Below are 72,089 nucleotides of genomic sequence, written 5' to 3' on the forward strand. Positions count from 1 at the left end.
AATTGTCTATTTTGGGTATTTGTCTTTCGAAATAGACTCACGCTTCTCCAGGCTAAAACTGGAGTTAAGAGTTCATGGAGTGTGGTAGTAGGAGCATTCTAGGCAATAAGAAGAGAATGTTCAAAAGCATGGAATTAAACACCCTATGCTGTTTTCTGGGAACAGTCCAGTGTAGTTTATCTTTTGGTTATGTGAGGGTACGTAAAGGAAGCTATGACAAGTGCCAATGGTGATGGTCATTTCATGTCATCATAAAGAATTTAGTTTTATTTTCGAACAAAATTGAAGCCATTGGAGAGTTTACACAGTGGAATGTCATAATCAGATTTGTGTTCCAGGCCAATGGCTCCAATTTCTCAGGCTGATATGAATATAAGTAAAAGTGGATGTGGGAAACCAATGAGAGGACCACAAGAGTTCAGGAAAGAGTGCATTTTAATCAGGCTATTTTCAGGAACACAATTTCATTGCTAGGTTTCTGGAGACCAGAGAAGACACTTTACAGACGCATACACACATTTGTACACACATACCCCACCACCATCCCCAAACTTTAAATAAAGCTGGTATGTTTATGCAGTCCATAAGTGATTAATTATTGCTTAATTGACTCAGCAAGCCAGCTGCTATTCCATAGCCTCACCTGAGCTACAACATCAAGCTCTATGAATCAGATTTATCTTCCCAATGTCATGAAAATAAAATGAAGTTTAAAATAAATAAAAGATCATGAAATTCCTGACCCTACCTAAGCCAGAAAAGCAACTGTATGCTTATCTGTGGGAATGGTGAATGTTTCACTCTAGAGATGTCAGCTCAGCTGTGTAGCTTTTCTGACACATTATATCACTAAACCAATTGCTTGTATGGTCAGTTAGCCCCTTCTGTCAGTGACTTAACAGAGGTTCCAGAATTCTCCCTCCCATTAATTTACTACAAGAACTAAAAAAAAAAAAAAAAAAAAAAAAAAAACCCAAAACAAAACAAAAAAGTCCTTCATTACATAAACACTCATTGTCTTCCCAAAGTTACCCACAATGAATGATTTCTGTAGGAGAGAGGCTCCCTGTCAAGATCAGTCTGTTTTCTGAAACTCATTCCCATCTATTCTCTAGTGAATACCTTTCAGGATACACTCAGGCTTACCTGTCTCAGCCAATTCCCTAGGCTGTCTGATGGCACAGAGATCTAGTGGTGTCTCACTGTGTTTTAAATTCTTCAAACAGCCACTGAAGACAAGTGGAGTCTACACTGTTTGGTTCACAAATCAAGAAACGACGTATATAAATATACCCAGGTGGACACAACACGACATTTTCTTTCAAATATTCTGCACTTGTGGCCTGCCAAACATTTCAAGAGTATTTCGCTCCCTTATTTGGACAAGGTTCTTCTGCATAAATGAGCTGTGCTAAGAAGCCAATCCATAGAAATAAGAGATTGATAAGGGATTAAGAATGAGTAAGCAGGCTACTCATGATACTATCTATATGCTGTTTATTTAACTAAGAATAGTCAGATTTTTGAAAAATTTTTAATTCTGTTGAGAAGAAAGATACTCTTTCCTTTTATCATCCTTATTTAGCCCACTCATGATTTCTAAGATTCATAAATAATTCATCTTTTTTTATTTAGAATGATGACCTTATTGCTTTTAGATACGGATACTGTGTCAGGAACAGAAAGGTCTTCTTAAGAATACTGCATGTTCACTCTGATGGTAGTTTCTTTTGCTGTGCAGAAGCTCTTTAGTTTAATTAGATCCCATTTGTCAATTTTGGAGTCTGGTGTGGTAAGCACAGGCCAAGCCCTGTGCAGACGGGGCAGTGAGAGTAGAAAGGACTGCTGGGGCCACATTTGACAGGTCTGGTTGACCCTGCAGTAGGACACCATCCAAAATTTCCATTAAGTGCCTTAGTCCCAATTCCTCAGAAAGAAGGGCTTGAGAGCAAGCCTATGTATGAAGTCTTTATTGGCGAGTATGATCCCAAAGAGGAGTAGGGATGTAAACCAGGAAAGACGGGTAAGTCGGCCACTAAAGTCAACTGTTTGCTCTGCGCATCAGGACCTTGTGAGGAGCCTAATGAATTGTAGCCCGGGACCCTCTGTCATGGGTTGAATTGTGTTTCTCCAGGATTCATATGGTGAATCCCTAACCCTCAGTATCTGAGAATGTGACAGCATTTGGAGATAGGGCCTATAAAGAAGTGATTAAGATAAGTGAGCCTGATAGAACGGGCCCTATTTTAATCTGACTAGTATCCTTTTAGGAACAGAAAATTTGTACACACACAGAGACATCAAGGATGCGTGTTCACAGAGGAAAGGCCAGGTGAGGCCATAGCAGGAAGGCAGTCATCTGCAAGCCAAGAAGAGAGACCTCAGAAGAAACCAACCTGCTGACACCTTGATCTTGGACTTCCAGCCTCCAGAACTATGATAAAATAAATTTCTGTTGTTTAAAAAAAAAAAAAAGAATACTGCACCAGTAGTGCTGAGCTGTGATTTTCCTGGAAGAAAGAGCATGGCACACTCAGCTGTCAACGGCAATTGTGGAGAAAAGTTCGGTACCTCTGGGTCAATCTGTGGCGATCTCTGTTTTCAGTGGGAGCTGTGGCAATTGAAGTTGCAGATAAGATTGTATTAAATTGGCCGGGCGCGGTGGCTCAAGCCTGTAATCCCAGCACTTTGGGAGGCCGAGACGGGCGGATCACGAGGTCAGGAGATCGAGACCATCCTGGCTAACACGGTGAAACCCCGTCTCTACTAAAAATACAAAAACTAGCCGGGCGAGGTGGCGAGCGCCTGTAGTCCCAGCTACTTGGGAGGCTGAGGCAGGAGAATGGCGTGAACCCGGGAGGCGGAGCTTGCAGTGAGCTGAGATCCGGCCACTGCACTCCAGCCTGGGCGACAGAGCGAGACTCCGCCTCAAAAAAAAAAAAAAAAAAAAAAAAGATTGTATTAAATTTTATTGAATAAGACATTGCTAATGCAATGTTTAAATTAATGAATAAACCTTACATTTTATATACCACCTTCAAATGGTGTAATACAGTGCATTTGATAAATTTTCATTATTGCAAAAAATATGACAGCATATTTAAATTTCATAATTTATTTCTCCATGACATATGGGAAATTCACAAACAATTAAAGTAATATATAGTACAGTATATGCTGTATGTACAGAGATTGTGGTCTGAGATGATGGGGTTTTCTAAATATGTAATCATGTCATCTGCAGAGACAATTTGATTTCCTCTCTTCCTATTTGAATGTGCTTTATTTGTTTCTCTTGCCCAATTGCCTTGGCCAGAATTTGCAATACTATCTTGAATAGGAGTGGTGAGAGAGGGCTTTCTTGTCTTGTGCCAATTTTCAAGGGAATGCTTCCAGCTTTTGCCCATTCGGTATGTTATTGGCTGTGGGTTTGCCATAAATAGCTCTTATTATTTTGAGATACGTTCCATCGATACTTAGTTTATGGAGAGTTTTTAGCATGAAGGGGTGTTTAATTTTATCAAAGGCCTTTTCTATATCTATTATGATAATCATATGGTTTTTGTCATTGGTTCTGTTTATGTGATGGATTACGTTTACTGATTTGCATATGTTGAACCAGCCCTGCATCCCAGGGATGAAGCCGACTTGATCATGGTGGATAAGCTTTTTGATGTGCTGCTGGATTCAGTTTGCCAGTATTTTATTGAGGATTTTTGCATCGATGTTCATCAGGGATATTGGCCTAAAATTTTCTTTTTTTGCTGTGTCTCTACCAGATTTTGGTATCAGACTGATGCTGGCCTTACAAAATGAGTTAGGGTGGAGCCCCTCTTTTTCTATTGTTTGGAATAGTTTCAGAAGGAATGGTACCAGCTCCTATTTGTACCTCTGGTAGAATTTGGCTGTGAGTCCATCTGGTCCTGGGCTTTTTATGCTTGGTAGACTAATAATTACTGCCTCAGTTTCAGAACTTATTATTGGTTTATTCAGGGTTTCAACTTCTTCCTGGTTTAGTCTTGGGAAGGTATAGGTGTCCAGGAATTTATCCATTTCTTCTAGATTTTTTTTCTAGTTTATTTTTGTAGAGATGTTTATAGTATTCTCTGATGGTAGTTTGTATTTCTGTGGGAACATTGGTGATATCCCCTGTATCAGTTTTAGTTTTTTTTTTTTTTTTTTTTTGGTGACTGAATCTTTCTCTGTCATCCAGGCTGGAGTGCAGTGGTGCAATCTTCGCTCACTTTAACCTCTGCCTCCCAGGTTCAAGCGATTCTCCTGCCTCAGCCTCCCAATATCTGGGATTACAGGCACCTGCCAACACGCTTGGCTAATTTTTGTGTTTTTAGAAGAGATGGGGTTTCACCATGTTGGCCAGGTTGGTCTTGAACTCCTGACGTCTGGTGTTCTGCCCACCTCGGCCTCCCGAAGTGCTGAGATTACAGGCATGAGCCACCATGCCCAGCCCCCTTTATCATTTTTTTAAATGTGTCTATTTGATTCTTCTCTCTTTTCTTCTTGATTTGTCTGGCCAGCCGTCTAGCTATTAATCTCTTCAAAAAACCAGATCCTGGATCCATTGATTTTTTTTGAAGGGTTTTTCATGTCTCTATCTCCTTCAGTTCTGCTCTGGTCTTAGTTATTTCTTGTCTTCTGCTAGCTTTTAAATTCATGAGCACTCGCTTCTCTAGTTCTTTTCATTGTGATGTTAGGTATCGATTTTAGATCTTTCCCGCTTTCTTCTGTGGGCATTTAGTGCTGCAAATTTCCCTCTAAACACTGCTTTAGCTGTGTTCCAGACATTCTGGCACGTTGTGTCTTTGTTCACATTGGTTTCAAAGAACTTACTTATTTCTGCCTCAATTTCGTTACTTACCCAGTAATCATTCAGGAGCAGGTTGTTCCGTTTCAATGTAGTTGTGTGATTTTGAGTGAGTTTCTTAATCCTGAGTTCTAATTTGATTGCACTGTGGTCTGAGAGACTGTTATGATTTCCATTCTTTTGCATTTGTTGAGGAGTGTTTTACTTCCAATTATGTGGTCAATTTTAGAATAAGTTCGATGTGGTGCTGAGAAGAATGTATATTCTGTTGATTTGGGGTGGAGAATTCTGTAGATATCTCTTACGTCCGCTTGGTCCAGAGCTGAGTTCAAGTCCTGAATATCCTTGTTAATTCTCTGTCTCGTTGATCTGTCTAATATTGACAGCGGGGTCTTACAGTCTCCCCCAGTTATTATGTGGGAGTCTAAGTCTCTTTGTAGGTCTCTAAGGACTTGCTTTATGAATCTGGGTGCTCCTGTGTTGGGTGCATATATATTTAGGATAGTTAGCTCTTCTTGTTGAATTGATCCCTTTACCATTATGTAATGCCCTTGTCTTTTTTGATCTTTGCTGGTTTAACATCTGTTTAATCAGAGACTAGGATTGTAACCCCTGCTTTTATTTATTTTTATTTATTTATTTATTTATTTATTTATTGAGATGAAGCCTCACTCTGTCGCCCAGGCTGGAGTGCAGTGGCACAATCTCAGCTCACTGCAACCTCTGCCTCCTGGGTTCAAGAGATTGTCCTGCCTCAGCCTCCCAAGTAGCTGGGATTATAGGCACCTGCCACCACCCTTGGCTAATTTTTGTATTTTTAGTACAGACGGGGTTTCACCATGTTGGCCAGGCTGGCCTCAAACTGCTGTCCTTAGGTGATTCCCACGCCTCAACCTCCCAAAGTACTGGGGTTGCAGGCGTGAGCCACCTTGCCCGGCCAACGACTAATCTTGAATTGTGTGTGTGTGTGTGTGTGTGTGTGCTCCGCTGTGGGTGCTAATGGCCCTTTAATGCCATTAAGCCATTTCTTTTATTAATAATAATTTATTAATTAATTCATTTCTTAGAGAGCAGCTTCCTTGGGCCGGAGTGCCATCCACATGGACTGAGAATGGAATATTGTCCCTACTTTTGAGTAACTCTCAAGACATCAAAGTAGAATGAATAGAACAATGATTATAGTTGAGTACAATTTGAATCCTCAGTTTGGCATGAAAATAGGTTAACATTTTGTTTAACTGGTAGCTGATTGCTCAGTTTCTCTTCAATAACTGCATATTTTTATTTTCTGCCTCATAAAAATGCAAAAAGTAAAAATAAAAATTACATTCAGCATCTAGATACCAACTGTCACTAGGCTTCTTCCAGTTTACTGCCCTACAGAATTCCAGGCTTGAGAATCAGAGTATTTAATATAATCCCTACTTCATGACAGCAAGTTGCTTAGTGGGAGGAAGATTGGATTGGGAATGGGGCAATCTGGCCTAGCTTTCTGACCATTTATTGAGTCTCTATTTGTTTTTCTTTGAATGGATTGCCTCTATCTTAGGTCTGAGTGTGGGCTCAGACTTAATTCACAAAGGATTTATTGAGTACTTACTATTTACATGGATTTTTAATAGAAAATGATATCAAGAATGATGTTTCACCTGACACTCTGCTGCTGGATTATTTTATAAATGTAAAATATGCTATTCACAAGGAAATGATCAGAATTTCGTTGGGAAAATGTTTAAAATAAGAAAACAGTCATTTTTTTCCCTTCAGGCAAGATTGAGGAACCCATCTTTGTTGACTACCATGTAATCTGTGCCAAAAGTTCTACTGATAACACTAATATTAGTTACCAATTAGCTGATAATTAAGGTGTTAACTGATTATTAGGGGGTTGGTTGATAATAGGTCAAGTTTTGAATACTCCTAACACACTGGCATTGTTGAAGGGTGGAAAGTAGATGAAACAACATGATACTGTCTACAACACACCACTCTACAACATTCTACTCTCTTGCATTCCCGGACCCATCCGTTCATTGTTTAGAAATGGAGAATGTGTGATTTTTCAGGGTTGAGGAACAGCTGGACATAAGCCTTTTCCCTATTGGTTTCACACTGCAGCTGCCTTGGCATATTTCCTTTAAGGTCTATCAGAAAAGGAAAAGGAAAAAAAGCAAAGAAAGAGGAGATGCTAAATCTTGTCCTAGAAGAAACAGGCCTGGCTGGAAATCAAAAACAAACAAACAAACAAACAAACAACAACAAAATCACACGGACAATTTCTATTTTTTCATAGCTTTAATTCAAATCCACAAAGCATCACATTCCCTAGTACCAGTTACTGAGGCAATTTAGTCAACAGGTTGACAGGGACATCTGTAAGGAAGCCATCACAGCCAGCAAAGGAAGGTATTTTTGAAACCAACTGAATAACAATATTGATTTTACACTGCTTCATCTAATGGTGAAACCAACATTTAACCATGCCTGAGCCATGTCTAACACAGTGTAACTTTGGAGGGAGAGAGAAGACAAAGAGAAAGGAGCAGTGGGTCCCTTTGAACAATGATAGGACAATTAACAAAGACAGCTAGCTTGTGACAGGATATAGGGAAGGTTTTTGATATGGTTTGACTGTGTGTCCCCACCCAAATCTCATCTCAAATTGTAATCCCTACGTATCAAGGAAGGAACCTTCTCGTAAAGGATTGGATCACGGGGACATTTTCCCCCATGCTGTTCTCTTGATAGTGAGTGAGTTCTCATGGAAGCTGGTGGCTTTAAAGTGTGGCACTTCCACATTTGCTCTCTCTGTCTCTCCTGCTGCCATGTAAGATGAGTCTTGCTTCCCCTTTGCCTTCTACCACGATTCTTAAGTTTCCTGAGGCCTCCCCAGCCATGTGGATCTGTGAGTCATTAAACTTATTTTATTTATAAACTACTTAGTCTCAGATAGTATCTTTATACAGTGTGAAAATGGACTAATACAGATTCCTAATATTTATGACTTTTTATTTGTATTCAGGTGATTCCTTCTTGTTCTAGTGTTAGGGCACGTCAATTACTTAACTAATTAATTTAGCAAATACTTATTTTATGTATTTGAATCACGCATAAGAAAGAAAAAAATGTCTAGTCTTAGGAACAGAATCAGGCAATAAACAACATATATAAGTAAAAGAAATAGTATTTTAGAAGAGTCAAAGTGTTATAGAGAAAAAAAAAGCAGGAGAGGGCAATAGGGAGGAGTAAATGGGCAGTGTCAGATGGAAAGGAAAGGTAGCAAGTTTTCTTTTGTCGGGGGGGTTGGGGAACAGAGTCTCACTCTGTCACCCAGGCTGGAGTGCAATGGTGCGATCTCGGTTCACTGCAACCTCTGCCTTCCAGGTTCAAGCAATTCTCCTGCCTCAGCCTCCGGAGTAGCTGGGACTACAGACATGCGCCACCATGCCCAGCTGTTTTTTGTTGTTTGTTTTTTGTTGTTTGTTTTTTTTTTTTTTTGTATTTTCAGTAGAGATGGGGTTTCACCATGTTGACCAGACTGGTCTCAAACTCCTGACCTCAAGTGATCCACCCACCTCGGCATCCCAAAGTGCTGGGATTACAGGCATGAGCCACCACACCCTGCCAGGTGGAAAGTTTGAAATGCTATCACTCTGAGTAAGATCTCAAGCCAAAAATTATGTTTTAGCAGAGGAATGCCAAGATCTGATTCCTGTTTCAACAAGATCACCCTGGTGGATGTGTCAAGAACAGACCTATGAGGCCAAGTTTGTAAACAAGGAAACTCTTAGCACCCTGGTTGATGTGTCAAGAACAGACTTATGAGACCAAGTTTGTAAACAGGGAAACGCTTAGAATAATCAAGACAGGAGAATATGTGTCTTGGATCAAGTCTGTAGCAATGGGAGTGGGTGAGAAGTGGAGAGATTCTGTATATATATTAAAGATATTACTCAGAGCATTTCTGGATGGTTTTAAGATTGAGAGGACGGAAAAATCAAGGATGACTCCAGAAATTTTGAGTTGAGCAACTAGAAGGATGGAATTAACATTAACTCAGAACTTAAAAGGAACAGAAAATTATGAGAAGAAGAAAAAATCGGGAATTCGGTTGGGTACTTAATAGTATTGCAATACTTATTAGCCAAGTGGAGATCTTGATTTGACAATTAAATATGTGAGTGTGAAGTAGAGAGGATAGCTTAGAATGAGTATAAAAATGAGGTCATCAGCTAATAGATCGTGAAGTCCTAAGGCTGCATGGCACCACCTAGAAGGTGAGTGTAGATTTTTAGAAAGTTCAAAGACTGAGCCCTGTGGCATAACAACATTATGAGCCTGGGAAGATGAGAATGAACTAGGAAAGAAGACTGAGAAGGAGTGGCCAGTGGGGTGGCAGGAAAATTAGAAGTATGATGTCAGCAGCCAAATGAAGGAAGTTTTTGAGAAAAAGGGAGTCATCAACTATTTCAAATGCTGCTATATGTTAAATAAGATGAGGATGGAGGATTTGACACTGGATTTAACAGTGTGAAGATGATTCTTGGCATACATAAAAGTAGTTGTGGTGGAATGGTAGAGTCAAAAGACTAATTAGAGTGAGATCAAGAACAAATGGAAGGGGAAGAATCGAAGACAGTAAGTAGACAACTTTTGCAAACCAGTACTAGTATCCTCTGACAGACAACGGCCTTCTTAAGCAACCACCCATTCTTTCTTTGTACTTGCAAACAAAAGGTAATGGAGTCTTGACTTAGGAACTTTATTTTATTTGAGATAGAGTTTCGCTCTTGGTGCCCACGCTGGAGTACAATGGCGCGATCTCCGCCCACCGCAACCTCCTCCTCCTAGGTTAAAGCGATTCTCCTGCTTCAGCCTCCCGAGTAGCTGGGATTACAAGTATGCGGCACCACACCCAGCTAATTTTGTACTTTTAGTGGAGAAGGGGTTTCTCCATGTTGGTCAGGCTGCTCTCAATCTCTCGGCCTCAGGTGATCCGCCCGCCTTGGCCTCCCAAAGTGCTGGGATTACAGGCGTGACCCACTGCGCCCGGCGACTTGGGAACTTTTTTTTATAGGAGAGACAGAAGCAGGGAGAAGAAATTTGGAATGGAATTCAGCAGAAGGTTCTGAAATTCAGATAAGACACTGTGTTATTGGGATCTTTCAGTGTGCAAGGAACAGAGGTGTGTTCAGGTTGACTGAGTTCAAAAGTGTTAATTGGAAAGATACACAGACAAGCGGAGGACAGGAGAGAGTCTCCAAGAAGAAACCCAGTTTTACTCCTATCCTCTCACCAACATATGTTCATTGCTCCCTATTCTAGCAACTCTATCACATTCCTGACTCAGCATTTCTGTTTATCTGCTTCTTCTGTTCTATTTTCATTATTGCCCACTGATTTCTCTGTAGTCTCCTCTCATGTCATGGCTTCTGAATAATCCTGGATTCTACTGCCTCATTCTCCTACTTCTTGTTTTGTCTCATTCTGTTTCTGCTCTTTTCTATATCTCCAAATTAAAATTCCCCAAGAGAGAGGTGATTAGATTGGTTTAGTTCTTGTTCTCTATATAGCTGGCCCTAATCCCTGGTTGGTTGTGGTCAGGATATTGAACTCATGCGATTCCTGTTTATAAAGACATAATCATGGGAGTAGTGTCATGGGTGTTGATAGACATTCAGAACTTTACAAACTCCTCCTGAATACATTTGTTGAGAGTAGAATAAGTTGAAAAGCGTCATAAATACAAGCAAAAGATGGATAAAAATAGACTTCAAATTTAATTTTTTAAGACTTTTTTTCGAGAAGAAAAACATCTATAATACATCTTTGAATTATATACAGACAAGCATGAATGCTGAGGTAGAACATGTTCAGGTATACTCTATACGTAGGAATTTACCTCACCAGTATAAATGCATATAGGTGCATTTCACTCCTTAGCCTTTCTGAGATGATAATCATACCTCATTCATGGGGAAGGAAGTGCCTAATTCAAAGACATAAATCCCCAGTGATGACATTTCAGTTATCAATGTAGGGCTTTTTTGTTACCATCTTCAAATGACATCTACTTACTCTATACATGCAGATTCCAGAGATCTCAGAAAAAAATTAATTTGTCTTCTTAGTGACATTAGACCTTTAAAAATAGTGAGCAATTTCTGCTGGCAGTTCTACCGCATGAATCCTTACTTTTCAGCACTTAAAACCTCTATCAATTCACCCAGGATGTCTTGCTTATAAATGTTTCTAAGGTGTAGAGTACAGCTCCCAGCTGAATCATAAATTCTTCTAGGGCAAGTTCCACATCTTTAACTTCTTTTGTGTTTACTTCTAGCATTTAGTAGTATTTAGTGGAGTTCTCTTCACACACACCATGAATTTTTTTTTTTTTTTTTTTTTTTTTTTTTTTTTTTTTTTTTGCTTCATATATCTACAACGACTTTCAGGCACACCTGCAAAAGGGAGTCTTTTATTGTGATGGAGAGTGGAGTTGCCAACACATTCTTTATAGAAAAGGAATTTTCCTTTAATTTAGGAATGTATATACAAAATCAAAGGAGACTTGGCTTAATTGGTTATCCACCATAACCATTAAGTCTATATTTTTCTGGATTGATTTTTTTTACATATAATTCTTACTCTACAGAAAACTAAAGTATGAGTTATCCTCCAACATGTGGAAAAACAAACAAAAAATCAGCCCAAGTATGTGTTAGATGTCATTGAGTTGATTTGTTTTTCCCAGCTGCATGAGGATATTAGGGATGACATCACTGTGTATATACAATATATTTCAAATCCCTATTTGGAATGCAGTGACAGTTCTATTGCTGTAAAAGTATTATACTACTAAATAATTAACTAGGAAATTATGAAAAAACATAATGGAGAATAAAAGAATTGCATAAGCATTTATCACAACAAAATCGTCTTTTATGGTTGATTATGTTTCTTTTTCTATGACTGAAGAACAAAATATCAATTATGGGCAGATGGCCATTAGCATAATCCATAATGCCAGAAGACAAAACAATGCTTTGTATCTATCACCTTTGATTAGTAGCGTAATGTTTTCTTAGAGTCTGTATAAATAACAATGAGTAACAGAATATGGGCTTTGACAAAGCAACAGTTTGCTCTTAAATAGCGGCATTTCTGTTTGGAAATAAAAGAAAGGTAGAAAATATTGTACAAATCCAAATTGTATCAAGATGGTGGATTTCCTGATTTCCTCAAACTAAGAGCACACACTCGGTATACAGCAATCCGTTAAAATAAATAATTAACAATTCCATGAAAATCTTCTTTAACCAATAAAGCAATTTAAATGTTTTAACATAAAATCAAATGGCATAAGGGGTATATCCACAGCCTAAGTGTTTGAAGGAAAGTTTAGACTGTCAGACTTATCTTAGATTTCACCTAATGGGCCTTTGACAGCCTTGACTGTGATTTCCTTAACCTCCATCACCACCTACTCTATTTCCACCAGGAGAAAAAGAAAACAAAAGTTACAGACAACAAAGCATTAGGGACCTCCATTCTCAATATTTAAGATGTTTCTGTGGCTTAGATTGGCTGACTCATAACTAAAAGTAAATTCAGGTGAACATCTTCCTTAAATAAAATCTCTGTAGGAAGAATAGACAAAGGGTATTAAAGATGACACTGAAAGTTCTTTAATTCCACTGGAGTACAAAAGTTACAATTACTTTCTTTTCAAACAAAAAAGTTTTAATGAAAAAGAAAAGACATTAACAATTTTTTTAAACAGGAGGGTTTGGGCATGGAGCTGGTTGATCTTAAATATCCTACTCCATTCATTCACATCAAGCTGTCCAAACCCAGTAACTGGAAAGGTCCCACGATGCTGGGCTCTAAACATCGAACCCAAAGACTAGAATTATAGAATTATCTGGTATTTTCCCTTTCCTGAAAATTCCATCTTCAACTGGGGTCTATGGGCTCAAGAGCCATGTTTATGAACCAAAATTCAGGAAACATATTCTGGTACAGGGACAATGGATGGTGTGAAAAATATCCAGGATATCCAGCTGTTGAAACTGCAGTCCTCCCAATGACTCTAATACTCAAGGGATTAAAAGCACAGCCCCAGAAGTTTTAGACACAAAAATAGTAACATTTTTATCATACTTTAAGTTCTGAGGTACATGTGCAGAACGTGCAGGTTTGTTACGTAGGTATACATGTGCCTTGGTGGTTTGCTGCACCCATCAACCTGTCATCTACATTAGGTATTTCTCCTAATGCTATCCCTCCCCTAGCCCCCCACCCCCCAACAGGCCCAAGTGTGTGATGTTCCCCTCGCTGTGTCCATGTGTTCTCATTGTTCAACTCCCACTTATGAGTGAGAACATGTGGTGTTTGGTTTTCTGTTCTTGGGTTAGTTTGCTGAGAATGATGGTTTCCAGTTTCATCCATATCCCTGCAAAGGACATGAACTCATCCTTTTTTATGGCTGCATAGTATTCCGTGGTGTACATGCGCCACATTTTCTTTATCCAGTTTATCATTTATGGCCATTTGGGTTGCTCCCACGTCTTTGCTATTGTGAATAGTGCCACAATAAACATACGTGTGTATGTGCCTTTATAGTAGAATGATTTATAATCCTTTGGCTGTATACCCAGTAATGGGATTGCTGAGTCAAATGGTATTTCTGGTTCTAGATCCTTGAGGAATCGCCACACTGTATTCCACAATGGTTGAACTAATTTACACTCCCACCAGCAGTGTAAAAGCATTCCTATTTCTCCACATCCTCTCCAGCATCTGTTGTTTCCTGACTTTTTAATGATCGCCATTCAAACTGGTGTGAGATGATATCTCATTGTGGTTTTGATTTGCATTTGTCTAATGACCAGTGATGATGAGCTTTTTTTCATGTTTGTTGGCTGCATAAATGTCTTCTTTTTAGAAGCGTCTGTTCATATCCTTCACCCACTTTTTGATGGGGTTGTTTCTTGTAAATTTGCTTACTGAGTGGGCAAAAACTGGAAGCATTCCCTTTGAAAACTGGCACAAGACAAAGATGCCCTGCCCTCTCTCACCACTCCTATTCAACATAACATTAGAATTTCTGGCCAGGGCAATCGGGCAAGAGAAAGAAATAAAGCATATTCAAATAGGAAGAGAGGAAGTCAAATTGTCTCTGCAGATGACATGATTGTATATTTAGAAAACCCCATCGTCTCAGCTCAAAATCTCCTTAAGCTGATAAACAACTTCAGCAAAGTCTCAGGATACAAAATCAATGTGCAAAAATCACAGGCATTCCTGTACACTAATAATAGACAAACAGAAAGCCAAATCATGAGTGAATTCCCTATAACAATTGCTACAAAGAGAATAAAATACCTAGGAATACAACTTACAAGGGCTGTGAAGGACCTCTTCAAGGAGAACTACAAACCACTGCTCAAGGAAATTAGAGAGGGTACAAACAAATGGGAAAATATTCCATGCTCATCAATAGGAAGAATCAATATCATGAAAATGGCCATACTGCTCAAAGTAATTTATAGATTCAGCGCTATCCCCATCAAGCTACCATTGACTTTCTTTACAGAATTAGAAAAACTACTTTAAATTCCACGTGGAACCAAAAGAGTGCCCCTATAGCCAAGACAATCCTAAGCAAACAGAACAAAGCTGGAGGCATCATGCTACCTGACTTCAAACTATACTACAAGGCTGCGGTAACCAAAACAGCATGGTACTGGTACCAAAACAGATATGTAGACCAATGGAACAGAACAGAGGCCTCAGAAATAACACCACACACCTACAACCACTCGATCTTTGACAAACCCAACAAAAACAAGCAATGGGGAAAGGATTCCCTATTTAATAAATGGTGTTGGGAAAACTGGCTAGCCATATGCAGAAAACTGAAACTGGATCCCTTCCTTACACCTTATACAAAAATTAACTCATGATGGATGAAAGACTTAAACCTAAGACCTAAAGTCATAAAATCCCTAGAAGAAAACCTAGGCAATACCATTCAGGATGTAGGTATGGGCAAAGACTTCTTGACTGATACAGCAAAAACAATGGCAACAAAAGCCAAAATTGACAAATGGGATCTGATTACACTAAAGAGCTTCTGCACAGCAAAGGAAACTATCATCAGAGTGAAAAGGCAACCTACAGAATGGGAGAAAATTTTTATAGTCTATCCATCTGACAAAAGACTAATATCTAGAATCTACAAATAACTTAAAGAAATTTGGCTCCTGCTTTTACTGCTATGACTACACCCTTCAGTATGCCCATTGTACTGGCTAGAATATGTGTCTGAGCTCCGCCCTCTGTCCCTATTCCTGGTCTTTTCTTCTCTTGCCTCCCTCCTGCTTGAGGACTTGTGCTCGTGCTTGGGTTTCTCTTTCTTCAGGTCCCTCTCTAGGTCCTCTGCTCCACCAGAGTAGGCAGTCCCGGCCTTGGGGAGCTTTGGCCCCTCCCTGGACTCTGACTTCTGAGCTGTCTCTGAGTTCTTAACTGCTGTGCTTCTCAGAGCCAGGGTCATCCTTTTCTTTCACTGTCTTGCTTCTGGGTGATGAAAGAGGATGGTTGCTCTGCCTGTACCTCCTGGTCAGTTTTCTCTTTTTCTTTCTTTCTTTTTTTTTTTTTCCTTTTTGTCATTTTTGTGTTTTTTGTTGGTTTTTCATTTTCAGAGCTCTCAGACAAACTTGGTGAGGGGGTACGCCCCACAGCCCTTCTCCTGGAGCTTTTTGGTCACATCATCCGTTTCTTCTGAGTCTTTAGGAGTCCTATAGTTAGACACATGATCCACTCGGATAGTTCTTCCTTTCATCTTGATCCCATTAAAATTGTCAATGGCCAGAATTGTGCTCCTCTGGCCTTTATAGCAGAGGAAACAGAATCCTTTGGATTTCCCAGTCTTCTTGTCCCGCATGAGATTAATGTTAACAATCTCCCATATTGTGAGAACACACAGACGATGTCCCCTTCAGTCAGTTCATAAGGAAGCCCTCCTAGGAAGATCCAGGCGCTGTCCTTGTACTCAGATTGCCAGGACACCTTATCGACCACCCCAAGCTGGACCTCTCGCTCATTCAGTTAGTTGATTAGCTTCATCTTAGTTAAAGGGTTCGTCTCCCCGGGCTCACACTCAATGTTCAGGTATCAGAACAATCACTTTTATAACCTGTATGAAATAGAGTAAAGCACCAGCAAACCTACAAGGGGACAAGTTTTAACTGTAACTGTGTCAGTTCAGGAGATGACTGATGGTCAGGAAAACAGAAAAGTATCTATGGGGTGAGGGGGCATAGGGACTCTAAGTAACAGGGGAAGAGTCTTTTGGGCAGAACTCAGCAGAAATAGTTCCTTTCTCCTACTTATATCCAACAGGGTAGCCATATTGCACATATATTTTCCAGCAAATGTGTTTTGCGGACAGCATTACCAGAGCCAGTTTGCACTAAAGAGAGTTGCAGTGCCAGCATTCCACAAATCTGCGAAGATAGCAACTAGAGTCATAGAAATATAAAGACAGGAGGTTGAGCAACTGCCATTATATGAAAAAACTCTTTGCAGTTAATATTTTGAAACTTAATGGGTAGATACTACAGACCAACTAAGAAGATCCCTCTCACTGTCTGGCAGCACTTCCCCTGCAAATCTCTATATATTGCAATAAAAGCATTTATTCTGATCATAAGAGTTATATATGCTTATCATGGAAATTTGAAAAATACCTCAAAATATTAAAAAGGGGAACATTCTATCATCCAGTGATAATAGCTTGTGTATTGACGTGTATTCACCCAGCCTTTTCTTCCACTGAGAATGATGTATATGGCTGTGTGTGTGTGTGTTTTAAAATCGATATATTCCAAAAACAAATCTCTTTTTTCACTTAATACATGAGGAACATTTCCCATGTCATTAAATATTCTTCAAAATTTCATTGTTAATGACTGCATAGTGTTCAGGTTTTCTGTATAACTGTTAAGCATTAGTATATGAAATATTTTTCTCTCTCTGTAATTATTACTCACAATAGCTCATGCAATGAGATAGAAAATTAAATATGTGGTATACATTATTTTTTTTGAAAGAGAGTCTCGCTCTGTTGCCCAGGCTGGAGTGCAGTGGCACAGTCTCAGCTCACTGGAACCTCTGCCTCCAGGTTCAAGTGATTCTCCTGCCTCAGCCTCCCGAGTAGCTGGGATTACAGGCACCTGCCACCACGCCTGGCTAATTTTTGTATTTTTTAGTAGAGACGGGGTTTCACCATGTTAGCCAGGCTGGTCTCAAACTCCTGTAATCCCAGCACTTTGGGAGGTCGAGGCGGGCGGTATACAGTTTTGAATGTGGGACAAAATTAGTATTATTTGAGAATATTATGATTTTATACCTAGAAAAACACAAAGTAACCCAGTGAATTAGCTATCGTGGTGAGAAAATTTGGTAAGTTGGCTAGAAAAACAATTAGTTTTGTTTTATATTGACAATATACAATTAGAATTTGAAATGGAAAGAAAAAGAAATCACACTTCCAATTTCCACAAAAACAATAAAATAACAAGAAATACTTTTTTTTTTTTGGAGATAGAGTCTTGCTCTGTTGCCAGGCTGGAGTGTAGTGGCATGATCTTGGCTCACTGCAACCTCTGCCTCCCAGGTTCAAGTGATTCTCCTGCCTCAGCCTCCCGAGTAGCTAGGACTACAGGTGTGTGCCATCACGCTCAGCTAATTTTTGTATTTTTAGTAGAGACAGGGTTTCACCGTGTTGGCCAGGCTGATCTCGAACACCTAACCTCAAGTGATCCGCCCGCCTCGGCCTCCCAAAGTGTTGGAATTATAGGCATCAGCCACCATGCCCGGCCAAGAAATACATTTTGTAATGAAAAATTATAAAAGCACATATTGAAGCCATCTCTGAATAAATGAACAGACATAGCATTGTCCTTGGAAGGAAGAAAATACTATAAAGATGTAATGTATTCCAAAATATAAATTAATTTTCTATTGTTTGGATTGAATTTTCAAATATATAATATATTTAATATGACATAAGATAAGGTGAGACTATGTGGTTTTCACAAAAATCATATTTGAGGGCTCTGGTGGTCACCTCTAGGCATAAGGCATGTACCCTCCAGAACAGTTGACACTGAAGCACAAGACATCCATGTGAATGCTGATCTTTAATGAAATGTTGAAGGCCATAGATAGAAAAAGCACATGAGCAGCAAATCACAGAATTAGACATAATGAATTGCATGTTTTGAGTTGCAATTAAGATGGTTTACCACTTGAATAGCAATCTAAGGTTGAAAAGCTATGATTTATTTATTTACTGATAGTTGACAATGTCAATTCTCAGCTATATAATTAGTTAATATATTAATGTTTCAGTCAAAATCCAAGTGGATTTTTTGCAATATAACAAATACATTTAAAGTTAGATGACAGAAGAAATGTACAAGAAGTGCCCAGATATTTTTTAAAAAGAATACTGTGAAGGGAATTGACCTGTCAGAGAGCAAACTATATTTTAAAGCCACTGTAATCAAAGGAGCATGCTATTGACAAAAGAATAGACAAATGAATTAGTGGAATAGAAAAAAGAGTCAAGAAATACTTCCAAGTGTACAGAGGGATGAACTATTTTAAAATGAATATATCAAAGAGGTGAGGGAATGAAGAATTATTCAATGTAATTGGGTCCATTGAATACACACTTGGGAAAAAATTTGGGTTCTTACCTGTAAATATTTTGAATGATTATCTTAACTTAATCTAAATGGAATCACATAGTTTAAAAAATGAAATGAGGTGAAATGGATATCATACGAGGAAATACAGGACAATATTTTGTAAATTCAGTCTGAGTATACATATCCTATCAGGATAAAAAATCAAGAAGGGATAAATTTGATCACTTTAATCATGTAAATATTAAAATCTCCTATACATCAAAAGGTTTTACAAATACACTAAAATGACAAAACCCAGGAGAATACATTTTTAAAATATAAAACAGAGATAAAACATTTTCATCTCTAATACACAACAAAATCCTTCAAATCAATAATTAGTAATTTATTATACAAAATATGATTAATAAAATTTAAAATGGGCAAAAATGTAAACACATTATTCGCATAATTAAAATAATCATATGAAAATATGTGCAACTTCAATAATTGTCAAGGAAATAAAAATTGAATTATCAAAAAGATATAATATTTTGAAAAATTTTATGGAACATTTAGAAGGTTAAAGTGTGAGGATATCTACTTCTAGAAGAGAAATGAGACAACAGCAATATTTCACAGATATTTGGCGGGAATATAGATTTGCTCTAACCATTTTGGAAAGTAATTTGGCAATGAGTATGAACATTTTAAGAATGCATAAACTTTGATGCAGCTATTGCACTTGTAGGAATTTACCTCATTGGGTTAAATGGATATATGTGCATGGAGGCTCGTTATAGCACCCCTCAGTGTCCTACACATTGCAAAGCTCTTCATTGTCCAAAAACAATTGAAATCAGTTGCCTTTCTGAGCCAAGATAATTGACATTTAAAGTTTTATCCAAAAAGCAGGCATCCAAATAATGCTATGAGACTTGCACATGAGAAAACCACTTTGACTAACACAGTTAATCCTTTTGTGACATTTCTTAAAATACATGGAACTTCATAGAAACATTTTCTTAAAATCCCAACAGTTGACATAGGCATTAAGGGTAGACAAAAATATTGTTCAGTCTGTACCATTATTACTGCATACACTGCATGGTATAGTATGATCCTGATCTTCCATCAGCTTTCTTACTGCCCAACTGACAAAGATGTAAGATGAACTCAGCTATTCAAGAAGTTCTGTTTAGTAATGCTTTCAGTAAGTTAATTTGGATAATCGGTCATATTACAATATCACTTGTACAAATTAAGTCTTCAATAAATATAATATATTTGAATAAATAAGCTAATATTCTCGATCAAGGGGAGTAATTTGAACATGGGAAGGGGAAAGACGTAAACCAGTCACCCAGGTATCTGTGGCATGTCGTAATTTCTAATTTTTTTCTCCAAATATTTTCAATTCACACTTTGTGTCAGGCACCATTCATGTATTCAGCAAATCTTTACTGTGCACCTGCGATAAGCCAGGCACTATTTCAAGAACATAGGATACACAACAGTGAATAACAGAGATGATAAAGTTTGCACAGTACTGGGAATTCCTTAGCCTAGACCTTCTGCTAACAACATCTACTTAAAGGTTTTTTCAGCCTATTTCAGAAAAACAAAAACCTCCCCACAGGGACTTCTTCAAAAGTTGCAACTTGTTTTCAGTTTCTTCATTCAAGCCACACATTTACTGAAATGCCTGCTATTATAAGCCAGGAACTGCTCTAGGCATTGGAGAAACATCAGCAAAACAAAAAAGACAAAGTCTTTGCCCTCAAGAAGACTGTGTTCTAGAAACAAAATACAAAAGAAGTTTAGATATCGATAAGTGTCATGAATAAAATACAGAGGGCTGTATGATAAAAGTAATTGGGAGGAAAAGGCTTTAAAAGCTAGGGTGATCTGGAAGGCCACTCTGTGGAAGTGACATATAAAACAAAACCTGAATGGCCAGAGGGAACCAGCCGTGCAAAGATCAATATGAAGAGCTTTCCAGACAGAAAGAACAGCTCTTCCAGAAGAATAAGCTTGAGATGTTCTAAGAACAGAGAAGAGCAAAATGATCAAGGGTGGAAATGATTGATAAGAAATGAGTTCAGAGAAGTGGCAGGAGGAGACCAGATAATTTTTGACCTTGCAAGCTAGACTAAAGAGTGTAATTTTTATTCTGTATACAGTGGACAGTCACTAGAAGGTGTCGAATAGAGTAGTGATAAAATAAGATTTACTTTCTTGTTGAAAACCCAGTATTTATTTCTTCCAACTTTATTGAGATATAATTGGCAAATAAAAATTATATAAATGTAAGGTATGAAACATGTTTTTATAAATGTATATATTGTAAAATGATTACCATAGTCAAGTTAATTAGCATGTCCATCACCTCACATAGTTACCTTTTTTGTGGTGAGAAGATTTAAGATGTATTTTCTTAGTTAATTTTAAGTATACAATATAGTATTATTGATTATAGTCACCATGATGTACATTAGATTTCCAGAACTGACTCATTCTGCATAATTGAAACTCTGTACCTTTTGACTAATATCTCCCTATTTTCCCCCATATCCCAGCCCCTAGTAACCGGCATTGTCCTCTTTGCTTCTTTGAGTTCACCTTTTTAATAGAATCCACATATAAGTGAGATGATACAGTATTTGTCTTTCTGTGCCTCGCTTATTTCACTTGGCATAATGTCCTCCAGGTTCATTCATGTTGACTCTAATGATAAGATTTACTTATTTTTTAGGGCTAAATAATATTCCACTCCATATATATTCCACTCCATATATATTCCACTCCATATGGAATATTATTCACTTATGTTTCTCCAGTGGCTACTGTGGGGCATATGTTATATATATAGCATTGTGCTCTTTGCTTTTGCTTTTTTGCCTCTTTGCTTCTTTGAGATATACACACACACACACACACACACACACACACATATAGTATAAATGTATTGTATAAATGTAAGGTATGAAACATATATATATATATATATATATGTATATATGCCACATTTTCTTTATCCATTCATCCATGGATGGACATCTAGGTTGATTCTGTATCTTGGCTATTTTTAATAGTGCTGCAATGTACATGAATGTGCAGATATCTTTTTGACTTACTTATTTCAATTTCTTTGGACATATACCTACAGTTAGGATTGCTGGATCACATGGTAGTTTTAGTTTTTTGAGAAATTTCCATACTGTTTTCCATAATGGCTGAACAAATCATTTCTACCAATAGTGTTCAAAGGTTTCCTCTTCTCCACATTCTCACTAGCACTTGTTATCTGTTGTCTCTTTGATAGTAGCCATTCTATTTTGTCTCTGTTTGCAGATGACATGACCTTATATTAAAAAAACCCTAAAGACTCCACGTAAAAACTTTTAAAACTAATAAACAAATCTACTAATGTTGCAAGATACAAAATCAACATGCAAATTTCAGTTGCATCTCTTTGTACTAACAACAAACTATTTGAAAAATAAATTAAGAAATCAATCTCATTTATAATAGCACCAAAAAATAAAATGCACAGGAATAAATTTAACCAGGGAGGTGAACGATCTGTACATTGAAAACTATAAAACATTGATGAAAGAAATTGAAGAAGACACAAAATAAATGGCTTGGAAGTGTGAATCCAGAAAATCGTAGACAGATCTCAGTTAATTTGGAAAGTTTATTTTGCCAAGGTTGAGGACACGCCTGTGACACAGCCTCAGGAAGTCCTGAGGACATGTGCCCAAGGTGGTCAGGGCACAGGTTGGTTTTATACCTTTTAGGGAGACATGAGTCATCAGTCAATGTATTAAGAAGTACATTGCTTCAGTCTGGAAAGGCAGGACAACTTGAAGCAAAGGCAGGAAGACTCAAAGCCGGGGAGGAAGCTTCCAGGTCACAGATATAAGGGATACACAAATGGTTACATTCTTTTGAGTTTCTGTTTAGCCTCCCCAAGGGAGGCAATCAATTATACATCTATCTCAGTGAGCTGAGGGGTGACTTTGAGTAGAATAGGAGGCAGGTTGACCCTAAGCAGTTTCCAACCTGAGTTTTCCTTAGTGATTTTGGAGGCCCAAGATATTTTCCTTTCACCAAAGAATTAATATTGTTGAAATATTCATACTGTCCAAAGGGATCTACAGATTCAGCACAATCCCCATCCACATTCCAATGTCATTTTTCACAGATATAAAAGAGACAATACTAAGATTTATATTTTTATCACTCTGTCAGCTATTTAGAAAACTAACTATAGGGTAGTACTGGTAAAACCGTAATTACATTATCCCAGATGCGAGATTATGATTGTTTGAACCAGAGCGGGAGCTGCAAAGAAGGTATGAAGTGGCTACGTCCTGGGTATATTTTGAAGGTAAAGTGTTTCAGTGGCCTTAAGACAACTTTCAAATTTGCAGATTCGCTACAAGGACTCACCTGACTCAGTAGCAGATTATTTTAATGGCTAAAATTTATTACAGCAAAGGATAAAGCACAAAAGCAACAGGAACATATTTGCATTGGGCACAGTACAGAGAGGCTAAACATAGTTTTCCAAGTCCTTCCCCATCTGGGGCCACACAGAGCATGCTTTATTTCTAGCAGTCAACTATAAGAACTGTTGTGGGATAGATCGGACCAGGGAAGCCCATTTGAATCTTTGGGTCCAAGGCTTTTATTGAGAGTTGATTAGAAAGGCGTATCATCCATAGCAGTAGAAACATGAGAGTCCAACAGTGGAACCAGGTGCACATGATCAATCTTGGTGTTTGTGCAAAGCAACCTGAGAAACTGATATGGAATGGTCCATAGCTCCAGGTGAACACAATGAAACCCTCAATCACTGACATCAATTATATTCTCAGAGTCACATTTCCAAGGGCTGACCAAGGGGTCGATCATGATTCCATATGTCCTTGGACATGCAAGGAGTAAGCAACCAGCTAAGAGGTCAAGTCACTGAGGATAAAAAATTGACTCTTGGTTTTTGTAAGTTTTAGGTCACAGTAATCTTATGAGTGTCTCAGTTGAGTGGCGAGCATAACAGTCTGATATAAAATGTTGATAAGATAACGGAAGGTCAGGAATTAAAGTGAGTATACACAACTCTTTTAATGTATTTTCCTGTGAAGGGAAACCAAGAAATGAGGAGGTTTCTAGAGTATTTCAGATATCAAGAAATTCTGTGGTCAGTTTTAAGATGAAAACTATCACAGCATATTTATATGCTGACCTAGTAATGATTCAAGAAAGAAGGAAATACATGGTAGGTACTTGTATTAGTCTATTCTTGCACTGCTATAAAGAAATTCCTGAGACTGGGTAATTCATAAAGAAAACAGGTTTAATTGACTCCCAGCAGGCTGTACCAGAAACATCACTGTGGAGTCCTCAGGAAACTTACAATCATGGTGGAAGGCGACAGGGAAGCAGGCACGTCTTAAATGACAGGAGCAGGGTTGGGGGTGGTGCCGCACACTTTTAAACAACTAGATCTCATGAGAACTCTATCGCAAGAACAGCAGCGAAAGGGGAAGTCCACTCCCATGACCCAATCACCTCCCACCAGGCCCTACCTCAAACACCGGGGATTATAATTCAACATGAGATTTGGGCAGGGAAAAAAATCTAAATCACTTTCAGCCGCTGAAAGGAGAGAGGTAGGCCGGTAGTGGTGGCTCACGCCTGTAATCCCAGCACTTTGGGAGGCCAAGGTGGGCAGATCATGAGGTCAGGAGATCGAGACAATCCTGGCCAACATGGTGAAACCCCATCTCTACTAAAAATACAAAAACTAGCTGGGCATAGTGGCACGTGCCTGTAATCCCAGCTACTAGGGAGGCTGAGGCAGGAGAATCCCTTGAACCAGAGAGTCGGAGGTTGCCGTGAGCCAAGATTGCGCCATTGCACTCCAGCCTGGAGACAGATCAAGACTCTGTCTCAAAAAAAAAAAAAAAAGAAAAAGAAAAAAGGGAGAGATAATGAGATACAGAACTCAAGTAGAGTTCCAGGCTTGTGATGGGAGGGGCTGTTGTGAAGGTCTCTGACATGCCCTAGAGACATTTTCCTCATCATCTTGGTGATTAGCATTTGGCTACTTGTTACTAATGCAAATTTCTGCAGCTGGGATGAATTTCTCCCCAGAAAATGGGATTTTCTTTTCTACCACATCGTCAGGCTGCAAATTTTCCAAATGTTTATGCACTGTCACCTCTTGAACTCTTTGCTGTTTAGAAATTTCTTCCACCAGATACTTTAAGTCATCTCTCTCAAGTTCAGAGTTTCACAGATCTCCAGGGCAAGGGCGAAATGCCCCCAGTCTCCTCGATAAAGCATAGCATGAGTGACCTCTGTTTCAATTCCCAACAAGTTCATTATCTCCATCTGAGACCACCTAAGCCTGGACTTCATCTTCTATATCACTATCAGTATTTTGGTCAAAGCCATTCCACAAGTCTCTAGGAAGTTCCATCCTTTTCCACATATTCCTGTCTTCTGAGCCCTCCAAACTGTTCCAACCTCTGCCTGTTACCCAGTTCTAAAGTTGCTTCCACGTTTTCAGGTATCCTTACAGCAGCACCCTATTACCTTAGTGCCAATTTACTGTATTAGTCCATTCGCACACTGCTATGAAAAGCTGCCTGAGACTGGGTAATTTATAAAGAAAGGAAGTTTAATTTGCTTGCAGTTCTACATGGCTGGGGAGACATCAGGAAACTTAAAATCATGGTGGAAGGCACCTCTTCACAGGGCAGCAGGAGAGAGAATGAGTGCAAGCAGGAGACGTGCCAGATACTTATAAAACCATCAGATCTCACGAGAACTTACTATCATGAGAATAGCATGGGGGAAATTGCCATCATGATCCAATCACTTCCCACTGTGTCCCTTCCATGACACATGGGGATTATGGGAATTACAGTTCAAGATGACATTTGGGTGGGGACACAGCCAAACTATATCACTTGTAAACACTCATATACATTTGTAAATACCTTCACACACTTATAAACACACACAGCATCACACTCTCATTCATATCTCTTACACATGCTGAAAAACACAATAACACACACACATTCAATCACACACATTTTCACAAGTCACACACTCGTACACACACATTCCTATGCTCAAATACACTCACTTACAAATTCTCTTACATGCTATCTAACGAAAACTCTCACACACTTTCACATTCACACAGTCACATTCTCACACATACATACTTTCAAACATACACTCCTACATATACTCACATAATCACATACACTCACACTTACACATAATCTCACACTGAAACAGCCACACATTCACACAGACACGAAGTCACAGACATGAAAAACATATCAGTTGTCATTGTTGCCATGGCTGTTCTAGCAGTGAGAATATTTAAATAAAAATACAAAAACCCTTTGGAGTTTATATTCTACTGGGTAATGATAGATAACTAAACAAATGATATAATATCAAGCAGTGATTCATATTATGACAAGTTGACTAGGATAAGAGAATAAAGTGCGGGGGTGATATATTAAGTACAGCAGTCTGGGAGGTTTTCAGAACATTTGAGCAGAAACAGGCTGTGGTCATATTTGTGTTTTAAAAAGTAAATGCATACTATGGAAAAATAATTGGGTGATGATGGTGGAAACAATTTTCTAGTCAAGAGATGATGGTGTCGTGGAGTAGAAATGATGCTGAGTTAGAATAGATGGGTAGCAGTGGAAGCGCTAAGAAAGAGTGGTGTTCTAGATATATTTTGAACATAGAGGGAACAGAATTTGCTAACAAATTGGAAATGAGTCATGAGAGAAAGAGAGGACCTAAGGATGATTTCAAAGTTGTTGATTGGAACAACTTGAAAGATAGAGCTGCCATTTACTATAATGGAATGAAGGATACAAAGAATAGCCTGTTTGTCACTGGGGAAATGGGAATGCAGTGGAAATGGAGAGTTGGGGTTTGGACATTAGGTTAAGGTAGCTATTGGTCATTCAAGCAGAAAGATTAGAAATGAAGATTAGAATATGATAAGCATTAGTCTGGAGTTTAGGGCCAATATTATTTATTAAGTATTCATTAATTCATTCAAGCAATAATTATTGAGCACCTCCACTCTTATAGACTCTGGAGATTCAGAAATTTATAAGACCAAATCCCTTTCCTCAGAGCTCACATTCTGGTAGGGAAGAAAGCCCATATACAAAGAAATATATTGTAAAATATAAAGGTACTGATAAGTGTTATGACAGGGAAAATGAAAATGTGCTTGACACAGTTATGTGGATTTAAATCACATAATGAATGCAAGGAGGGGATACTGGTATTATTCCCAACTGACAGTTGGAGAAAGCAAGCCTCTCACATGCTAAGTAGTAAGTCAAGGTTTAATGAATAAATGAATTAATATTTTAACGTATCAAACTGTACAGGACTACCAAGGCTTCACTCCAAAGATACCAGCATGGATCATTCTATTTTTGTCCCCAAGCTACCATACCAAGTTACCCATCTGTCTTGATCCTGAAAAGTAGCCACTACACAGAAAATGGGCAACAAAATACTATGAACACCTGAGGTCCCTAAAAGTACATGAGGTTGAAATACAACAAAGGAAACCACGAATGGGAAAATTTTAATAGCCCTTTAAATTTGAAAAGACTTTTACTTTATAAAGCTTTTGTATTTATATACAAATTTTTCTGAATTACATAGACCAGAGTATAAAACATGGGTGCGTTCACCATTTCATTGGTCTTTATAGTAACAGCCTCTACAAATTGCCAACTAAGAATGGCCTCGTCTCCTGATCTGGAAGCCCTGCAAAGAATACCACTTTGCTCACTGTACATGCCCATCTTTGGTGGCTCCATGTGCATTTTCACAAGGGCTGCCTTTTCCCTCAAAAATTGTTCCTGAGATAAATGAACTGGAGCTCTCAAGGTGCAAATCTGCAGAGTTCTGTGACAAAATGAGTGTGATCATCTCTTTATCTTTTGGTACCATAATCAAAGCCCCAGAGCAAATCATCTTGGTCTCAACATAGTACAGGTTATTTAGTGAAATATCTATGTCAGATATTTCGCTCACAATTCTCTACTTTCTTTGGACCCAGGCATAAGTCTGTTATGAGGGGGTAGAGCAACATTCTTTCCCTTGGCATCATGTTCCTAAACAGAAGAACCTATGCTAGAGCAATACGCACAGCCTTTCTCCACAGGAGGAGGCAAGTCTTCATTTAGTTCAACACATGTTACTTCTCTTTTTAGGATAAGCCTACAGTGAGGAAGCACATCGTCTTAGTTCCGCACACCATGAGTTTCTCAGCTGCAGGTCTTCGTTGGAGGAGATGTACATTTGTTCAGTGGTGCTTATGACTAGGCAAGTCTAGCTAATTGTGGGATGTAGAATTAGGAGGGTCACTTTTCCCTGCACAGTTGAAACATATTCTCCAAAACCAGCTGTGTTTAGTAATAAAGATGCTAGTGTTGATCTCCATCTGTCTGACTCGGTTAATTGCAAACTCAGGTGAAAAGAACAGAGCCATGCATTGGGCCCACCGAATCCCTTTCACTGACAGACTGTCCTCAACACCATTCCCCAGATGCCACTGTATTTCTTTCACTGGGCTAAGGTTAGCAGTCTAGATCTCTTCCTTAGGGGAATTAAATTAGAATGATATTTGCAACTTGGTGTTGAGTTCTTCACTTCTTCCCGCCTCCTTTCCTTCAATAAGTTTTCAGTGACGGCTTTTCTCTTCCAGGAACTGCCCTGACCTCTGACAAGACAACAGTGAGCGAGCCAGAAATAGCACCTCTCCTCATAAAGCTTACAGTCTAGCAGCCCAACTAACGTAATTGAAATGGTTACCTGAGTGTTATAGTGGATAATATAAACAAGTGCTGTGAGGGTCTTGGACTCTGATACAGTCTGAGGGATCAGGGAAGGCTCCCTTGAGAAAATGATGCTTGAGCTGAGATCTAAAGAATGAGTTGAAGTTAACTAGACAGAAAGATGGGGTGTGAGAAACAGTGTATTTTAAACAAGGGTAAAGGAATAAGCAAAGGCCCTATGGTAGTAAGGAGGGAGTATCAAAGTTTATATCCACCCATCACTTTCATCCTCTCAACCATCCTTTCTACAATTTAGCTAGGATTCTCATTTTACAGATGAAGACATTGAGGCACAAATGGTTACTAGCTGCATGACCTTGGGTAAGTAGTAGAACTAAAATGTAAAGCCAACATTCAGTGCTTCTGAGGTAGTACCTCTCAATTGGAGGCTATCCCTCACACTCGACCCTTCCTAGGCACATTTGGCAATATCTGGAGACATTTTTAGTTGGCACAAGTGGAGGGATGACCTACTGCCATCTAGTGGGTAGAGGCCAGGACTGCTGTTAAGCATTCTGCAGTGCACAGGGCAGGGGTCCACGTGAAATGATTATCTGGCCCAAAATATCTTTTTCTTCAGCTTTTTGAAATTTGTTTTCAATTTATTTCTTAATTTTTTATTCCGGCTGCATATTTGTTTATGTATGTGTATATGTGTATTTAATATAATCATTTCAATAATTTAAATTGTGCCAAAGTTGGGAAACCCCACACCAAGCTCCTAATCTTTCCACAGTTCTGCCTTGTTACCTGCAGGCTTCTCAGTCCCTCCTGCGAATGGACTTCTAACCAATCAGCTCCAATTAGCCATTTTTACTCAGTAGTGGAAATGGATTCGATTTAAGCAGGGACCTCTGCTACTTTGCAGTTATCTCAATGATCCTCAGCAGCTTTGTATTATCACTTCGCCTCATAGATGAGGAAACAGAGGTTAAATTACATGCCTTGGGTTTCAGAATTCAAAGTAACAGAGTAATTGAGTCCAGCTCTTCTAAAATTGATATTGTTTTATCTTCATATCGTGGCCCTTTTAAGGATACATGTTTGCTCTCAGCCTTCTCAAGTACAACTGGCAGAGGCTGGAGTTGCAGGTCTTGATCGGAGCTGCAGGACTGCTGTGAAGAGTTTGTCAAACTTAATGGCCGCATTATTTTTTTAGGAGCTTGAAAATCAGCCCAGTGTTATTCAGCTTGAATTCTTTTCTTGCTAGGCTCAAGGCACACCAGACACACAATCTGCTGTTTGTGTAGAAAATATGTCAGGAGAGAAAAAGGTAGCACCCACATGCGAGCATCTGCTGGAAAAATTCATTTTACCATTAACCATACAATTGAGTGAGAAAAACATCTGTGCCTGCTATTGCAGATGTAATCATAAAACCCAAATGTAGCAATGAAACAAAGTGGAAGAGGGGCAGAGGATGAGGAACTGGAGAAACACGTGACTTTAGTGTCAGGAAGGGATGGCTCTGTGGCCCTGTTGCTGTACTGAATACACTCACCTTCATCTTTGAAATATGACACCATCCACAGGGAACAACAAAATTGTAAGCAGGCAAATTATGCATGAGACATTGCATCTTAAACTCAAACCAGCAAGGCAGCTCAGAGAGAACCATAAACAAGGCAGAGGAATTCCAGAGACTGCAAATTAACAGCAAAAAAAAAAAAAAAAAAAAAACATCTAAATATATGTTGGCGGCATTTCAATATTAAGGCTGACTTAGAATTGTGGAACTGGAGAATGTAGAAAATATCAAAGCCCTCAGAGATTAACTAGTTTAATCCCCACTTTTACTCATGAGGAAACCAAAGCCCAGAGAGGGATGTGACTGCCCAAGGTCACACAGCTAGTTAGTGGCAGATGATTCCAGATAGTTCCTGGGGGACACAATTTGTTTTTCAGACTGATGAGAGGAAGAACTTTCACAAAACTTTTCAAGTAGCCGGGAGCATCAACTTGAGAGCATAATTGTATTACAGTGATATAAAGGTAGACTTTGATTCTGGAAGCCAAAAGCCAATGGTGATTACCCAGCTTTGTTCAAACTGCTGAGGTATAATACTGCTGCTCAAGGTGGAATAGAAACACCTACGAGATCTCAGCAAATGACACTGTACGTCTGCTTTGAAAACAAATCTCAAATGTAAATGTGGTTCTGCTTCTGTTGTGCTTCCAGTTCCAAAGTACCATACAACTTGGATCTGAAAGTGGGAAGAAAGAAATCTGACTAGGTCCAAGGCACCCAATTTCACACTCTCATTAGTCAGTTTGCATGGTCTTGTGAAGGAGCCTGCATCCACGGAACCAGGAAGACTAGCATTGGCTTCTGGTTCTGCCTAGGACTAGCTGTATGGCTTTGGAACAAAGGCCACCGGGCTTGAGCCCTCCATAGCCTTTTTGTCATGGAAAAATGGAGTAAGGAGAAGCAAAAGTAATGGATAAAATGGAGAAATGTATGGTAAGAGACAGGGGTAAGAAACAGGGCTGCCCTCTGTCCCTGCTCATGCCCTCAACTGACAGCATAACTAGCAGCATGTTATGGAGCCCAGACAATGTCCCTTTTCAATTCAGTTGTGGTCACATCATTCCTTTTATTCTTTTGTGAAGTCTTGGTTTAAATCTTTTGTCGATTTGCACTGGTCATTTTCTTGTTAATGAATTGTAAGCGGGATTTATATGTTGAGGATACAAGTACTTTGATAGAAGTGGTGTAAATAGTTTCTCCAGTCCAAGGCTTCCTTTCCCATTTTCTTGACCGTATCTTTCAAATGGCAAACATTTTTAATTTTGACATCAAATGTATCATTTTTTTAATGTTTGTGTTTATTGTGTTCTGTATACAAAACTTTTGCCTATCCTAAAGTCACAAATATTTATATTTATTTGTTTATTTTTATTTTTGTGACGGAGTCTCTCTCTGTTGCCCAGGCTGGAGTGCAATGATGTGATCTTGATTCACTGCAACCTCCGCCTCCCAGGTTCAAGCGATTGTCCTGCCTCAGCCTCCCAAGTAGCTGGGATTACAGGCACCCACCAGCACACTTCGCTAATTTTTTGTATTTTTTAGTAGAGACGGGGTTTCGCCATGTTGGCCAGGCTGGTTTCAAACTCCTGACCTCAGGTGATCCGCCCGCCTCGGCCTCCCAAAGTGCTGGGATTATAGGTGTGAGCCACCGTGCCCGGCCACAAATATTTTCTTTTACACTTTCTTCTAGATGTTTCAGAGTTTGAGGTTTTACATTTAGGTCCATTTAGAATCTATGCACATTTATTATCTATTTTGAGCTGATTTTTATATATGACATAAGTTGAAAGTTAGTGTTGGCTTTTTTCCCGTATAGGTATACAGTGGGTATAGCAGTATTGGTTGAAAAAGTCATTTTCCCCAATTAATTACTTTGATACCCTTGATAAATTAATCATATATGTGTAACACTTTTGGCTTGTGGGCAGACCCAGACCTATACTTCAAAGACAATGCAAAGGAAGACACAAGTTTACAAACACATTTGCACTAATTCCAACTCAGTGAAGCTCAACCCATGAGGTCTGACTGTCTAGGACATCACAGTTGTTCCCAGGGGTGAAGGAGGGTGAAATAACAGGAGACTACTTAGGATAGTTAATTATAACAGGCACACAAGATTGGGGCAATCCTTGTCTCTACTTTATAAGCATCACATCACTAATCTTTCTAAACAACCCTGTGAAATTGCAATTAATATGATCCCCATGCTTTAAAGTGAAGCATTGAGAGGTAACTTACTCATCTAAGGTCATGTAGAGCTGGAGGACCTGGAATCTGAAACTAGACTCTATGATGTCAGAGCTATGCTTTGAATCACTGTTTCTATTTATCTTTGTAGCTCCATTACTCTTATCTGCACAGTGCTCTGTAATGGTTCTCATCTAAAACAACCTACTACTATTCTCTTCCCTCCCAGCTGTTGAGGGCTAACTAATAAAAATAGTTAATATCGGTTGAGCACTAAAGCGCATAGGCTCTTTATATACATTCAATTCTCACAACAGCTCTAAATAAGTTTTGTACTATTATCGTCTCCATTTTACTGATGCAGAAAGTCAGTCTCAGATCCTTGAAGTAACTCACTGTAGATCACACAGCTATTAAATGGCAGAGCCAGGATCTAAAACCAAAATTGCCTGCCACTAAATTCCCTGCTCTTAAATACTACAACATGCCACCTTCTAGACTTTTTTTTTTTTTTTGAGATAGGAGTCTCGTTCTGTCACCCAGGATGGAGTGCAGTGGCGCAATCTCGGCTTACTGTGACCCCTACCTCCCGGGTTCAAGCGATTCTCCTGCTTCAGCCTCCCAGGTAGCTGGGATTACAGGCACTCGGCCACCACGTCCGGCTAATTTTTGTATTTTTGGTAGAGACGGGGTTTCGCCATGTTCCCAGGCTGATCTTGAACTCCTGACCTGAGGTGATCCACTCGCTCCAGCCTCCCAAAGTGCTGGGATTACAGGTGTGAGCCACCGTGCCTGGCTTCACCTTCTAGACTTTAAAGTAGATTATCCCTGCATGGTTGCAGAGGGTGAGGTAAAGACACTGGCAAGTCACTAATGTGCCTTCACACCCCAGAACATTCCCTGGATCTATTTCTATGTTTATCACTTAAAGCTAGGGATTGGGAAAATGAGCAATTCAGAAGTTCCCACAGCCGACTTAGAATTTCCATTGAATTGCCTGTCTTCAGAAGATCAAAGGCTTCCGTATTATAAAGTGACACCACTTGCTCTATTCTGCTTGGAACTTCAAGAAGAACAGTATATGCAAACTGATTCATTTTGATAAGCTGTTATGGATTAACCTAACAACAAAGAAATTATTCAATTATTCAGAATTATCCTAATAATACTTTTATGTTTAATCTTCACGATCTTCAATATGATTCCACCAGTGCTCTCTCATTTGGTTTTCACAACCTTGTACAATAAGCAGAGAAGATGCTATTATCCCCATATGACTGATGAAGAAACTGAAAATTAAATAGAAGTAAGTGACTTATCAGGTTTACAGAGCTAGTATGCAGCGGAGCTGAGATTGAGCCCCAGGTCTTTTGATGGCTCGCTGTAATTTTCAAATCAAAAGCCACTAATATTATAATCATTGTGTCTTAATATTTTAGGTTATTCAGATGCAGACTGTAACAACACCAAGATCTCAAAATATTTTCTTTAATAATTATTTTCCTAAATTATGAGCATCCTAGTATCACTATCTGGACCACCGGGATAGAAACAGCTGCACCTATGACCTTTCAAGTGAAATCGCTTTAGCAGGGTTTTAAGACAGACTAGGCCAAAGGAAAAAGATTCCTGAAAGGAAGGAAGGAACATGTTACCTTGAAGAGTAATCAATTATGCGAATAGTTTCACTACCTGTTATACCATGGATTATGCTTTCATTTTTCATATTAATGTTCTTTATGTTTTTCAATTAGTCACAGCAAATTACCTGTCCTTCGCCTTGGCAAGGGCAGCTCAGTGGGCCTCCATGGAGTATTTTCCAAGTTTTGTCTGGTGAATTTTTGCTTTAATTCTCCTTGAGGCATTAACATGTAATTTTTTTTCAAATGCACGAATGTGTTACATTTGATGCTGTCTCATTCATGTAGGAAATTACCGATTAAATAAGGAATTTGAGGAATCTGCCTTTTTTTATTTTGTAATGGTGCATTACAAAAATAATTTTAACTTAAATATAAAAAAGAATTGAAACATTAAAGAAAATTAAAATTTATTCAATACTTCTTAGTCATTCTAACAGAGAGACCTTATGGCATGAATCATATAAAAGAGCAAATTCTCCAAAATCCATTTCCCTCTGCTCAGCCCTGGCAAAGTGCCTGCCCACCCCCCGGCCCCGGCACTCCATCCCATGGCCACCATATTTCTCATCCCACAACACCTAACCAGCTGCATTTTAATGGTCTGTTTATAGTCGGTCCTCACCCCCTTCCCCTAATATTTGAGGTTTTCTAGGACAGGAACAATGTCTTCATCAGAAGTGACTCCCTAGATCTTGGCACACTACATGGCACAGAAGTAGGTGCTTAGGAAGTGATAGATGAATGAAGCCATTTGCTTTTGGAAAACACTAGTGCATCCATGTTAGCTATGGTCATATCTCACAAATTAGGATTTTTCTCAGGCTATAATTTAAGCATTATGTTGCTTTCCCATAATCCTCTCTGGTAAGGGAAACCAAATAACTTCTCCGCCCTTGAGGACCCCACAGTCTAACAGAGCTCTGTCAAATGTTAACGTTTCTGAAGGCCTCGTGGTAGACTCCACTCCGAGTGCTTTGTCAGAAGTTGCCATATTCCCTTTTTCTTTCATGTGTGGCATTGTCCTTAAGATTACAAAGCTCTCTCAAACACTGCAAGGATGGTGTCTCAGAGGACAAATACTTTGCTCCATGGGCTACTAATGTCTTTTGAAAAACATCTGAATATGGGAGAGAGTAGGCCTCTTCTTCCTGAAGTATCTTAGTTTTATTTTATTACTGTTATTTTTTGGTTGTTGTTTGGAGGAGGAGCACTATGAAAACTTCAACTCACAATTATATTTCTGCTTTTCACCAAAGGCCAATTTAAATGCTTTTATATTCAAATTCTTTTCCTAGTGTCATTTAATGACTTTGGGGAGGCAGGAGAGAGAGAGCCTCTGAGGACTCTCTGAGTCTCTGTAAAGAACTACAAGTTATTATGAAACCACTATCTCCACTGTGGTAATTCTTTCTTTCTAGTAATAATTATTTCAGTAACTAGGGTGAGAGCTGTAAAAAGGTGCTATTATTACTTCAAACTTTAGGTTAACTTAGTCCCACAAATGACATAAAATATATTTGAAAACATCTCTAATTTTTGTACATTGTGCAACTAAGTGAATACAAAAAAATTTCATTGAGTCAATGTTTTCCTGACTTGAGACACAGCTAAACTGCAAAAGATCTGAAAAGTAGAGTATGAGATCTCTTTCCAGAGAAGGCTTTGTGTGATACTCACTATTGGTGGGGTAGCATCTAGAAGCCATAAGAGGAATAGTAGATTGAAGACTTGTAAGAAGCTTGAGAGATTGCCTGATTTTCTTGGCTTTGGTACAATATATCATCCAACAAGGATCAGTGGTTATTTGCCTTTTTCTGGAGCTTTACAAGAAACTGATACGCCACATGACCTTCAGTTACCATTCTGGCAATTTATTACAACAACAAGCAAAAAGTTCCTTCCTGTAACTGAACACCTTTCTTGCTTTGATGTTAAGTACAGTTCCTTGTACTGTGTATTTGCTACAAAGAGAATAACTAATCTCTATTCTCTTTCTGGAAATTTTTCATGCCTTTCAAAACCATGAGTAAGATGACTCCGATCCTCATAATCTTCAGACTAAACAAAATCTAATTTATTTTATGCTCAGTCTCTTATTTTTCTTTCTTTAATTTTCTTTAAGGTCCCAAACAGGAACAGCCCTAGAATCTACTTTCTCTGTTCCTAGTCCTCAGAACTACTGAAGACTGATACAAACTGAATATTTCACCAAAAAGTCATTATGTCGTATCCGCAGTTGTTCATGGTAATTGCCTAGTAAACAAAACAAAACAAAACAAAAACCAAAAAACAGGCATACAAAGAATCCTAAAGAGAGAAGGGTGTGTGTGTGTGTGTGTGTGTGTGTGTGTGTGTGTGTGTTTCATTAAGGGTTAGAATTAAGTAGACATGCAAAGTTAGTGGCATTAACTCTAAAGTGAACAATTGAAAAATGGATGATAAATTAAGGGCAACTAATTTAGAGATAACATTGATAATAAAAAAATAGGGTTTTCAAATTCCTAGAGAAAGGCAAATGACTCTCAGTAAGAATTCCTACCAGCCAGAAGGTTCAATAGTGTAAGGCAGATGTGAAAGAGTGGAGAAAAGGGAACAAGGTTAATATTTTGCTAGGTGTTGGGTAAGTCTCTTAACCTGTATTATCCTATGATAAACACCTCTTAGAGTGGCACCCCAACTTACAATTATCCTTTCTCTGAGAATGGCCTCAATATGCAGAGGTGAATAGGCAACAAGCGGTCATGTTTATAGTGTGGAATCTTGGTCTCTTGGCTATGTTTGTTGATCCAGGGGTGGGCACAGGATCCAAACCAAGTAAATGAGATTCTTTGTCTCATGAATTTAAAATCTAGAACAAAAAGGCACAGTGCATTGTATGTGGTACAGTGTCAAGTCCCTATTTCATTCTGCCTTGCTCATCTAATTTAAGTTGTTTACATGTCTCTCATTAGACATTAATTTCCTTGAAGGCAGGATCTTTGTCATATCTCTATAGGATAACAGAGAAAGTTTTTGACATTGATGTAAGTGTTCATTATCTTAAGTATGGTGATGATCTCGTGTATACATATGTCAAAAATCATCAACTTTTGTACTTTAAGCATGTACAGAATATTGTACATAAGTTAAATCTCAATAAACTTGTACAAAATTCTATGGAATCCCAGAAAAAGTAGTAACAGATAATCCCAACTGGTGTGAATATGAGTGAGATTTGTTTCAGATGAGAAAATTTTATGGTTTTGCAGTTAGCTTTGTGCTAACACATTATCGGGCTGTTTTTTAAGAAAGAAATAGCATTGATTGTATCAATAGTGGAACACCTAACTCAAGGATGGTTAATCTCATTGAATAACAAACTAGACCAGCCAAATTCTTTCTAGCTAGAAACTGAATAAATAATAAGAAAATCTTCTTGTTGGTAGCTGTCTTAGTCTGCCTGGGTTGTTATTACAAAAAATACCATCAATTGTGTGTCTTATAAATAACAGAAATGTATTTCTCACAGTTTTGGAGGCTGGAAAGTCTAAGACCAACATACTGGCAGATTTGGTGTCTGGTAAGGGCTCATTTCTCATTGAATGCACCTTCTCACTGCATCTTCACATGGTGGAAGGGGCAAACATGCTCTCTCAGTCCTCCTTTGTAAGGTCACTAATTCAATTCAGGAGGATACCACTCTCATAACTCAATCACCTCCCAAAGGCCCCACTCTTTTTTTTTTTGAGATAGAGTCACACTCTGTCACCAGGCTGGAGTGCAGTGGCGCGATCTTGGATCACTGCAACCTCCGCCTCCAGGTTCAAGCGATTCTCCTGCTTCCCCCCTCCCCCCCCCACCACAAGTAGCTGGGACTACAGGCATGTGCCACCACGCCCAGCTAATTTTTGTATTTTTAGTAGAAACGGAGTTTCACCATGTTGGCCAGGATGGTCTCGATCTCCTGACCTTGTGACCTGCCGACCTCGGCCTCCCAAGGCCCCACCTCTTCACACCATCACCTTGGGATGCAGGTTTCAACATATGAATTCTGGAGGGACACAAACATTCAGATTCTAGTAGTAGCAGAAGGAAATACTGGGAAATGAAGAGGAGAAGCCAAGATACTGTGAGAGAAAGTGCAGCATCACTAGTAACACCTTAGTAGCCCAGAGAAACATCACCAGAGCAGAGTTACTATGGCAAATTACAACAACTCCATAATTTAGGGTAACTTGAGTGAAACTGTCACTTTCTAATTCGAATTATTCCAACTTGGCTTATACTATTAAGATATCTACATGGGTCCTGATGAATTCTGATTAGATTTCTCCATCTTGCCTTTCCTACTTCTTGCCAAATCTGAACATTTATTTAGCAACAGCAAACGTACTGGAGGCTTGCAGAATTAAGGAAATCTGCCCTAAGCGATGCTGCACATTACTAGTTTCAAACAAGTTGTTTTAGATGATGTTTCAAATAGATGTTTTAAACTCACCAGTTTGGATATGAAATGATTTTGTTCCTATTTGGTGTGGCGGGAGGAGGTTAAAGAGGATGTGTCAGATATTCTCTGTTTGCCCATCTAGATACATTATCTACCTTTCTCTAGCTTGTTTTAATCTCTGAAAGACTGACTTATTGGGCAGCTGATCCAGGCCCTTATCCTCTGGCTCTTATTTGGATTTCATTATGGGGACCTCTGGCAAAATACTGGAGAGTCAGCAGTGGGTATTGTTGGGCAGTGGCTATATTTCTCTACCTAAAGCCACTAAGCCTGTGTGAAGGCCTGTCTTATTCAACTCTCACTTCATTCCAGTAATGGTTGCCTCCCATTTTTCCTTTAGACCCAGGGGTGATAATGGTTTCCAAGGCTTCCACCATGGATAATTCTATCCTCATTGGTTACCTTGCCTTTATATAGTTCCTTTCCTAACCTCTCTTAATAAATACTCTTTTCAAATGTGCCATATATTTCTAGTGGGATCCTGACACAAGGGCTTAATCAATTTTAACTTCACTGTGTCACTGTTGGATACCTATAAAGTTCTCTTTTCCTTAAAATGACGGAGTCTCGCTCTGTCACCCAGGCTGGAGTGCAGTGGCGTGATCTAGGTTCACTGCAAGCTCCGCCTCCCGGGTTCATGCCATTCTTCCACCTCAGCCTCCCGAGTAGCTGGGACTACTGGCGCCCACCACCACGGCCAGCTAATTTTTCGTATTTTTAATAGAGAGGGGGGGTTTCACCGTTTTAGCCAGGATGGTCTCGATCTCCTGACCTTGTGATCCGCCCACCTCAGCCTCCCAAAGTGCTGGGATTACAGGCGTGAGCCACCACGCCTGGCCTTTCCTTAAAATTTCTAAGTGATTGTAAGAGCCAACATGCACCTCCTATTCTAGACACAAGGATCCTATTTGCCTTTGTATCTTTCACTCCTAACATAGTGCCTGGCACAGAGATGGGGCTCGATAAAAGTGTGCTGAAATAATTTTGTAAATGAATAAATTAGTTTGAATTAATTCGCCCTCTGAAATTAACGCTTGAATAAAGGGTTTCTGATATTTTATATGAACCATTAGAATTTGTCACAAAAATCAACTGTGTATAACCTCAGTAGTAATTTAAGGAATGCAAATTAAGACAGCAGTAATATAACATTTTACACATATTAAATTAGCAAATTTAAACCAAAACAACAAATGCTTGTATTATAATAAAGCTGTATACTTACATACCGCTGGTAGGGGTAAAAATTGTCATAGCCCATTTGAAAAACAATACGGCAAAATATATCAAGAGTCATAAAAATGACCCAATAATCTCACTCTTGGGGATTTATCCTAAGAAAATAATTGAGAAGAAACAAAATGCCTATTGCACAAAGATGCTCAGTGAAGCATTATTTGCAACAGCAACAGTGGAAATAAGCAAAACTGCCCAATAATGCAGAACCAATTAAGAACATTTCTGTACATCAAACAGATGGAACCCTTGCCTCTCATCAAAACATGCTTTCTGTAATCCCAGCACTTTGGGAGGCCGAGGTGGGCGGATCACAAGGTCAGGAGATGGAGACCATCCTGGCTAACATGGTGAAACCCCGTCTCTACCAAAAATACAAAAAAAAATTAGCCAGGCATGGTGGCAGGCGCCTATAGTCCCAGCTACTTGGGAGGCTGAGGCAGGAGAATGGTGTGAACCCACGAGGCGGAGCTTGCAGTGAGCTGAGATCGCGCCACTGCACTCCAGCCTGGGTAACAGAGCCAGGCTCTGTCTCAAAAATAATAATAATAATAATAATAATAATAACAATAAATAAATAAAAATAAAATAAAACATGCTTTCTACAGTGGTGACCACAAAAAATCTTTCAGATGTTAAAATAAATGGTGAAAAACAAAAATCGAAAGAGGCTGTTATGGACTGAAATGTGCCCATAACCCAAAATGCATGTGTTGAAATTCTGACCCCGAGTACCTTTTTAAAGCCCTAATCTCTTAGGTCCTACAAGTCTTTAAAAGGAGATTAGGTCTTTAAAAAGGTAATAAGGTAAAATGAGGCCTTAAGGGTGAGCCCTAATCCTATATGACTGGCGTCCTTCTAAGAAGAGGAGATGTAGGCACAGAGCGACACAAGACACACATACACTCAGAGGAATGAGCATGTTAAGACACAGCAAGAAGGCAACCAGCTGCAAGCCAAGGAGAAAACAAACCAAACCTGCCAGCACCTTGATCTCAGACTTGCAGCCTCTAGAGCTGTGAGAACATATATCTCTGTAGTATTTCATTATGGCAGCCCTAGCAAACCAATATAGAGGCGAATATCAAGATGGTGAATGCATTCTAACTATTTGTATATGTGTGTGTATATATATACATGTATATATGCACACACACACAGCAATAAAGACAAAGTGAATATGCAAAACCAAAATGTGCTATTTAATTATGGTAGAGGGATATGGGTTATTCCTTTACCTTGTGAAATATTTTGATAGCTATATTTATCCAGTTAGAAGAAAAGCCACAGGAGGGTAGAGCAAGATGGCTGAATAGAAAGTTCTACCGATGCCCCACTCCCCAGTAAGGACACCAAATTAACAACCATCTACATAGAAAAAAACACCTTCACAAGAACTAAAAATCAAGTGATCACTCATAGTACCTTGTTTTAACTTAATATTGCTGGAAGAGGCACTGAAGAGATAGAATAAACATTCCTGAATTGCCATCGCACCTCCCCTCCACCCACCCCCTAGTAGCAGCCACATGGTGCAGAGAGCATCTCTGAGTACAGAGGAAGGGAGAACACAGCAATTGTGAGACATTAAATTCAGTGCTGTCCTGGTAGAGCAGAAACTAAAACCAGACCAAACTCAGCTGACTCCCATACACAGAGGGAGCATTAAATCCCCTGGCCAGAGGGGAATCATGGATCCCAGCAGTGAGAACTTAAGTCCTCACAAACCTCACTGCCACAGTCTACAGCACTGTGTTTCTCCAAGTAAACTTGAAAGGCAGTCTAGGCCACAAGGACAGCAACTCTTAGGCATGGCCCAGTGCTGAACAAGGCCCAGAGACAGTGGACTCAGGGAGGCACACAACATACTGAGACACAAGCTGGGGCAGCCAAGGGAGTGCTAGCATCACCCCCCACCCAAAACACACTTCAAAAGAGACCCCATCCTTCCACTTGAACCTCCGGGTTCAAGCGATTATCCTGCCTCAGCCTCCTGAGTAGCCAACGCCACCACACCTGGCTGATTGTTGTATTTTTAGTAGAGATGGGATTTCACCATGTCGGCCAAGATGGTCTCTATCTCCTGACCTCATGATCCACCCACCTCGGTCGTCTATTTTTCAATCCACTCTGAGTATCCATCACCTGAACTAAACCTAGAAGGGTCAGCCCGCTCAGTTCCTAGGTTAATAAACTCTTCTCTGGACATTCTCTATTTGATCATGAATGGTGAAGTGCAATCTCGCAGGGCCACATTTAATATAAAATAGGCATAAATCACTGAATAATTATTGTTTTCTGAGCCTCTGTGCCTTCAACAATAGGGAAGTCAACACAAGTGCTGACCTGTGAGGATTACAGTATAAACTGAAGTTGATCAAATCCTCGGGAAAATCATCAAGAAAGAATACATTTAGGTATGTCAAAGTTGTAACTCAAGGATCAACAACAGAGTAAGCTTTGTAGCCTTTCAGGCCCATCAATTTTCAATTTTTATTTTTAAATAAATATTGTAAAATGATAATGTTAAATTTAAAATGATATGAGTAATCATTTTTCTTACAATTCAAAAGGAAAATTAATTTAAATATTGCTCCACTTGAAGTGCACAACTAGCAAAGTTTTGGAATGGTCCCAAGTGACAGTTTCAGTCTTAGCTCTTCAAATAAAAGCAGACATATTTTTAGACAGTAGAACTGACTAAGATGTAAGTGGTTTGCAGTTAAAGTAATTGCATATCTGGTAGTGGTAAGTGAATTACAGGAGTGACAAATGCTGGTACTTAAATAATTTGAGGCAAACAACGTCTCCCTTCTGCACTGAGTAGATTCAAATGAGAAGAAGTCAGTGAAACATCTGCCTCATTTATTCTGCTCTCGTCTACATGGCTGAGGCCTGGTTCCTGGTTTGAGCTGCAGCACGCAATATAGGCAACAATGCCCTCCAAAAACCATCAGTAAAACAGAAGTGTGTCAAGACTGATTTCTAGCAGCAGCCAGCTTTGTTTTCTTAAAAGTAAAAAATATATATAATGAAAGTAGTGCTAAACAGGCAATATTTAACGTTGACAAAAATAGTTTTTTCCTCATTTCACTGAAAAAGGATTCCAATGTTCAGGGAATATAAAGAATGCTGCTCTAATATTCTCCCCTCTGCCCAGAATGCTTTTTATTTCCAACTTTCCACGTCAGCATTCTTTCTAGCCTTCAAGGTCATCTCAAATTTCGCCTTTCCCTTCAACTCCTGTCACAGTGAATTTTCCCTCCCCTTGCTTTCTATAACCCTGGGTTATTGTCTAGTGATTATCATTCTACATTCTAGTAGCTACTCTAGGATTCGTCTCTCTTCCCTAGTAAATTAGAAGGTCCTGAAAGACAGGGACCAGGATCCTCACCCCACCTCCAATATCGAAAATAGTTTCTGACACATAGCAGTATTTAATAGAGGCTTACTGAATTAGATACTAGAATTTAAAATCTTCTTTAAGCCAATCATTCTGACATTTTTGCAGTAATACTTTGAAGACTTACTGTGTCAATATGTGTATTGAGTAAACTATTTTTTAACAATTCAACTGACCCTATTAGTCAGAAACCAATCAGCCATGGTGCAACCATGCAGCAGTATTAAACCTAGGGGTCTGCATTCCTGAGTCTCTGTCAATCATATTCTTCCAGAAGGTCCCCAGCTGCTATGTTTGACAACTTCATAGTTGAATAGGTTTGGGGATTGTTCTCCTGCCCATCTGGTAAACAGAGCTTCTGTGCTAAAAGAAGGCAATCCATAACTTCCGAAGACTTTTCTTGGGGAGAAGGGAAGTAAACAACAAAAATTGCAAAAGAAAAATTCTGGTATTTTTCTATTTTTAAGTTCATAAATATCTATTTCTTATTTTTCAGTTTTTAAGTTTATAAATATCTATTTCTTTTTTTTCTCTTTTTTTTGCTTTTTTTGATGGAGTCTCGCTGTGTCACCAGGCTGGAATGCAATGGCACGATCTCAGCTCACTGCAACCTCCACCTCCTGGGTTCAAGTGATTCTCCTGCCTCAGCCTCCCGAGTAGCTGGGATTACAGGCATGTGACACCATGGCCAGCTAATTTTTGTATTTTTAGTAGATGCGGGTTTCACCATGTTGGCCAGGATGGGAAAATAATAGCCTAAATGGCATTAACCTGCCCTTGAGAATAAATTATGAACATAAATTTGTTTGATGTGTACTTTTAAATGATTACCGTCATTACACCGGTTCCATTAAAATATGCAACCTGATTATTGATTAAATGCTTGTTAATGCATTTGGCTAAGCTAATAAGTTGTGTAGCTTCATCAGCAACTTTGCAGCTGGATCTCTGAAATATGGAATTGGATCAGTGTAATATAACTTTTTGCTAATAAAATATGCAGAAAAGGTAACAAACTTTATACCCTGAGTATTAAACTTGGAGGCTCAATAAGCATAAGATGTGATTATGTAAGTACAGGGCAGGATCAGTGTAGCGTACCATGAGAGCCACACATTGTGCTGTATGATCCTCAAATGACACCTCTTGTTACTCAATTTATCTGACACACTACAAAACTGAATCAAAAAGTAGAAATAGATACCTGTCCATATGACACTTATGGGTCTTTCAGAAGAGGAAGATCTTTCAATCCTGTTTCTCTCTTCCTGAGATTTTGCTTGGAAAAATACCTACACTTAGTGAAACTGGAAGAGTTATATCTAAATATGTGTACAATTTAGCTAAAATTAGGCATCACTCAAAAAAAATTGCCTTACACCCTTTTTAAACTTTCTTTTGGATCAAGGGAGGTAGAAGCTTTTTACCTCTCCATCTACATAAATAATTTTTGAAGGTCAATCAGGAGGCTTTAGTCAAACAAAATATTGTTAAATACAGTCATGTGTCACTTATCAACAGTGATACATTCCGAGAAATGCTTCATTTTGTCATTGTGTGAACAGTTTTGTGTGGCAGTTTTGTCATTGTATGAACATCGTAGAGTGTATTTACACAAATCTACATGGTGTAACCTACTACATAACTAGACTCTGTGGTACAGCCTATTACTCCAAGCTACAAACCTGTACAGCATGTGACTGTACTGAACTCTGAAGGCAATTAGAACATAATGGTGTGTATCTAAATAGAAAAGACACAGTAAAAATACAATATAGATGATTAAAAATGGTACCATTGTATAGGGAGGGTACTCATGAATGGTCCTCACAGGACTGGAAGTTGCTCTGGGTGAGTCAGTGAGTGAGGAGTGAATGAATGTGAAGACCTAGGACATCACTGTACACTACTGTAGATTTTATAAACACTGTACACTTAGGCTACACTACATTTCTTTTTTTTTTTTTTTTTTTTTTTTTTTTTTTTGAGGCGGAGTCTCGCTCTGTCGCCCGGACTGGAGTGCAGTGGCCGGATCTCAGCTCACTGCAAGCTCCGCCTCCCGGGTTCACGCCATTCTCCTGCCTCAGCCTCCCGAGTAGCTGGGACTACAGGCGCCCGCCACCTCGCCCGGCTAGTTTTTGTATTTTTAGTAGAGACGGGGTTTCACGGTGTTAGCCAGGATGGTCTCGATCTCCTGACCTCGTGATCCGCCCGTCTCGGCCTCCCAAAGTGCTGGGATTACAGGCTTGAGCCACCGCGCCCGGCCCACTACATTTATTTAAAACCTTTTTCCTTCAATTATAAATTAGCTTACGATAACTTTTTAACTTTATAAAAAATTGTTGACCGTTTTGTAATAAAACATAGATTAAAACACGTGGTACAGCTGTACAAAAATATCTTCTTCCTTCTGCCCTCATTTTATAACTTCTATCTGTTTTTAAAATTTTTATACATTTATTTGTTTTTCACACCTTTTTCTTAAAATGTAAGACACAAAGACACATTAGCCTAGGTCTACATAGGGTCAGAATTATCAACATATCACTTGGTGATAGGAAATTTTCAGCTCCATTATAATCTTATGGGACTACCATCGTAGATGTGGTCCATTGTTGACCAAAACATCATTATGCAGAGCATGACTGTACTTAATAACTTGGTTATTTAATTTAAGTTATGTGATGCAGTGAGGCCACTATACCTTAATCCAGGTATTGGTCTTATTTATTCATGAAGCATACTTCAGGGTAGAGAAAGAAGACTTCTTTCTTTTTTCTGTCAAAGATATTACTTTGCCATCATCACTCTCTGTTTTACCTCCACCTTGTACATCACTGAGATATACAGTTGGATGAAAAACTAAACCTTACCCCAGTCAGGGGAAATTTAGAAGTACAAATAAAATCCAAATGTCTAACTCTTTCTCGAGGCTAGAAAATATTACAACATTTCTATCCTAAGATTGACATACTCCTTTTAAAGGTAACTCTCAAATATCCACATTTAAAAAATATTTTAAAAATCACACCCTCTTTTAATATTAACAACTTATTTTATCTTTACCTTTCCTATTTGTAGCTAGGTTTGCTCCCCAAATTCATAATAATCATTATGTATAGATGGGGTATTCAACCCTCACTAAAATCAATGCCGAACATGAAGAGATAAAGCAATACTATTCATTCAATGTCTTGAGATATGATTCGTAAGGAATGCATATGTGATCATTTGCTTATAGCTTGTTAGTTTTAGAAATCCATACCTATAATAGCAATATTGTTTTAACATCTTGGGCCAGAACCCCAATACATTTTATTTTGGATTCTTATATTTATTTGGTCATTTATCTATGTGTGCTATGCTTCAGTCTTTTTCAGTTATTTTTTTCTTCCAGTTGGATCTGCATGCATACATTTCAGCTGTTACTTGAATAATCCAGTCTCACAAAAATCAACTGAAAGATGTAAGTGTAGATTTACTGTGCTACTCTCTACTCCTCTGCCTGGTTGGCCTGCCTCAGGGGGATAGTAGGCATGGAAAGCAATCCAAACGTTGGGCTGTCTAAATCATTGTGAACTGCATACAGTGTATCAGGCCAGTGAGCATCTCTTTTTCCAATCCAGGTTTCCTAGTGATACGGGAGGAGGGCAGGAAGTGCTGAGTAGAGTAGGGCAGGGTCTCTGGCGAGGGCTCCACCCTTGGGCCTGTGCCCACAGACCTAAATGAGAACAGTCATTCCTGTTTTCGTGCCCAAATGCTGCATTTTCCAAGACCACTCTGGCCTGTCGTGCCTCCCATCCTGTGCCCATAACAAGCCAACACCCTAGCAGGCACAGACACGAGTGGCTGGACATTGAGAGGAACAGAATAACACACCAACAGACACCGGCACACATCGCAGGCCGTCAGTGGTGGGATGACATGGAACTTGGGTGGGGGAGGTTGGAGTAGAATCTGGCTGCTGAGTGGCCCGACTCCAGGGGAAGACCACCTTCCCATGGCATCTCCTTTCTGGCTCCCCATCCACCTCACTGAGAGCTACCTCCACCACTCAAAAAATCCTTGCACCCATCCTCCAAGCCCAGGTGTGACACTAGGGCAAGAACCCGGGATACAGAAAGCCCTCTGTCCTTGTAATAAAGCAGAGGGTCTAATTGAGCTGATTAACACAAGCCACCTGCAGACAGTAAAGCTAAAAGAGCACACTGTAACACACGTTCACTGGGGCTTCGGGAGCTGTGAACACTTAAACTTCAGCACTACTGTGGGATTGGAGCCTGAAAATGCTCCCCACAACCTGCTCATCTGCATGCTCCCCCTAGGGATTTGAGCAGTGGGGCACTGAAGAGGCAGACCACACCCCTGTTGCACGCCCTGCAAGTGGGATAAGGGAACTTCTCCCATTTCACTAGTCTCTGGGGTTTCTTTCCAAGTACTGTTGCCAGAGTAACCCAGGGACAAGGGATTTCTAACTCCATTACTTTTAGCTAACACTGATTCCACCAAAATCAGAGAGAGGCACAACAACGCAGTATCTGGAAGTCCTCTCAGGAATAGAGGCTCAAGTTGACTCTTTTATACTTAAATTCCCATTCAAGACACTTTTTTTTTCTTCAGCATGTACCTCTTCCCAAACTCCTTTCCTCAAAGAGGAACTCAATAGAACATGTGTCACTCCAGCCCCAACTATTGATTATTTTATTTACATGTAGTTTTCTTATTTTGATGCTATTAACATAAAAAGCAAGATCTAGTGCTAAAACAACTGAGAATGAAATATGGGTTGTGCAGCTTTGACCAAGACCTACAACCTCATGTATTCAGATTCTTATTCTCCTCTTGACCATCAGCATTCTTGTCATTAGAAGAACGCAAGTCGTTCCTCAGCTCTGTTTACTCTGTATGTTTGTCTTTTCCCCCCGGAGGTATCTGTGTTGCCTCAAGGTCCAGCTGACCTAAATAATTAGTCCTCAATTTACTAATTTCACTCCTTCTATTTCTATTAACTAATCCAAATGCTTTTCTTTCCTCCTAGTTCATACTTCTCCTTTCTGATCTATACTTTCCACAATATTAAGTCCATGTACTGACTGAATGGAAAGAGCTCTGAATTATTCAGTCTTGTACATGTAATTTTAGTTTTTAATAAATGCAATTAGAAAATAAGAGCAAACAAATATGATGATAATCTAAGACTAAAAAATATTTTGAAAGACAAAAACAAGATTGCTAATTTTTAAGTGGCAGTAATTAATAAAAACATACCTCAGAGACATTGTGAGTTCAGTTCCAGAAACTTTAATAAAATGAATATGGCAATAAGGCAAGGCACACAAATTTTTTGGTTTCCTAATGCATATTAGTTAATTTTCATACTGCTATGAAGAAATACCCAAAACTGGGTAACTTGTAAAGAAAAAGAGGTTTAATGGACTCACAGTTCCACATAACTGAGGAGGCCTCACAATCATGGAGGAGGTAAAGGAGGAGCAAAGGCCCATCTTACATGGCAGCAGGCAAGAGAGTATGTGCAGGGAAACTCTGGTTTTTAAAACCATCAGGTCTTGTGAGACCTATTCACTATGGTGAGAGCAGCATAGAGAAAACACGCCCACATGATTCAGTTACCTCCCACTGGTTCCCTCCCACTACACCTGGGAATTATGGGAGCGACTATTCAAGATGAGATTTGAGTGGGGACACAGCCAAACTATATCAACATAAAAGTTAGGTTTACACTATACTGTAGTCTATTCAATATGCAATAGAATTATATCTAAAAAAATGTACATGCCTTAATTTCAAAAATACTTTATTGATAAAAAATGGTAACAATCATCTGAATCTTCAGCCAGTCATAATTTTTTCCTGGTAAAGGGTCTTGCCTTGATGTGGATGGCTACTGACTGATAAGAGTGATAGTTGCTGAAGGTTGGAATGGATGTGGCATTTTCTTAAAACAAGACAGCAACTAATTTTGCCTCATCGATTGACTCTTCCTTTCACTGAAGATTTTCCTTTAGCATGTGATGCTGTTTGATAGCATGTTACCCACTGTTGAACTACTTTCAAATTTGGAGTAAAAAATCTCAAACCTTGTCACTGCTTTATTGATGAAGTTTATGAAATATTCTAAATCCTCAGTGGTCATTTCAACAATGTTTACACAGCGCCTTCACCAAAAGCAGATTTCATCTCAAGAAACCACTTTCTTTGCTCATCCACAAAAAGCAACTTTTCATCCATTAAAAAGTTGTATTGTAGCAATTCAGTCTCATCTTCAGACTCTACTTCTAATTCCAGTTTTTTTTCCCACCACATCTGCAGTTACTTCCTACCCTGAAATCTTGAACTCTTCATTCATGAGGGTTGGAATCAACTTCTTCAAAACTCCTATTAATGTATTAATGTTTTTATTTTGAACTTCTCTCATGAATCACAATTTTTTTTTTTTTTTTTTTTTTTTTTTTTTGAGACAGAGTCTCGGACTGTTGTCTGGGCTGGAGTGCAATGGCGTGATCTCAGCTCACTGCAACCTCTGCCTGCCAGGTTCGAGCAATTCTCCTGCCTCCACCTCCCGAGTAGCTGGGATTATAGGCGCCCGCCATCATGCCTAGCTAATTTTTTGTATTTTTAGTAGAGACGCAGCTTCACTATGTTGGGCCAGGCTGATCTCAAACTCCTGACCTCGTGATCTGCCTGGCTTACTCTCCCAAAGTGCTGGGATTACAGGTGTGAGCCACCGCGCCCAGCCTCACAAATGTTCTTAATGCCATGTAGAATGATGAAACCTAGTCAGAAGGTTTTCAGCTTACTTTGTTTAGACTCATTTATCAGAGGAATCATTCTTTTAGCCTTATAAAATATATTTTTTAAATAATAAGAGTCAAACATCAAAATTATTCCATTATTCATGGACTGCGGAATGGATGTTGTATTAGCAGGCATGAAAACAACATGAATCATATTGTAGATCTCCATCAGATCTTCTAGGTAACTAGGTGCATTGTCAATCAACTGTAGTATTTTCAAAGGAATCTTTTTTTTTTTTGAGCAGTAGGTCTGAACAGTTAGCTTAGAATATTTAGTAAACCATAGCATATTTGGTAAACTGTGCTGCAAATAGATGGGCTATCTTTCAGGCTCTGTTGATCTACTTATAGAGTACTAGCAGAATAGATTTAGCATAATTCTTTAGGGACCTAGGATTTTTGAAATGGTTAATGAACATTGCCTTTAACTTAGTCACCAGCTGTATTAGCCTCTAACAAGGGAGTCAGCCTATTCTTTGAGGCTTTGAAGCCAGGGATTGACTTCTCCTCTCTAGCTATGAAAGTCTTAGATGGCACCTTCTTCTAACAGAATTAGATGTTTCATCTACATTGAAAATCTGTTTTGTAGTGTAGCCATTTTCATCAATGATCTTAGCTAGATCATATGGATAACTTACTGGATCTTCTACATAGGCACTGACCACTTTATTTTGTGCTTTTATGTTATGGAGATGGCTTCTTTTCTTCACTCTCAAAAACCAATTTATTCTAGTTTCAAACTTTTCTTCTGCAGCTTCTTCACCTCTATCAGCCTTCGTAGAATTAAAGAGAGTTAGGGTCTTACTCTGGATTAGGCTTTGGTCTGAGGGAATGTTGTAGCTGATTTCATTTTTTATGCAGATCATTAAAACTTTCTTCATATCAGCAATAATGCTATCTTTCTTTCTTATCACTCATGTGTTCACTGGAGAAGCACTTTAAATTTCCTTCAATAACTTTTCCTTTGCATTCACCACTTGGCTGTTTGGTGCAAGAGCCCTAGCTTTTGGCCAGTATCAGCTTTTGACATGCCTTCTTCCCTAAGCTTAATCATTTCTAGCTTTGATTTAAGTGAGAGATATACAACTCCTCCTCTCACTTGAACACTTAGATACCATTGTAGGGTTATTAACTGACCTGGGTTCAATACTGTTCTGTCTCAGGAAATAGGAAGGCCTAAGGAGAGGGACATAAATTCAAGGGATGGCTGATCAGTGGAGCAGTCAGAACACTCACATTTATTAACTTCGTCATCTTATTTGGGTGCAGTTCTTGGTGCTCCAAAACTATTACAATAGTAACATTAAAGATCACTGATCACAAATCACCATAGTAGATATAATAATAATGAAAAAATTTGAAATACTTTGAGAATTAAGAACATGTGACACAGAGAAACAAAGCGAAGACATGCTGTTGGAAAAATGCTCTCAATAGACTTGCTTGATGCAAAGTTGCCACAAACCTTCAATTTGTAAGAAATGCAATATATGCATAGCACACTAAAGCAAAATGCAATAAAATGAGATATGTCTGTACTTCTTGGAGACGACAAAAAGACAATCAAATGATTTAAAGATTAACAAAAGACAAACAGGAACCTTTTCGTATTTACCCTGAAATGTTTTTTTCCAAATCTGGTAAATATTTTCAAACATTAAATATATGTAGATCAGGCCAGGCACAGTGGCTCACACCTGTCATCCTAGCACTTTGGGAGGCTGAGCCAGTCAGATCACTTGAGCCCAGAAGTTTTAGACCAGCCTAGACAACATGGCGAAACTCCGTCTGCACAAAAAATATTAAAAAATTAGCCAGGCATGGTGGTGCACACCTATAGTCCAGCTACTTGGGAGGCTGATGTGAGAGGGTCACATGAACCCGGGGAGGTTGAGGCTGCAGGGAGCCATGGCATTGCCACTGCACTCCAGATTGGGCAACAAAGTGAGACCTTGTCTCAAAAAAAATTTATACATATATATAAATTATATATATATCTATATATATATATAGTCAAAGTAGTAATATTACAAACCAAATACTTAAATTACATGAAATAAAATGAGAAGCTAAATTTTAAAAAATAAAGCAAAAAAATCACTTGAAAAATGTTAAAAGGCTCTTCTAAAATAACTCTTGAAGAAAGAAAATCAGAATGCCAAATACAAGCTATTTGGTACATAATGATAAAATGACTGCATGCTAACTCATCTGAGTTGCCATCAAAGATATATTTAAAGAAAAATTTACAGCTTTAAATAATTTTATTATAAATACCAGTTTTTTAATTAAAACTTTCACTCAGCATTCTACTCACAAAGCTAAAAATAAAATCAATACTAAAGAATCTAGAAATAGGCCGGGTGGCTCATGCGGTGGCTCACGCCTGTAATCGCAGCACTTTGGGAGGCCGAGGTGGATGGATCATGAGGTCAGGAGTTCAAGACCAGCCTGGCCAAGATGGTGAAACCCCATCTCTACTAAAAATACAAAAAAAAAAAAAAAGTAGCTGGGCGTGGTAGTGGGCACCTGTAATCCCAGCTACTCGAGAGGCTGAAGCAGAGAATTGCTTGAACCTGGGAGGCGGAGGTTGCAGTGAGCCAAGATCGCACCACTGCACTCCAGCCAGGGGGACAGAGCGAGACTCCATCTAAAAAAAAAAAAAAAAAAAAATTCATCTAGAAATAAAAATTACACAGTTTAACACAAAAACAAAATCAAAGGCAGTAGGAAGGAGCCAATAATGATAAAAGAAAGAACAGCAATTGGGATACAGAGATGAGCAGCAGAAAGTAAGAAATCCAAGAACTGGTCATTTCAAAATACTAATAAAATGGACAAATATCTGCCAAGTTTAATCCATTCAGGATCAGCAATAACGTGGTTGGGGGACAGGCTATAACCACCATACCACATTATTTTGTAAAAATAGTAGTTACGATGTAATGTTAAATGGTACAAATTTATCAAGGAAATAGATAAAATGTATTTAACAATTATTAAAACTGGCTCAAGAAGTAGAAAATTTGTAATAAATGTGGAAGAATTGAAAAAATTATCAAAACCATCTCAATAAAAGCACCAGATCCCTGTTGTTTTACAATTTGTTTAAATCTTTAATAAATATGTAATTTCAGCCAGGCACAGTGCCTCACACCTGTAATCCCAGCACTTTGGGAGGCTGAGGCAGGTGGTTTACCTGAGGTCAGGAGTTCGAGAGCAGCCTGGCCAGCATAGTGAAACCCCGTCTTTACTAAAAATACAAAAATTAGCTGGGTGTGGTGCCAGGTACCTGTAATCCCAGCTACTCAGGAGGCTGAGGCAGGAGAATCGCTTGAACCCAGGAGGCAGAGGTTGCAGTGAGCCAAGATCGTACCACTGTACTCTAGCCTGGGTGACAAGAGTAAAACTCTGTCTCAAAAATAAATAAATACATAAATAAGTAATTTCTGTGCTGTTAAATTGTTCTAGAGCATATGAATAGATGTATGTTTTCTCTTCAAATTTGAGTAATTTATATTGCATAATGAATTAAAAGTCCTGGCTCTTGCATCAGGCATGGTTTTCAATAACCACTCCATAATTTATCAGTTGTGACCTCTTTCTTGTTTGTCTTTAACATTTTCCCTATATTGGCTCTTTACCTTTAATATATAAACATGCTCCCTTCTCTGCCGTCTGAAAATCCTTTCCTACATTGATCCTAAATTTCTCTTAAGTCACTATATGTACATTCTTGCTTCCTTTCACTCCTGGCCCAATTTTTATCTGCCTAGATCACCACCATGCAATAGAATTATAATGTGAGCCACTGTGTGAGCCACATAGTTACTTTAAAAACTTCTAGTAGCCACATTTTTAAAGTATGAAAAGAATAGGTAGAATTCAGGTTAAGGTCAATAACATATTTTAGTACAGTGTAGCAAAAATATAATTTGAATAAATTATCAATATAAAAATTACAAGGAAAATATTACGTATTACTTTTTACTAGGTTTTCGAAAACACTGTGTATTTTATACTTACAGCTCACTTAATTAATATACAATTGCCACATTTTAAGTAGCCAGTAGCCACGTATGTCTAGTCACTATCATACCCAATAGCACAGTCCAAGGATATTACATAGTAACTATTTAGGATGGAAAACATTGATCATTTACATGCTCAATTCAATGAGTATTTCTAACTCTTACTAACTTGAACTTTCAAGAACAATTAACTCAGGCCGGGCGCGGTGGCTCAAGCCTGTAATCCCAGCACTTTGGGAGGCCGAGACGGGCGGATCACGAGGTCAGGAGATCGAGACCATCCTGGCTAACATGGTGAAACCCCGTCTCTACTAAAAAAATACAAAAAAAAAAACTAGCCGGGCGAGGTGGCGGGCGCCTGTAGTCCCAGCTGCTTGGGAGGCTGAGGCAGGAGAATGGCGTAAACCCGGGAGGCGGAGCTTGCAGTGAGCTGAGACCCGGCCACTGCACTCCAGCCTGAGCGGCAGAGCGAGACTCCGTCTCAAAAAAAAAAAAAAAAAAAAAAAAGAACAATTAACTCAATTGACTGCTTCTGTCTTAGAACTTTGTGTTCTAAAATACCATTCTTTTTTGGTTTCCCTGCTATCTTTCTACTGCTTCTTAGTGTCTTTTCCCTTTTCTCAAACCTTACATTTTAGTTTTCCTTGGGGCTGTCTTTATCCAGAGTCTAACACTGGTGGACCTCAGGCTGAAACCTGCTGAGGACTTCTCAGATCTGCCTCTGTGCTTTAACACATTGCTATTCCAAGTGGGTGCCCAAGACAGAGAGCATCAGCATCACCTGAGAACTTTGTTAGAAATCCACAATCACAGGCTCCACACCACTCTCACTGACTCAAAATCAGTTTTTTGACAAGATCTCCAGGCTACTCATATGCACTAAGAACCACAGGGTGCGGTGGCTCATGCCTGTAATCCCAGCACTTTGGGAGGCTGAGGCGGGCAGATCCCCTGAGGTCAGAGGTTCGAGACCAGCCTGACCAATGTGGAGAAACCCCATCTCTACTAAAAACACAAAATTAGCTGGGCATGGTGGAACATGCCTGTAATCCCAGCTACTCGTGAGGCTGAGGCAGGGGAATCGCTTAAACCCGGGAGGCAGAGGTTGTGGTGAGCCGAGATCGTGCCGTTGCACTCCAGCCTGGGCAACAAGAGTGAAACTCCGTCTCAAAAAAAAAAAAAAAAAGCACAAATCTCTAGAGCTATTTCATCTATCATACCATTTCCTATTATGTTTTCCTAACAATCGCCTTGTTACTCTATGAAAGTTAGCTAAGGTTTTATTTCTTCTGTGAAACCTTTTTAAAGAGCTCCCCCCAAATTTCTCCAAAATGTAGAGCTAAATATCCTCACTTCTCTTCACTCTCTTCATATTATGTCTTTATTTTAGCGTCTGTTGCATTGCAGCTATTTTTCTACTTGTGTGTCTTTTGTAGTAGAAGATAATTGCCTTGAGAACAAGCATTTAGCTTAGTCATTTTAAAATTATTCATGTTCATATCTTCATATCACAGTTTCTTGCATATATTATGGGCTCAAAAATGCTTATTTAATAAAAAATAGAACTTATGCAAATAATTTGCCCTCTCTGAGCCCCAGTGCCTTCAATTGTAAAATAAATATATTAGTAACAGTTTCTTTAACCACAAGAGGTTGTTGTGAATATTAAATCAGACCAAATACTAGCTCCTTGTTTCCCAAGGAAAACTACCTTAACAACATTAAATAAACAAATCAAATCAATGTCAATAAAGATGTCAAAATACTTTGGTATTATTTAGTTTCTGTAAGTATGTGCACATTCCAAATCCCATCAGTGACACCTGGTTATTACATCAAAATGCAACCCTGTTTAAATTCTGGAGTTACTTATTTCCACCCCTACATCCACCACCCACAAATCTTAAATTTCCGGACTGAAAATAAGTGTTTTGACTCATTAAATTCTTTCATCATTAAAGTGCCTGGTGATGAAAAACATAATCGTGACTGGAAACCTTGGGTTGAGTTCCTTTCCATAGCTGTTCTGCTAAATCCTTTCCTGACTTAAAAAAGCCATCTTCGGTCTCAACGTTTTCAGAAATTTCAGAAAGAATTTTGTCATATTTTTATCATCAGATCTCCCTTGAACATTCAGAAAATGAGTAGTAAAAATTTCCCTCTGATTTGCTAGCACCTCAATTGTACTTTGAAATGCTCAGTTATCTCTTACAAATCTGTTTTGCACATTAATGACTTGCTTTATATTCTCCTTCTGAATCTAGAAATTGGCATCATTTTTCCTGAAGTTGTAACTTCACTTCATCCATATTTTGCAGTGGAATAGTATCTATTTCATTCATCTATTCATCTTCCCTTGGTGAATTTATATTGTATAGCTTCCCAGCTGGGAAGAAAGATGGTGATCAGATAATGATCAGACTGAGCAGATTTTTTTTCCAACTTTTAAGTTCAGGAATACATGTGCAGGATGTACAGGTTTGTTACATAGGTAAATGTGTGCCAATGTGGTTTGCTGCACAGATTACCCCACCACTCAGGTATTAAGCCCAGCATCCATTAGCTGTTCTTCCTGATGCTCTCCCTCCTCCCAACCCACACCTTCCGACCCACGTGTGTTACTCCCTCTCATGTGTGCATGTGTTCTGATCATTCAGCTTCCACTTATAAGTGAGAACACACGGTATTTGGTTTTCTGCTCCTGTGTTAGTTTGCTAGGGATAATGGTCTCCAGCTCCATCCATGTTCCTGTAAAAAACATGGTCTTGTTCCTTTTTATGGCTGCATAGTATTTCATATGTACCACATTTTCTTTATCCAGTCTATCATTGATGAGCATTTGGGTTGATTCCATGCCTTTGCTATTGTAAATAGTGCTACAATCAACATACACATGTATCTTTATAACAGAATAATTTATATTCCTTTGGGTATATACCCAGAAATGGGATAGCTGGGTTGAATAGTGTTTCTGCCTTTAAGTCTTTGAGGAATTGCCACACCATCTTCCACAATGGTTGAACTAATTTACACTCCCACCGACAGTGTATAAATATTTCTTTTTCTCCACCATCTCGCCGGCATCTGTTGTCTCTTGACTTTTTAATAATAGCCATTCTGACTGGTGTGAGATGGTATCTTATTGTGGTTTTGATTTGCATTTTTCTAATGATCAGTTATGTTGAGATTGTTTACATATGCTTGTTGGCTACACGTATGTCTTCTCTTGAGAAATGTCTGTTCATGTCCTTTGCCCATATTTAATGGGGTTTGGGTTTTTTGTTTTTGCTTTTGTTTTTGTTTTGTAAATTTGTTTAAGTTCCTTATAGATGTTGGATATTAGACCTTTGTCAGATGCATAGATTGCAAACATTTTCTCCCATTCTGTAGGTTGTCTATTTACTCTGTTGATAGTTTTCTTTGCTGTGCAGAAGCTCTTTCATTTAATTAGATCTCATTTTTCCATTTTTGCTTTTGTTGAAATTGTTTTTGCTGTCTTTGTAATGAAATCTTTGCCCATTCCTACGTCCTGAATGGTTCTGCCTAGGCTTTCTTCTAGGGATTTTATAGTTTGGGGTTTTACATTTAAGTCTTTAATCCATCTTGAGTTAATTTTTCTATATGACATAAGGAAGAAGTCCAGCTTCAGTTTTCTGCATATGGCTAACCAATTCCCCCAGCACGATTTATTAAATGGAGAATCCTTTCCCCATTGCTTATTTTGTCAGGTTTGTAGAAGATCAGGTGGTTGTAGGTGTGTGGTCTTACTTCTAGGTTCTCTATTCTGTTCCATTGGTCTATGTATCTGTTCTTGTACCAGTACCATGCAGTTTTGATTACTGTGGACCTACAGCAGTATAGTTTGAAATCAGGTAGCATGATGCCTCCAGCTTTGTGCTTTTTGCTTAGGATTTCCTTGGCTATTTGGGCTCTTTTTTTGGTTCCATGTGAATTGTAAAATAGTTTTTTTTCCAAATTGTGTGAAGAATGTCAATAGTAGTTTAATGGGAATAGCATTGAATCTATAAATTGCTTTTTATAATACTGATTCTTCCTATTTGTGAACATGGAATGTTTTTCCATTTGTGTCATCTCTGATTTCTTTGGGCAGTGGTTTGTAGTTCTCTTTGAAGCGGTCTTTGACTTCCCTTGTTAGTTGTATTCCTAGGTATTTTATTCTTTTTGTGGTAATCATGAATGGGAGTTCATTCGTGATTTGACTGTCAGCTTGCCTGTTGTTGGTATATAGAAATTCTAGTGACTTTTGCACATTGATTTTGTATCATGAGATTTTGCTGAAGTTGTTTATCAGCTTAAGAAACTTTTGGGCTGAGACGATGGGTTTTCTAGATATGGGATCATGTCATCTTGGGCAGATATCTTGATCTCTAGAAGGGGTCACTCATGCTCGTCACTAGCATTACTAAAGTTTACCTGACACATCTTTTGTCCAATGGCAATCTTGATATACACTTTTTTTCCTTTTTGAAGAGAGACTGTTAAGTACACAGAAAAAGCTCCTTTTCTTAAAATCTCTAATTCTTATGTGATAACAGTAGCAAAAATGTGCCATACTTCACTGACACGGCAACCAGGCTGACTGGCAATATAGGAGAAGAATGAGCAGATGAAAAGATACAAAAAATAAAGTCAGAAGTCAAGTCATGTGATATGATGTGACCTTTTCTTTGTTTTTTACAGTCTAGACTTCAGTTATCTACTCAGAGCGAAAAAGGCAAAGGCTTATTTTCATTTTTCATTAAAAATAATCTGGGAGTTTGTTAAAATTTTACAAATATTCAACACATTCACTTCAGTGAGAAAGAAAAGAAGCAGGCCGGGCGCGGTGGCTCAAGCCTGTAATCCTAGCACTTTGGGAGGCCGAGACGGGCGGATCACGAGGTCAGGAGATCGAGACCATCCTGGCTAACACGGTGAAACCCCGTCTCTACTAAAAAATACAAAAAAAACTAGCCGGGCGAGGTGGCGGGCGCCTGTAGTCCCAGCTACTCGGGAGGCTGAGGCAGGAGAATGGCATAAACCCGGGAGGCGGAGCTTGCAGTGAGCCGAGATCTGGCCACTGCACTCCAGCCTGGGCGACAGAGCGAGACTCCGTCTCAAAGAAAGAAAAGAAACAAAACTTAGAAGTTGAATCTTTACCCCAAGTTCTGAGTAGTACTTGGTGATGTTGGTTCTATACTTTTTTCTTTTACAGTTATACAAAGTCATGGTCAATTTTCAGCTCTGTAATTTATTAGTTATATGGGCATGGCTAGTTACTTCACTCCATGAACCTCAGTTTCCCCTTATGTGAAATAGAGAAAGCAAGCCTACCTTTATAATTGTTATGAGGATAAAATGGATGTCGTTTTACTTTCTAACCTGGGGAGCTATAAAGGTTTTATTAGTAATAGCAGGTCCTCATAAAGAAGGTGGCCATTGAATAAGAAACTGAAAGATGGGCCAAGTGGGCAAGGGTTAAGGTGAGGGGAAAACATCCAGATACCATTCACACAATGCCAGCTATTTGCCAGGCACTCTGCCATGCACTTTCCCATGTTACTTTCTCAAAGATGATGAGAAAGTAACTAGAGGTAAGGACTAGAGGTAAACATGAAAGGACTAGAGGTAAGAATTTACGAAGTGGGCCGGGCGCGGTGGCTCAAGCCTGTAATCCCAGCACTTTGGGAGGCCGAGACGGGCGGATCACGAGGTCAGGAGATCGAGACCATCCTGGCTAATACGGTGAAACCCTGTCTCTACTTAAAAATACAAAAAAAAAACTAGCCGGGCGACGAGGCGGGCGCCTGTAGTCCCAGCTACTCGGGAGGCTGAGGCAGGAGAATGGCGTAAACCCGGGAGGCGGAGCTTGCAGTGAACTGAGATCCGGCCACTGCACTCCCGCCTGGGTGGCAGAGCAAGACTCCGTCTCAAAAAAAAAAAAAAAAAAAAAAAAAAAAAGAATTTACGAAGTGTCACTGAGTGAAGAAGATTAAAAGAATGAGGCTAGGAGGATAGGTTGGAGCCAACCAGCTGTGTTCACAAATACCAAGCTCAGCTTTTAGTGAGAATTGCTGTTGATTAAGGTGAATTTTCTCGCCACGTGATGAGAAGAGGCAAGGGAAACAGTGGTATATATAGAATGCTCTTGCATTAGCATGGGGTTAAAGGAACCTGGAAATTCTTAAAAAAAAAAAAAAAAAAAAAAAAAAAAAGACAGAACCTTGAATGTAAGATGAAATTAGTTTTAATTAGAAGTAAAACCTTGTGTATGTGTGTGTGTGTATGTGTGTATGTGTGTGTGTGTGTGTTTGTGTGTATGTGTGTGTGTGTGTGTGTGTTTGTGTGTGTGTGTGTGTGTGCTGCACGGATTGCTTCTTAAAATTCATGTGGAAAAGTCATCATGTGTAGTTTACTTAGACTAGCAGACAGTTGGGCCTGAGTACGAACTTCACATCTATGCCAAGAGGATCCAGGCTGCACACCTGACCCCAGCATTTTCCACTGCTCCTCATCTCTTTATGTCTAGTCCCCTGGTCTTGTTACATCAGTGATGAGAAAATGGTTGTTCCTAAAAGGGACAATCTCTGAATAGCATTTAGGGAAGGAAATGAAGTCTCTAAGTCTTCATAGCCAATGTTTATTCATTTTTCAATCCTCCCACGTAAAGCTGTGTTTATGGAGTGGAGAGTCGTCACCGTTGCAGGTATGCCATATTTGAAAAGCTCATCTGGAAATCCAAAGTCTTTGTACAGTCCTCAAATGAGCTTCTTGACAGGCTATGGGGATGCAGCAGAGCAAGGAGTCATACCTCAGTGGCAGACTTGGCCTAGCATGATTGAGAGTCTTTCAGATACAGTCAAATAGCAGAAGCACAGCATTCCAGTCAGCAAGATGATCAGCCGTCACATAGCTGCTTCATCACACTACCTCCAAAAATGTACCTAATAGATGGCTGGTTACACTAGAGAGATTGGCACACCTGCCTCCATGAGCCGCATATAGAAACACGTGCCACTGAATATGCAGAACCTCTAAGAGCCAGCTCCAGAGCCCAGTAGTTGTTTGTTTCATGTTAACTTGAAAGGGAGTTTCCAAGAATGAAATCCTGCATCCCATTAGTGCAAAGATGCTCCCTGGTGCTTCTCTTTATTAGCTTTGCATCCCAGACCCTCAGCCAGATGTAGAGATATTGGCACCAAGAGTAGATAAATGCTCATGTACAAAGCAATGTACTATTGGCAGCCCAGATACCTCTCTGGAACCTACTTTGCCTTGACCTTGGCAAAGTGAAATTGATTACTTGCTTTTACATTATGAAGCTTTGATACATGTTTGCCACAGTTTTTCAAAAAGGTGGCAGTTGGTTTTTGCTTTACTGAAAGAACTGGAAAGCCTTTGCATGGGAAGCATCAGCCTTTATGTTTTGGTAACCTTGAAACTGGGAAATTGTCTCCCCAAAATTCTCTGTCCTGCCATTCAAGACATTGGCAAGGGTAGGCATGAGGCAGAGAGGGAAAATGGGAAAAACTCCTCCAAATATTCCCTGCAACGATGAATGTAGGCCTTCACTTTGAAGGCTTAACATTGCCAGCTAAAATGCTAGCCCAAGGAAGTAAAAGTTCACGTTGATTTTTCCGATCATAAAACCAGCTAGAAAACCAAATTTAACAAAACATGCAGCATTTTCCATATAAGAACACAAGTAACCATAATGTCATGCTTTTTTTTCCCTATTAAGGTAAATAAGAGAGCTATTTAGATGCTTCAATGAAGTGATAAAATGGATGAGTGAAGAAAAACATAAGACACATTCTACAAATACACAATCTTCTCAAATCAATTTTTAGGTACTACATATAACCGCCTTCCTCTCTGCATCACCCACTAATGATAACACGTGAAAATCAGGCCTCTCATACTTATATCACTGGACGTGCCCCTCAAAGATAAACATGAAATGTCTTCCTAGAATATTACATTCACTTGAAGGTTTGAAGTGGAAAGACATTTTATGTGGAATGAAAATGAATATATTGTAGGGTAAATTTTTTAAATCATAAATTTTTTAAGATAATGAGAAGTCTTCAAAAATTTCAGGGCTTGCAGCTGCTGCTTCGTGCCACACCTAACTCCGTCAGGAGTATACGTTCACTTTCCTCTGCCATTGGAAACTTTTACTTGGAAGAATTTTCAAATCACTGTGATGAACGTAATTCCCTAGCTCCAAGAATTTTTCTGGGTTTTAAGCCATAAAATTTTACAGTGTCTCAACTTATATCAGAATACTTTTGTAAAAAAGCCTTCTCTAAAATGTGATTCAAAAAACTAAAGAATTTGGAGGCTAGAAACGAAACCCACTGGAAGCAGGGAGGGCAGTTATTTAGTCATTATCCTAATTTGACAGATGATAAAACAGGCTCAGAGATAGAAAATGGCTTGCCCAGGAGCACAAAGCTAGGTAGCATAAGAACTGTGACTCAAACCTAGATTATTTCAGGAAAAGTTTTGCCCCACAGCATGCTAATTCACAGGAAATGGCACATGCCAAGTGTGCCATCTCATGGCAAGACCACAGCTAATTAGGAACCATTCAAATACCTCACTTTCATCTTCAAATGATACGTCATGATACTGTTTATGAGAATACACTGACCTGACAGTCACAGAATATGTCTCTAAGAGAAAAATTTCCTCAAGGTTTCACGTTGTTGTTGCAGAGTCAATAGCAAGGTAGGATAAGCCATGGAATGCTATGCAGCCATAAAAAAGGGATGAGTTCATGTCCTTTGCAGGGACATGGATGAAGCTGGAAACCATCATTCTCAGCAAACTAACACAAGAACAGAAAACCAAACACTGCATGTTCTCACTCATAAGTGGGAGTTGAACAATGAGAACACATGGACACAGGGAGGGGAACATCACACACTGGGGCCCATCGGGGAGTGGGGGCAAGGGGAGGAATAGCATTAGGAGAAATACCTAATGTAGATGAAGAGTCGACGGGTGCAGCAAACCACCATGGCACATGTATACCTATGTAACCAACCTGCACGTTCTGCACATGTATCCCGAAACGTAAAATATAATAAAAAAAGAAAGATAGAATAGCAAAGTAAATTCCTTCGCTAAGTAGTTACAGTTTAATCTTCAATTTACTCAGCTTTTGCCTGTAGTTTCTCATTAGAGAATAATAATTAAACAGATCTCCAAAATAATCACAACTCATACCATACCTGGATAAATAATAATAATACTTGCCTTTAATTCTTAATGTAAAACAAGTTTTGTGCTGTGCTGACCAAGCCTGAGAAATTCAGAAAGGGCTTCCTGGAGAAGGTGACGTTAGACTTATGTCTAAAAAGAAGTAAAAGGATTTTGACATATAAAAATGGAAAAAGAACATTGTAGGCCAAAGAAATAACATATGCAAAGGAATGGAAGAATAAACAAGCATGGTGTTCTGGGAGAAGTTCAGTGTTAGAAAGGTAACCTGGGCCAGATTTTAAAAGGTCCTGCTCACTTGATAAGACTTTTGGACTTCATCCTGAAGAAAACAGAGAATAATGGACCAATTTTATGCAGGATAGTGTCATGTTCAGCTTACTGATTCAGAAAAGCATTCCACAGGTGAGATGGAAGGTGAAATGGAAGGGTAAGAGCATTTCAGGATAGGGGAGCAACTGGAGGCAGGAAACCAGGTTGAAGGTTACCCCAAGAAAATTACTCATAATGAGTAATGATTATGTGAATACTTACTGTTTATTGAAGTCTAGTTATATGCCACATGCTGTTCTATGGAAATACCAGTGAATAAAGCATACCTACCTGAATCAAATCTCCAGGAATGGGTTCCTGATAACTGAGATTTTTTGAAAGCTTCCTGGGTAATTTTTGATACACAGCTGGGTTTAGGAAGAACTGGGCCAGTATAGTGCCTCCTAAATCTTATCGGTGAGCAGCAAATACTTCCTCATTTATCAAATATTTATTGAGCATCTATTATATAGCATTTAACAGAAAACAAGAAAAAAATGTAAGAAAAACAGACAATCTTCTTACATTATTGGAAAGGGTTTCCTTGAAAGAAGAGAATATCCCATGGCATGGGACTGGCTAGGGGGAGAAGCAGAGGGAGTTACTCTAGATCAGGTGGCTTATAATGGCTTTCTAGAGAAGGTAATGACTCATCTAAGAAGAGAAGCAAGGAAGGAAGGAATGATCAAATGGTGGTCATATATACAGTCATGCACTGCTTAACCGTGAGGATATGCTCTGAGAAATACATCACTAGGCAGTTTTTGTCATGTTGTGAATTTTTTTTTCTTTTTTTCTTTTTTTTTTTTTTTTTTTGAGACAGAGTCTCGCTCTGTCGCCCAGGCTGGTGTGCAATGGCGCAACCTCGGCTCACTGCAACCTCTGCCTCCCAGGTTCAAGCGCTTCTCCTGCCTCAGCAACCCAAGTGTCTGGGACTACAGGCATGTGCTACCACGCCCAGCTAATTTTTTGTATTTTTAGTAGACACTGGGTTTCACCATGTTAGCCAGGATGATCTCGATCTCCTGACCTCGTGATCTGCCCACCTTGGCCTCCCAAAGTGCTGGGATTACAGGTGTGAGCCACTGCGCCCGGCCATGATGTGAATGTTATAGTGTACTTACACAAACCTATAGCATAGTACACACCTAAGCTATATGATATAGCCTATTGCTTCTAAGCTACAAGCCTGTACAGCATGTTGCTATACTGAATACTGTAAGCAACTGTCACATGATGGTATTTGTGTATCTAAAAATATTTAAACATAGAAGAGGTATAGTAAGAATACACTATTAAAGATAAAACATGGTACACCTGTATAGGGCACTTACAATGAATAAAGCTTGCAGAACTGAAAGTTTCTCTGGGTGAGTCAGTGAGTGAGTGGTGAGTGAATGTGAAGGCCTAAGACATTGCTGTACATTCCTGTAGACTTTACAAACACCATACACTTAGGCTACATTAAATATATTAAAAATATTTTTCTTCCTTCGATAATAAATTAACCTTAGCTTCCTGTAACATTTTACTTTTAAATTTTCTTTAACTTTTGATCATTTTGTGATAACAGTTAGCTTAAAACACAAACACATTGTATAGCTGTACAAAAACAGTATTCTTTTTTTATAGCCTTTTACTTTAACCTTTTCATTCTATTTTTATTTTTTCTTTTTAAATATTTTGTTAAAAAATAAGACACAAACACGCACATTAGCCTAAGCCTACAGAGGGTCAGGATTATCAGTATCACTGTCTTCCACCTCCACATCTTGTTCACTGGAACGTCTTCAGGGGAAATAACATACACGGAGCTGTCATCTCCTACGATAACAATTCCTTCTTCTGGACTACCTCCTGGAGGATCTGCCTGAGGCTGTTTTACACTTAACTTTTCTTTTATCTTTTCCTTCTTTTCTTTTCTTTTCTTTTTTTTTTTTTTTTTTTTTTTTTTTTTTTGAGACAGTAGAACAAGAGTTCTATTCTTGTTACCCAGGCTGGAGTGCAATGGCACAATCTCGGCTCACCGCAACCTCCACCTCTCTGGTTCAAGTGATTCTCCTGCCTCAGCCTCCCGAGTAGCTGGGATTACAGGCATGTGCCACCACGCCCGACTAATTTTGTATTTTTAGTAGAGACGGGGTATCTCCATGTTGGTCAGGCTGGTCTCGAACTCCCAACCTCAGGTGATCCGCCCACCTCAGCCTCCAAAGTGCTGGGATTATGGGCGTGAGCCACCGCACCCGGCCCAGTTAACTTTTCTTTATAAGTGGAAGTATACTCTAAAATAACAATAAAAGTATAGTATATTAAATACATAAACCAGTAACATATTCATTTATTATCATCACCAGGTATTATGTACTATACATAATGGCATGTGATGTACTTTTATATGACTGACAGCTCAGTAGGTTTGCTTACACCAGCATCACAACAAACATGTGACTAATGTTTTGCACTACAATATTATGACAACTACGGCATTACTAAGTGATAGGAATGTTCAGTTCTGTTTATTACCTTATGGAACCACCATTGTATTTATGGTTTGTCATTGACTAAAATGTCGTTATGCAGTGCATAACTATATCAGTTGCTTGTAAGCATGTCTTCATGAGTTGAGAATATGTTATGTTTTATATGCATGCTTATTTATTTGCAAAAGGATGCTTCCTCCAAACTCAAACTTTATGTGTGACTTTACATTCAGACATTCAGGAGCACATAAACAAACACACAAATGCACAAGTGCACATACACGTGTATGCACACACACACTCATCTCACAGCATCTATTTAAGGCAGCCAAAATTGGCCTTTTGTGAGCATAATGAAATTTCCATTATAAGAAAGTTTTAAGAATTAAAGCCAAAATTTCTAAAGAAGATTCTTCCTTCAAATACCTGGAAAACTAATGCCAATTTTAGGACAGACTATTACTTATAAATTTCAGGAGGCCTATAGCCATGTCACAAAGTTTAGTGGTGTGATAGAGGAGTCAGGCAATCATAATTGTTATCAGTGGATGAAAAACCTAAAATCATTTGCTATGCCAAAATATGTAATGATTTCTCAATTTAAGAATGAACAGCTAGTTTGTAGCTTCTTAAAGAAATATATATATATATATATATATATTCTTTTTAAGTTGTTACATCCTCCTGATTAATTGAGCCCTTTGTCATTAAATAATAACCTACTTTGTCTCTTATAACAGTTTTTGACTTGAAGTATATTTTGTCTAAGTCTAGCCACTCTTGCTTGCTTTTAGTTACCATTTGCATGGACTATCCTCTTCTATCCTTTTACTTTCAGTATACCTGTTTCCTTCAGGCTAACATGAATATCTCATAGGAAGCACATAGATATTAACTATATATATTATATTAAATATATGTATATTTATTTAAGTTGTTACATTCTCCTGATTGTGTGTGTGTATATATATATTTAATATGTATATATATTTAAGTTGTTACATAAATATGTATATATATATATGCACTCATCATTGTAGCACCTAAATATACAAAGCAAATATGAATGGACAGAAAGGAGAAATAAATAGCAATATGATAATAGTGGAGGACTTCAATATTCCACTATCAACAATGGACCAATCATCCAGACACAAAATTAATAAGGAAATACTGGAATTGAATTGTTCTTTAGGCAAAATGGACCTAAAAGATATATATAGAACTTTCCTTCCAACAACAGCAAAATACACATTCTTCTCTACTGCACATGGAACTTTATTTAGGATAGACCATAAAAGAGGCCACAAAACAACTCTTTTCAAATTTAGGAAGATCAAAATCATACAAAGTATTGTTTCCAACAAAAATGATATAAAACTAGAAATCAATAACAAGAGAAATTTTGGAAAATTCACAAATAGGTGGAAATTAAACGACATGCTCCTGAATAGCCAGTGTCTCAAAGAAGAAATTAAAAGGGAAATTAAAAAGTAACTTGAGACAAATGAAAATGAAAACACAACATACTTAAACCTATGGGATGCAGCAGAAGCAGTTCTAAGAGGTAAGTTTATAGCAAAAAATGCCTAGATTAAAAAAGAAGAAAGATCCCAAATGGTCTAATATTACACCTCAAGAAACTAGAAATAGAAGAACTAAACCCAAACTTAGCAGAGGGAAAAAGATAAAGATGACAGCAGAAATAAATAAAATAAAGACTAATCATTTAAAAAGTCAATAAAACTAAGTTATTTTCTAAAAAAGTTTACATATCATGATCAAATAGGATTTATTCTTGGTATGCAAATTTGGTTAAACATATGTAAATAAATCAATGTGATGCATTACATTAACAGACTGAGAAGCAATCATATGATCTTACCAATTAATGCAAAAAAAAGCATTTGACAAAGTTCAACATACTTTCTAATAAAATCTCCTAGCACTCTATGTATAGAAGGAAAGTTCCTCAACATAATCAAGGACATTTATGGAAAACACACAGCTAACATTATACTCAATAAGGAGAAACTGGAAGTTTTCCATCTAAGATCTCCTACAATGCAAGGATGTTCATTTTCACCATTTCTATTCAACATAGTACTGTAAGTTATAGCCAGAGCAATTAGGCAAGAAAAAGAAAGAAAAGGTGTACAAATCAGAAACAAAGAGGTAAAACTATCTGTTTTTGCAGATTACATAATCCTATATATAGATAATCCTAAAGACTCTGTCAAAAAACTGTTATATATAATAAATGTATTCAGTACAGCTACAGAATATAAAATCAATATACACAAATCTGTGGCATTTCTATACACGAACAACAATTTGGACATTCTGTTATCACTAACATTGGATGATGGCGGGTAGCTTTCCAGATTGCTGTTAATTTACAAAATAAGCAAAACATACCTTGATAATATAAAACCTTGCCAGGAGGGTTTATGAGGGCAAGATGGATGTCTAAGCACAGCCAGGTGAAAAGGCTATCACCGAGGCACTAAGGCAATAGGTGTGCTTTTATCAGATCTTCAGAGGGAAGGCACCGAGAGTGGATGGAGGGAAGACACAGAAGCTGGACTGAAGGCGGAGAAAGCTGGGAACCCTGCATGGGGCTACCAAGCACTGGGACTCATTTTGAGGCCACAACAGCTCCAAGGAAATGGGTGAGTTAAACTGGCAGGGAGCAACCCGTTCTCGCCACGAGCCTCTGGAACCCCGGCAGGAGGAGAACACTCGACCACCATGGTCACTCCAGCTGGTAGGGAGAGCTCCTCCGAGAAGTGGTAGGGGCAGCAAGCCAGGTGATTTGGATACCTGAAAGTTTGATGTGGGAGCATCTGTAGCAGAGCACAGCCATGGACAGCCATCCCCCTAGGCTCAACTTGCTCCCATAGGAGACAAGTCCTATGGGAACTGTTGGAACTGATTATCTTGCCCATCATATGGGGCTGATCTGACCTGAGAACCCCTTGGTTGGCTGGCCTCTTCCAGAGCTCCAACCTGGCCAAGCCTGCTTACCGGACAGTCTTGGGCACCCTGGAAGCCTGCACCCTAGCTTCTGCACTGGCGGACCATGCCTGACCAGTGGACAGCTCCAGTGAGGTGGCCCTATGGCCATGCACCAGCCCACCTGCTCCCTCCCCATACTGTAGCTTCCCAATAGATGCAGAAAAGGATTTCAATAAAATTCAACACCCTTTCATGTTAAAGACTCTCAATAAACTAGGTATTGAAGGAACATACCTCAAAACACTAAGACAAACCCATAGCCAGTATCATACTGAACGGGCAAAAGCTGAGAGCATTACCCTTAAAACTGGCACGAGACAAGGATGCCCTCTCTCACCATTCCTATTCAACATAGTATTGGAAGTCCTGGCCAAGGAAATCAAGCAAGAGAAAGAAACAAAGGGAATCCAGATGAGAAGAGAGGAAGTCAAACTATTCCCGTTTACAGACAACATGATCCTATATCTATAAAACTCCGTAATTTCAGCCCAAAAGCTGCTGAAGCTGATAAGCACCTTCAGCAAAATATCAGGATACAAAATCAATGTGCAAAAATCACTAACATTTCTATACACCAAAAGCAGTCAAGTCAAGAGCCAAATCAGGAATGCAATACCATTCACATTTACCACAAAAGAATAAAATACCTAGGAACACAACTAACCAGGGAGGTGAAAGATCTCTACAATGAGAACTACAAAGCACTGCCAAAGAAATCAGAGATGATACATGCAAATGGAAAATCATTCCGTGTTTATGGATAAAAAGAATCAATATCATAAAAATGGCCATACTGCCTAAACCAATCTATAAATTAAGTGCTATTTCTAATAACTATCAGTGAAATTCTTCACAGAACTAGAGAAAACTATTTTAAAATTCCTATAGAATCAGAAAACAGTCCAAATAGCCAAAGCAATCCTAACCAAAAAAGAACAAAGCTGGAGGCATCACACTACCTGACTTCAAATTATACTGCAGAGCTACAGTAACCAAAATAGCATGGTACTGGTACAAAAACAAACATGTAGACCAATGGAACAGAACAGAGAACTGAGAAAGAAGACCACACACCTACCACTATCTCATCTTTGACAAACCTGACAAAAACAAGCAATGGGGAAAGTATTCCCTGCTCAACAAATGATGCTGGGATAACTGGCTAGCCGTATGCAGAAGATTGAAACGGGGCTCCTTCCTTACACCATATACAAAAATTAACTGAAGGTGGATTAAAGACTTAAATGTAAAACTCAAAACTATAAAAGCCCTGGAAGACAACCCAGACAATACCATTCAGGACATAGGAATGGGTAAAGATTTCATAACAAAGACACCAAAAGCAATTGCAACAAAAGCAAACATTGACAACTGGGATCTAATTAAACTAAAGAGCTTCTGCACAGCAAAAAGGAACTATCAACACAGTAAACAGACAACCTACAGAGTGGAAGAAATTTTTTCCAAACTATGCATCTGACAAAGGTCTTATACCCAGCATCTATAGGGAACTTTAAACAATTTACAGAAAAAAGCAAACAACCCCATTAAAAAGTGGGCAAAGGGCGTGAACAGACACTTTGCAAAAGAAGACATGCATGCAGCCAACAAGCATATGAAAAAAAGCTCAACAACACTGATCATTAGAGAAATGCAAATCAAAACCACAATGAGATACCATCTCACACCAGTCAGAATGGCTACTATTAAAACTTTTAAAAATAAGAAGTGCTGGTGAGGTTGCAGAGAGAAAAGAAATGCTTATACACCGTTGGTGGGAGTGTAAATTAGTTCAAGCCATTGTGAAAGGCAGTGTCATTATTCCTCAAAGACCTAGAGGCAGAAATACCATTTGTCTCAGCAATCCCATTACTGGGTATATACCCAAAGTAATATAAATCGTTCTGTTATAAAGATACATGCACGTGTATGTTCACTGCAGCACTATTCACAATAGCAAAGACATGGAATCAACCTAAATGCCCATCAATAAGAGACTGAATAAAGAAAACATGGCACATATACACCATGGGATACTATGCAGCCATAAAAAGAACAAGATTAGGACTTTTGTGGGACTTTCATTCTTAGCAAATTAACGCAGGAGCAGAAAACCAAATATGACTTGTTCTCACTTATAAGTAGAAGCTAAATTATGAGAACACATGGACATATAGAGAGGAACAACACACACTGGGCCTATTGGAGGGTGGAAGGTGGGAGGAGGGAGAGGGTCAGGAAAAATAACTAATGGGTGCTATGCTTAATACTTGGGTGATGAAATAATCTGTACTACAAACCCCCATGACACAATTTCCATGTGTAACAAACTTGCACCTCTTTCCCTAAACTTAAAATAAAGGCCAAAAAAAGGGTTTTTTTTAAATCTACCTGAAAAAAACTTTTTTTTTTTTTTTTGAGATGGGGTCTCGCTCTGTCGCCCAGGCTGGAGTGCAGTGGCCGGATCTCAGCTCACTGCAAGCTCCGCCTCCTGGGTTTACGCCATTCTCCTGCCTCAGCCTCCCGAGTAGCTGGGACTACAGGCGCCCGCCACCTCGCCCGGCTAGTTTTTTGTATTTTTTAGTAGAGATGGGGTTTCACCGTGTTAGCCAGGATGGTCTCGATCTCCTGACCTAGTGATCCGCCCGTCTCGGCCTCCCAAAGTGCTGGGATTACAGGCTTGAGCCACCGCGCCCGGCCAGAAAAAAACTTTTAAGAAAATCCCATTTACAATAGGATCATGAAAGTAAAATATTTAAAAATAAATGTATCAGGCAGGTAAAAGACCTGTATAGTTAAAACTATGAAACAATGATGAAAGAAATTGAAAGAGATACAAATATATGGAAAAATATTCCTTGTTCATGAATCAAAATTAGCATTATTAAATGTCAATACTACTCAAAGCAATTTACAGATCCAATTTATTCCCTGTCAAAATTCCAATGTCATGTTTACATAAATAGAAAAACAATTCCAAAATTCATATGGACCTATAAAAGAACCTGAATAGCCAAGATAATCTTGAGCAAAAAGAAGAAAGCCACAGTCATCATGCTACTTGACTTAAAACTATATTACAAGGCTATAGTAATCAAAACAGCATAATACTGGCTTAAAATTGGACATGTTGTCCTATCAAGCAGATAAGAGCCCATAAATGAATCCTCACACTTATGGCCAATGGATGTTTGACAACGTTGACAAAAAAAATACATTGGTAAAAGGACAGTCTCTTCAAATAAGAGTGTTGGCAAAACTGGATATCCAAGTGCAGGAGACA

General features: G+C 38.9%; 1 pseudogene; it reads right to left on the reverse strand.

Annotated features, from left to right (window-relative positions):
- Positions 1–15,059: 15,059 nt before the first annotated feature.
- On the reverse strand, positions 15,060–43,759 carry LOC104666739 (annotated as a pseudogene).
- Between the last annotated feature and the right edge of the window lie 28,330 nt (positions 43,760–72,089).

The sequence above is a fragment of the Rhinopithecus roxellana genome, chromosome 7 (genome assembly GCF_007565055.1).
Source record: "Rhinopithecus roxellana isolate Shanxi Qingling chromosome 7, ASM756505v1, whole genome shotgun sequence".
Classification (NCBI taxonomy): domain Eukaryota; kingdom Metazoa; phylum Chordata; class Mammalia; order Primates; family Cercopithecidae; genus Rhinopithecus; species Rhinopithecus roxellana.